The sequence below is a fragment of the Prunus mume genome, linkage group LG8 (assembly GCF_029339155.1).
Source record: "Prunus mume cultivar Tortuosa linkage group LG8, ASM2933915v1, whole genome shotgun sequence".
Taxonomy (NCBI): domain Eukaryota; kingdom Viridiplantae; phylum Streptophyta; class Magnoliopsida; order Rosales; family Rosaceae; genus Prunus; species Prunus mume.
In genome coordinates this window covers 23,700,550-23,771,753 of record NC_142705.1, presented here as the reverse complement: position 1 = coordinate 23,771,753, position 71,204 = coordinate 23,700,550, and the positions used below count along the sequence as shown (strand labels likewise).

At 36.3% G+C, this 71,204-nt stretch overlaps 4 protein-coding genes, 1 long non-coding RNA gene and 1 pseudogene across 6 annotated transcripts; 5 read left to right on the top strand and 1 right to left on the bottom strand.

Annotated features, from left to right (window-relative positions):
- The first annotated feature begins 23,962 nt into the window (after positions 1-23,962).
- Positions 23,963-25,043, top strand: LOC103339004 (septin and tuftelin-interacting protein 1 homolog 1 pseudogene; annotated as a pseudogene).
- A 3,646-nt stretch (positions 25,044-28,689) lies between these two features.
- LOC103338988 (glucan endo-1,3-beta-glucosidase 8-like) lies at positions 28,690-32,086 on the top strand. The gene is made up of 2 exons (XM_008242266.2): positions 28,690-29,962; positions 30,835-32,086. The coding sequence occupies exons 1-2, from the start codon at positions 29,616-29,618 to the stop codon at positions 31,943-31,945; spliced, it is 1,458 nt and encodes a 485-aa protein (XP_008240488.2). The 5' UTR covers positions 28,690-29,615; the 3' UTR covers positions 31,946-32,086.
- A 3,372-nt stretch (positions 32,087-35,458) lies between these two features.
- Positions 35,459-58,125, top strand: SWEETIE (HEAT repeat-containing protein). Its single transcript, XM_008242265.3, has 48 exons — positions 35,459-35,800; positions 36,098-36,305; positions 36,817-36,923; positions 37,317-37,553; positions 37,676-37,765; positions 37,862-37,949; positions 38,041-38,102; positions 39,634-39,738; positions 40,251-40,340; positions 40,467-40,547; positions 40,801-40,869; positions 42,632-42,757; positions 43,786-43,889; positions 44,236-44,368; positions 44,539-44,645; positions 45,232-45,342; positions 45,525-45,692; positions 45,866-45,952; positions 46,155-46,248; positions 46,414-46,482; positions 46,562-46,684; positions 46,764-46,832; positions 46,927-47,031; positions 47,255-47,343; positions 48,569-48,725; positions 49,419-49,568; positions 49,771-49,820; positions 49,948-50,047; positions 50,143-50,199; positions 50,285-50,352; positions 50,508-50,601; positions 50,927-51,126; positions 51,610-51,754; positions 51,853-51,921; positions 52,655-52,711; positions 52,864-52,950; positions 53,051-53,179; positions 53,277-53,480; positions 53,589-54,050; positions 54,675-54,740; positions 55,056-55,153; positions 55,259-55,349; positions 55,543-55,681; positions 55,931-56,241; positions 56,321-56,455; positions 56,570-56,734; positions 56,821-56,946; positions 57,182-58,125. The coding sequence occupies exons 1-48, from the start codon at positions 35,636-35,638 to the stop codon at positions 57,869-57,871; spliced, it is 6,537 nt and encodes a 2,178-aa protein (XP_008240487.2). The 5' UTR covers positions 35,459-35,635; the 3' UTR covers positions 57,872-58,125.
- A 458-nt stretch (positions 58,126-58,583) lies between these two features.
- Positions 58,584-63,553, bottom strand: LOC103339002 (HNH endonuclease). Its single transcript, XM_016795983.2, has 7 exons — positions 63,026-63,553; positions 62,235-62,289; positions 61,943-62,017; positions 61,727-61,818; positions 60,409-60,490; positions 59,162-59,245; positions 58,584-59,051 (listed from the first exon to the last, which is right to left on the bottom strand). The coding sequence occupies exons 1-7, from the start codon at positions 63,349-63,351 to the stop codon at positions 58,926-58,928; spliced, it is 840 nt and encodes a 279-aa protein (XP_016651469.2). The 5' UTR covers positions 63,352-63,553; the 3' UTR covers positions 58,584-58,925.
- A 150-nt stretch (positions 63,554-63,703) lies between these two features.
- On the top strand, positions 63,704-67,102 carry LOC148915102 (uncharacterized). The gene is made up of 4 exons (XR_016122498.1): positions 63,704-63,919; positions 64,480-64,558; positions 64,701-64,760; positions 66,516-67,102. It is a non-coding gene; the product is annotated as an uncharacterized LOC148915102 (long non-coding RNA).
- Positions 67,103-67,136: 34 nt separating this feature from the next.
- LOC103338986 (uncharacterized) lies at positions 67,137-70,980 on the top strand. Of its 2 annotated transcripts, XR_016122497.1 has the most exons (6): positions 67,137-67,269; positions 67,342-67,503; positions 67,682-67,918; positions 68,073-69,596; positions 69,846-70,046; positions 70,735-70,980. XR_016122497.1 is itself a non-coding variant. In XM_089042234.1 (4 exons), the coding sequence occupies exons 3-4, from the start codon at positions 67,749-67,751 to the stop codon at positions 68,955-68,957; spliced, it is 957 nt and encodes a 318-aa protein (XP_088898360.1). In that variant the 5' UTR covers positions 67,143-67,269; positions 67,342-67,503; positions 67,682-67,748; the 3' UTR covers positions 68,958-69,311. The 2 variants fall into 2 exon arrangements, 1 of the variants encoding a protein (XP_088898360.1); XM_089042234.1 differs by lacking the exons at positions 69,846-70,046; positions 70,735-70,980 and having other exon boundaries at positions 67,143-67,269; positions 67,682-67,820; positions 68,073-69,311.
- Positions 70,981-71,204: the final 224 nt, after the last annotated feature.

The following is a 71,204-nucleotide window of genomic DNA, read 5'->3' as shown; positions in this document are numbered from 1 at the left end:
AAGCACCTATCGCACTAAGATATGGTACTTCTGGACCAAGTATCATTTCATCATCCTCTTTAGGACGGAATGGATCTTTATTTGTGTCTAATGGAAGAACTACCATTGGAGTGCCCAACGAGTGGGCATTATCCATATAAAATCGCTTTAAAATTTTTTCAGTGTAAGCTGATTGATGGACAAGAATACCATTAGGATGATGCTCGATTTGCAAGCCCAAACAATATTTAGTTTTTCCAAGGTCTTTCATCTCAAATTCACACTTTAAATATTCAGCAGGTTTAATGATCTCATCAGGAGTTCCAATTAAGTTCATGTCGTCGACATACACTGCTACGATTGCAAATCCAGAATTTGATTTCTTTATAAAAACACAAGGACATATGAGATCATTGATGTAGCCTTCCTTAATCAAATATTCACTAAGATGGTTGTACGACATTCGTCCGGATTGTTTCAACCATATAGTGAACATCTCAACTTAATGGAGTACATGTTCCGTGATTTAGTGTTTGATTCTGCCAACTAGAGTCCTTCTGGGACTTTCATATAAATATTGGCATCTAACTCCCCATACAAGTATGCAGTAACAACGTCCATAAGGCGCATGTCAAGTTTTTCTGAAACTGCAAGACTTATTAAGTAACGGAATGTAATTGCATTAATAACAGGAGAATATGTTTCTTCATAATCAATCCCAGGCCTTTGAGAAAATCCTTGCGCAACGAGTCATTCCTTATACCTTGCAATCTCATTTTTCTCATTACGCTTTCTTGTGAACACCCATTTATATCCCACAGGTTTTATACCTTGTGGTGTTTGAACCACATGTCTAAATACACAACGTTTTTCCAAGGAATTTAACTCAACTTGGATTGCATCTTTCCACTTTGGCCAATCAAGCCTCTCTTTGCATTCATCAACAGATCGTGGTTCAATATCTTCATGACCTTTTATAATTTCAGCAGCTACTGCGAAAGAAAAAATATCATCGATAACCATTTCACCACGGTCCCACAATTCATCATTGCATACGAAATTTACAGAAATTTCTGTATTAGGTATCTTTTTCTCTTTAGTGGCTTGTGTCTTTTCAATGACACTTTCACTCTCTGGATGAATTGTAGGTTCAAGGTCAATCTCTTTCCCAATAATATCTTCATGAGCGTTTTCATTGGGGTTGGAATATGCTTTCGATTTTCGCTTTCTATGAGCTGAGTCCTTCGAACCAACGGGTCTACCTCGCTTTGGGCATGCAGTAGATGATTCATTTGCTGCAACATTGGTTAATCCGATTGGGATATCAATCCTTGCTGGTGTATTTGCTGTAGGTATATGTGATTTTGTCACTTTTCATGTGCCAGTGAATGCATCTGGCATTTGATTAGCAATTTGCTGAAGGTGGACAATCTTTCGTATTTCATTTTCACTTTAAGTTGTACAAGGGTCAAGATGAGACATAATGGATATGTTCCAACCTAATTCACGTCATTCTTCAGGAACGGTCTTTTCTCCCCCTAACGGTGGGACGAATGTCTCATCATAGTGACAATCCGCAAAGCGTGCTGTAAAAGTATCTCCTGTCATAGGTTCGAGATAGCGAATGATAGTTGGTGAATCAAAACCAATATATATTCCCAATCGACGTTGAAGACCCATTTTAGTGCGTTGTAGGGGTGCAATTGGCACATAAACTGCAGAACCGAAAACCCTTAAATGTGATATATTGGGTTGTCTCCCAAAGGCAAGTTGTAAAGGGGAGAATTGGTGTTGGGCAATGGGCCTCAAGCAGACTAAAGTTGCTCCATGTAAAATTGCATATCCCCAAGCAGAAGTTGGCAACTTTGTCTTCAATAGCAAAGTGCGAGCAATAAACTGGAGACGCTTGATAAAAGCTTATGCTAATCCATTTTGAGTATGAACGTGGGGAACTGGGTGCTCAACATCAATCCCAAGTGACATGCAATAGGCATCAAAATTTTGGGAGGTAAACTCACCAGCGTTATCAAGTTGAATTGACTTTATTGGATAATCAGGGAGTTGTGCTCGTAATTTAATTATCTGAGTAAGGAGCCTAGCAAAAGCAACATTACGAGTTGACAATAGACAAACAAGTGACCATCTTGTAGATGCATCGATTAAAATCATAAAATAACGAAATGGTCCACAAGATGGGTGAAATGGCCTACAAATATCCCCTTGAATTCTCTATAAGAAAGATGGACATTCAAAGGCAAGTTTTGACGGAGATGGTCTGATGATCAATTTTCCTTGGGAGCAAGCTTTGCAAGACTGGTCAATGGACAAAGTACTATGGTGAGGCTTTAAAGGATGTCCATTTGAATTTGAAATAATCCTATACATCATTGTGGATCCAGGATGCCCAAGATGATCATGCCAAAGCATGAAAGTCTTTGGGTCAATGAACTTCTGGTTCATGATAGCATGAACTTCAACTGCTTTGATGGTTGTATAATACAACCCAGAAAAGAAAACATGAAGTGTTTCCAACATACGCCTATGGCTATTAATATTGGTGGTAATGCAAAGATACTCCACATTTTGATCCTTTCTAGTTTCAATATGGTATCCGTTCATTCGAATGTCTCGATCTCAAAGAGTACAAAGCATTATCAATGGTGAATTGAGTCCCATTGGGTAACCAAATTTGAGCTCTTCCAGAGCCGTCAATTAGTATGCTAGTTACCTTTGCTTTTGATAAATGTAAATTATCAAAATATTTTTATCTCGAAAAATTGTGTGCGTAGTTGTACTATCCGCAAGACAAATATCTTGTCATTTCTCCCAAAACGAGAACATCTATGATTGTTTTCCATGCCCAGAGCTTTCGTGCTGATAACATGTTGTGAAATTAGAGAATTTGTAAGGAGAAATAAGAGGAAGAAAGAGACAGTATAATTTGCTCAAATCAACTTGTATTCCATTCATATTTGGATCCACTATTTATAGGAGTACATAGGCCTAGATCATTTACCAACCACAATTGGTAGGAATGATGGGTATTATGATAGGTTAATAGTGGCTATTATTGTAGGCATCCATAATCTATAAACCCATAACGTTTGGATTTATAACAGTATATATACTATAATATACATATATATACATGTATATTATTATTATTATAACATACCCATATATATATATATATATATATTATAATATACATATATACACCTATATACACACACACACACATATATATATATGTTTATATTATTTTTAATATATAATATTATTATAATATACGTATATACATGTATATACACATATATGTTATATATATATATATTATATGTATGTATATATACATATATGTATTATAAAATACATATATACATATATATAGATATTTTTGAAAAAATAAAAAAATCTAGTCCTAGTCCAAGCATGCACCAAACACAGGATAAGTGTTATCCAACTTAGACCAAGCCAAGACAGTCCTTAAGCATAGTCCATGCCAAGACAGTCCTTAAGCATAGTCCATACCAAAACAGTTATGTGTAACAAACGAGCGCTAAAGTTAATAATTTATATTCCAACATAGAGAAGAAACACAAAAAAAGGTTCATATATTCCAACATTAAGGTGCCCAACTCAAACATAAAAAGAGAACGAGAGAAAAATGTTGAGATGTAGGAGTTTTTATTTCAAATATTAAATACTAACCTACAAGATTTAAGGGAGAGAAATATAAGATAAATTAAGAAGTTTTATGCTTAATTTGTAGAAAAAAGGAACATAATGTTGTAAATACATGAGTTGCTAGATGACCACCATACCTCTTAGCATTCCCCCTTTCTAATTCTATAAAACTTATGCACTAAATATCATATTTATGAGTTTATAATTTATAAGTGGTTAATGTCTTCATATCATTGTAAGCCTATAAATAAGAGGTGTTACCAGTATGAGAGATGCAAGTTGATTGACACAAGTTCTATTGTCTTTCTCTACTTTCCAATTCTCTCTACAATTTTCCCTTAGTTATATAACACGTTATCAGCACGAGCCTCTAACCACTTGAGGTTTTGTTTTTCTGTCTTAGAAATAGAATAGTTTCATCTTACATATCGCAAGTATAGAACTCTTGTTACATAGGCTTTAACAAATGGAAATAAGTGCATCAATAAAAGGAAGCTGAACAACATGATTCCAAACAGATAAGTTATTTTATTTTTATTTTCATTTACATATCTAGTGCATATGAAATTTGATATCTATCTTGTATATCTACTTACAAGATTTCAACTATATTTTGTTATTTGTCATAAATTCAAGATTTTAGTTAAGAGTAAAGATCAATATCAACATGATATTTCATGTTGTTGATGCTCAAAATGGTTAGGCCAAGATTAAGTTCAACTTAGTGATGAGGTGTGATGGATGATGAATGAAGGTGAGGACCTTAAGCATGTGTATAAAGACTTGGGCAAGCAATAAATGTAAAGAAGACAAGATATACGTGGTTCACCCTTAATGAATGGGCTACGTCCACGGAGAAGTATGTTCTCATTATAATAGTGTATGATTACATTTGTACATGGGGTTGGACCCGAATATAAAGATAACAAGTGAGATGCCCAGGTCAGGGATCTAGAAGAGAGTCCCCGGCCCTAGGGTCTAGCTCTAAGACCCGGATCCTCTTCTAAGTGGAGAGAGGAAGTCCCCTTTTCACATGGATACTATTCCCTATTTATAGGGAGGTGAAAGTGGGAGGTTTGTGTAGATTTCCGATGTGGGACTTTGCACAAGTCACTGTGGTGGTGACACGTGTCATGGTGTTGATGCTCTTGGTGCTAGTTGCTTTGATGCTGGATATGCTCGGTTGATTATGGTGTAAACACATGTCACCAATCTTTATGAGGTAAAGTGAGATACTCAATAATTTCAATTCTTATATAACTAATGGAGGACAAGAAGTTCCTCAATTCTTATTTAATCATGTAAGGACCAGAAGATCCTTAGATTTCAATCCTTATAATATAAATATTTGTGGACTTGAAGTTCCCAAATTCTTAAAAAGCAAATGAAGATCTGAAGTTCTTTGATTTATTTTCAATTGGAACCAGAAGTTTCAAAAATTTATTTTATTGCATTATTTTAATTTTTGTTCTATTTTATTTTTACTTAGTTCTTTTCTTTAGTTTCATTTTTATGTTATGCAAAGACCCAAAGTCCCCAAATTATATAATTAAATAAAGACCTGAAGTATCTTAATTCTCAATTCATATAATATCTATACAACAACTTGGAGTTTTGCAATTCTTAGAAAGCAAAACAAGACTTGGAGTTCTTTGATTTTTCTCTAACTTGGAACCAGAAGTTTCAACAATTTATTTTATTCCAGTATTTGAATTATTATTTTATTTTTATTGTTATATTCAGTTATTTGTTTTCATTTCAATAATTTATATTTAAGGACTTGAAATTCCTCATATGACCTGAAGTTCAAATATCTTAGAACCCGAAGTTCTTATTATATCTAATCCAAACTATAAGTTTCGGCCACATGTACATTAAAATAGGTAAATTCTAGAACTTGAAGTTCTAATTGTGTCAACCTCCAAATCGATATTTCAACAAGTGCATATGTATTATGATTTTGGGCTGAAAAATATACATCATGTTAAGAACCTGAAATTCCAACATTATTTTGTCTTCTATATCGTTTTATTTTATTACCTTGAACAATATCATATTACTACAATTTTGGACCTGCAGTTCAAAACCAGGTATTCTTTTTAATTTGATATAGGCACCTAAACCTGAAGTTTCATATATACGTTAATATATATCCAAAGTTCATAATTGTCTATTGAGATTAATATTAATATGAACCTGTAGTGCATATCATGTTAAGAACCTACAGTTTTGGCATATATAAAATGTTAATTGAACCTGAAGTTCATAATCAAACGTTTTTTCTTTTATCTTTATCATGTTTTCCACAATGAAATCAAAATATTGGACTTTCAAGTTCATTGGTTTTTAGTTTTTATTATTCTTATATCTTATTAGAAAATGTAGTTCTATATCACACAATCTAATTGGCACCAGAAGTTCTTCAATTATCATATCTATGTTATTGCTATCAAATTGAGCTTGAAAAACCTTTGATTCATCATTACATATTTTTCTTAAAATCAATACTTTTATGCGATCTTTTTGAATTTCAAGATCAAATTCAGTCTATAGCCAGAAATTTTATTTATATGACTCGCTAGAATCCGAAGTTCTATACTTTAAAACTTGAAGTTCGAAACTTTTTAAATTTTCAGTTTATAATAGAAATTTACAAATATCTTCATATTGGAACATGTAATTCTATAAATTAAATTTATCTTAGAACCGTTTGATATATTCAACTTATCTTATAACCTTCTATTTTATGTTTTATATTTTATCATATTTTTAGAATTCGGTGTGATTATTATTGTAATTTTTTTTAATTAGTACTACTTTATTGTCTTTGTGAATTATTTATTAATATCTTATTTGGACTAGAAGTTTCATGTTAAGAAATTAGTTGAAATTAGAAGTTTCATTATACATATTTGAATTACAAAATTTAATTTGAGATTATAAAAATATGAACTATTTGCAATGACATACTGAATTCAAAACCTGAAGTTTTAATAAACTTGGGAAAAAAATTGTAAATTAAAAGTCTTTATTAAGCAACCACGAATTTCATATGATTGGATCTATTATTTCTTGAAGAAATATAAACATACATAATTCCCTAAAGCGTATGTAAGCTTGATATCATTTTTGGAAACAAATGTCACTTACACATTATCCCGGAAGTAAAATGTTTTTGAAGTTAAATAGTATAAAGGGAGGGTCTTGTATGACAAAGCCTCTAAGAATTATGATATTTATTGTTAGTGAAACAACACACACAAACATTTGAGTTGAAAATTATTTTTTAGTTTAATTACCACTCATTTTGGTAAATATCATATTAGGTTCTCCAAACCTGACCAAAAGCTATTACCATGTCAAATTATATTCTTACAATGTTTGATATTTCTTAGTTCCAAAAGAAACTTACATAGCTTTATACATACACACAATGAAGTTAATGTTGAAATTATGAATAAACATGACTAATACTTATGGTCTCGTGCCATAAACATATTAATCATAATTTGCTTCATATGAACTCATTTGCTGATAAGAATCAGAAGTTCTTTGATCTATAATAATTTATGACATGAATTTTTTTTTTTATTGAATAGTTTTGAAGACCATGGTATTTATGTTACACTATATATGGAGCGAATCTGAAGATTTTGTTTACGTTATCATCTTTATATTATTTATTTTTGGTCCTTGAAGGACAACATTACCACTCCAATGAAATAGCATTATTTTGATGAGACCAATTTCCCATCGTTAGGGCAGAAAAGATTGTTCCTGAAGAACAACGTGAATTGCTATGAAATGCATTCATTATTGTTTCATCGAAATTTTGTACCACCTAATGTAAAAGTAAGGTATAAAAGAAATTTCAATCTAGAAGATTGCAAGTCAAATGCTAGAAGCATTTAAAAACACAGCTGAAGTGACAAATCACATCAAAATGTTGATGTCCTAATTAGGCAATCTAAAGTGGTGGCAAATGATTTATCTAGTTGTGTGCCTAAGTAGTCCACAATTGGTTCTGTTGAAATTGAGACTATATTAAAACATCCATGCAGCACAAATAATATAATACTATATGAAATATCCACATTTCCTATATATTTAATCTTAGAAGAGATACAATCTTATAAGAAGATATAAGTCCATTTGAAAACAATGAAAGCTCTTGAAGAAGCACGGGTACCTAGTGACGATGAAAATGTCTTTATCTTATGCATGCATAAGGTGAAATGTTTTTATAAATTGATGATCATCAATGATATTATTTATATATAGTACACACTAAAGTTATCAAGGGCTATGATGATATTGATCCGTGTTTTATTATGATTGTCGACAATGTAAAGAAAGATTTGCCAAACTGGAAGAGGTAGTCCAGTAAAATTAAATGTTTTTGGAAAAACATGGAAGAAACAGACCTAGAGTTTGAACACCAAAAGATATGAAATTGTAAAGGTTACAAATCGGTGTGTTGTGATGAAGTGAAATAAAATCATTTGATATGGCAAAATGTATCCATGTAAAGACATGGAATATTTATGATATTCTCCTAGTATATTATGTAGATGTAGCCATGTTTCTTCTTACGAAGCATGTTCACTGCATATTTATGAAGGCTTACAAGTTGCATTTATATGAAAATATAAAAAGATTATGAAATTAAGCATATTACCAGAAGCGATCTTTTGAAGAATACATGGGAATAAATTCTGAGAGATGTAAAATGTCATACATTATATAAATCATTGAAAGAAAATCTCTAAGAAGTTAAGTAGCCTGAAGCTCAATGTCTATACTTAATTTTCATGAAATGAAAATGATCTAATTGCCTCAAGTGAGTGTATTGATTAAGTTATGAATTCGAATTCAAGTTCAATATCGTTGCAACTTTTTTAAATTTTTAAAGAAGTTGTCAAAATCTTTAGGTCTCTTGAAGAGCCTATAACATGCTAGCATAGTATGCAAAAATTTATATGAATAGCTTATTACATTATTCAATTTTATATTCTTTTCCTCGTAACGGTAATGCATGAGTTTGTTTATATTATTATTTTGATGATATTATAGAATATGATGTTATTTTAAGAATTGTTAATGTGAAAGAATTTTTGAAATAGTCTAGATATTTTTGGTATTACTTTAACCTCAACAGGGATTCAAAGGCATGACATACATACATCCTCCAATGATGATATTGAAGAAATTTTTATACAAAGTATTACCAAAGCTCTTTCTGCATGAGGAAAATCAGATATTAATATCATTTGTGTTGTATCAGGGGGAGGATTCAACAATTTTCTACATATAGGACATATGCGCTGTACTCTTTTCTCTTCAACTAAGTTTCTGTCCCACCGAGATTTTCCTATCAAGGTTTTAACAAGGCTGCATAAGGGCGTCCAATATCATATCAATGATTCGGAAGAATGTTGCACTCTTTTTCCCTTTGCTTAGGTTTTGTCCTATTGGGTTTTCCGAGCAAGGTTTTTAATGAGGCAACTATGTTAATGGTATGGTGGATATCCAAGGGGGAGTGTTGTAAATGCATGAGTTGGTGGATGACCACCACACCTCTTAGCATTCACCACTCTTTCTAATTTTCTATATAACCTATGCACTAAATATTATAGTTATGAGCTTGTAATTTATGAGTTGTTAATGTCTTCATATCATTGTAAGCCTATAAATAATTGGTCTTACCAGGATGAGAGATACAAGTTGATTGACGCGAATTCTATTGTCTTTCTCTACTTTCCAATTCTCTCTACAATTTTTCATTAGTTATATAACACATAATATATTATCTATTTTACAATAAAAATTGTCACACCCCAAATTCAAAGACAATATTATACTGAAATATTGCACGTGAATCAGTGATGCGAGTTGAGGCAATAAATTTTTCGATTTTAAAATTAAATAAACATCATATTTAATTTATTAATGCAAATTTTAATTCATAAATATAAGCTTGTTTACACATATGCTTAACATCATATGAGTAAAAAAAAAAATTGAATTGCTTTTAGAAAATGTGGAAACAAAATATTTAATTAACCTTTAAATAAATATCTTCCCATCCCCATGAATGTACTTGTTACCTGAAACAACAAATTTGTATAATATCATGAGTTAAAGTGACCCAGTAACATAATGATTAAAACCAAGGCAATTATCATAATATCATATGTTTGGGTTTGAATATGGGTTCAAGTTATTGGTTGCCTCTGTAATTATTGTAATCGAGCCTTTTGAATTTTATCAATGATATTTCTATCGTTTGACAAAAAAAAAATGTTTGGCGTCAAATTTTCACAATAAAAATAAATGATGAATTGTCGTGCAAAAAAAAAAAAAAAGTGCATGCTAGAAAAAGAAACAAAATAAAATAAAATTGGAGCATTAAAGTTGATTTGCAATCAAGGAAAATGGATTGCAAAGAAAGAAATAATCTCAAGGGTTTTCTATAAATGTTAGTTTTTATAAATTATTTCAAATATAGTCAAAAGTTACTCACTTAAATATACTCAAATGCCTTTAAAATTAAAAATAAAAGGGTTAAATACTTTTTTGGTTACTGGGTTTTACATGAAAATTCAATTTGGTCACTGAATAAAAAATTTACATGAAAATTCAATTTGGTTATTGGGTTTTACATGAAAATGCATTTTGTTATCTTTAATTAAGTGTGGTTTTTATTTTTATTTTTGCAGGTTGCATCTTCAGTCTTCTTTCTCTAACTCAACAAGTTAGGGTATATTGTGATAAGTGCCTTATTTCTTTTTTTTTTTATTCCTTTTATATTTGGTTTTTGTAGGAAAAATTGATTAAAAAGAACCTTATCACTACAAAAATTGAAATAGACGACGAGAATCCACCATCGTCTAGAAGGTTTTTAAATTAACCATCGTGAAATCGACTGCCATCTTTTGATACATAAAACAACAACGACAAAAACCCGCCATCATTAAGACATACAACGTCATACCAAAATAAAAACCGACATATAATTACTATACAAACAGCGAAAAAGGAAAACTTTGACAATCTTAGACGGTGGTTTTAGGAAAATATGAGCGTCTAAAGCGTGTTACATGTCAAGGACTACATACATGCCGACGTAAAAAAAGTTACCCATATCTTTATTTGAAAAAATATCGTCGTGCAAAATGTCGAAACCGTCGTGGTTAATATATACTACGTTTACTAAATAAAAAAACTGACAATTTTAGACAGCTGAATAATTTAACATGGCATAAAAATAAAAAACCTGACGTCTAACATATTCCACATCGTCACCCAGAAAAACACTGCATTGTTAAAGGTATTCCACGACTGTTTCTTACGAGAACCAACGTTTAAATGATGAAAAAAAAAAGGTCACTTGGACAACGTTAGACGACGCTTGTTTTAAAACACTGACGTCTGAATAATTTAATATGGCACAATTTTATTACACCTCGACATAACAAACCCTAATCACGACCCAAGTGTTTACCCACAGTCATTAAAAATGATTTTGACGGTGTGAATAGGAAATAGAACGCCGTTGATCAGAGTTTGAATGGCAGTTAATGTAAATTGAAGGTAGTAATTAATTTTTTTATTACGTCCCTAGAATACAATTTGTCGACGTTGTTATTTCACTCACCACGTTGGTTTTTGTATAGGACTGGACATGATTTCCCTTTTAAAAGTCGCTTTTATAACCTTCATTGACGTGTGCATTCTCTGAGACATAAAATGTTTTAACCTAACCGACGTGCAGTAGAGCTATCACGACAGTTAATGGAACTGAGTTGCCTTTATTGCCCTTTTTAGACGATGGTAATTATTTATCGGTGGAAGTAGTGTTTTCCTAAAATTTGTCGGTTGGAGCACTATTTTGTCGTGTTATTCTTGAATCTACCATGTGCATTATTTTCATGACAGTCGTTATTAATATTTATTAGCCGCATGTAATTTAATTTTAATTAACTGACGTGTTTTCTTTTTCAAATGGCAGTTTTTATTTCTTTATGGTCTTTTGCGTAATCATTCCACGTCGTTTGTAAAAATATGATGTTAGTTATGTTTTAGACGTCTGTTTTTGCAATTTGTTAATTGGACTGTCGTATTTTACACCTTTAATCTAGTATTTTAATTTTGGATTTGTCGTGCCCAAAGCCTGCATAATGAAAATGTGATGAGAATAATGTCAAACATTGAAGTTTATTGCAAAATTAATGTCATACATTACAACAATTAATTAATCCATATATCTTCACACCCATCTCTAATATTTTCACTCCCAAACTCACCCACTAGGACATCAAATGTGTCAACATTTGGTATCCCTCTAGTAAATGGCCCACACTCAATTCTAATATCACCTAGCAGATTATCACCAATAGCATCATTATATTCTCTATTAGGTATTGATAACACTACCGACCAACCATGATGCAATGGGTCGTCAGCAACAAATACTTGTTTGACTTGAGAAGCTATAATAAATTGGTCATTCTTATGTCCAATTTTACTCATATCGACAAGGGTAAATCCAAGTTCGTTGACTACAAGGTATGAAGTGTTATCTATCCAATCACACCTAAAGACTAGGATTCTAAACTTTTGGTAGTCAAGGTCCCAAATTTCTTGAATGACACCATAAAAATCCATATTCGAGACAATAGGGTTTTTATCCTTGGCACTAGCAACTTGCATAGTATGTGCAAATAAATAAACTCCACTATTTTGGAGAGTTCGCACATTATCTTGTGTCTTGGTGTTAAATTTAACACAATTAATAAGATAGCTCCTATATGATGGCACTGCCATGCATGGACCAGTTGTTAGCCACCTCAAATTTTCTGATACGCCATTATTGTCTTCCCCATTAAGTTCATTTTGAACCTGCAAATTAATCATATATCTTAATCCAATCAAACATAGAAAGAAGAAAATTAAAAGTTCAATATGTTATTCAATAACATATACCTTAAAGCATAGTCATTGAATGAAAGTGCTATTGAGCTTATCTTGCAGCCACTTTGTTATCTTTCTAAATTTTGGATAAGTGGTCTTGATGTGGATCATATATTCCCTACATTGATACGAAAAAATAAAGCATTACGGTCCCTTGTATATAAGATAAACATAAGGAATAGTTTAAAATGGCTACTTTCAGAATAAAACTCATACTGGGTATAAGGTAGGACTTCCTCCATATTCTCCAAGACATATAGATGTGTATGGTTCAACAGGTCCCAATCAACTAAGCTCACTATGCAACCTGATAATGGCTTTGAAACTGTCATCTTCTGGCTTGATGGCACTCCAACTGTATTAACATCAGATAAATGCTAGGTACAAAACTCTACAACTTCTTCAGCTCCATACCGCTCAGCAATGTAACCTTCAGGACGAGTACGGTTCTGAACATACCCCTTTAGTACTTTCATATATCTTTCAAACAGATACATCCATCTAAAATAAACTAGCCTACATAGACGAATTTCTCTAACAAGATGTACTACTAAATGAATCATGATATCAAAGAATGAATGGGGAAAATATTTCTCAAGCAAACACAAAGTAAGTACTACATCTTCTTCCAAGTTATCTAGCTTGGAAACATCTATTGTCTTTGCACATATAGCATTGAAGAAGAAGCAAATCAAGTTATTGCATACCTTGCATGTTTCTCCATAACAGAATGAATTGTCACAGGGAGCAATTGTTGCATCAAGGTATGGCAATCATGAGATTTAAGGCCAAAAAGTCTTGAATCTTTTAAAGATACAAGATTTTTTATATTTGAAGAATAACCTTCAGGGATCTTCATACCATAGAAAAGAATTGCAAACCGCTCTCTTCTATGCTCTTGACAAATTCCAAGGCCCTGGAGGCAAGTAAGTATGTCTTTCTCCATACTCAGGTTGCAAATCAGTTTTGACCCCTATGTTCAATAAATCTAACCGAGCAGCAATCTCATCTTTATTTTTTTCCAGGGATCTCCAGCAATGTATCAATGATACAATCGCAAACATTCTTCTCATTGTACACATCATCTAGGACATGCCTCACAGGAAGGTATTTCCAATACTCGAGATCAAATAATTTTGATTTCTTCTTCCAAAAAATTATGTCACCATCATTCTCACCAACCCTTTCCCCATTTTTCGAGCCCCATTTGTAATTAATACTTTCAACCATCTGCAGCACTTCTTCTCTGGTTAATGGCTTGGGAGGCGTGCCATATTCAAGTTTCCCACTAAAAGCTGTGCGCTGCCTTCAATATGGATGATATGTTGGCAACCATTTTCTAGTCCAATTTAACAAATTTTGTGGCCATTTTTCAACATGTGACTAGGTGTATCACCGCCGCATATTGGACAAGCTTTATATCCTTTAACGACACAACCAGATAAGTTCCCATAGGTAGGAAAATCATCAATTGTCCACAGTAATACATGTCTGAGTGTAAAGTATTCTTCTATGTGTGCATCATACACTCTTCTAATCTCATCCCACATAGATTTTAAATCATCAATCAAAGGCTCTAAGTAGACGTCTATATCATATCCGTGTTGTTTAGGACTGGAAATCAATAAGGTCAATATCATGAACTTCCATTTCATGCATAGCCATGGTGGGAGATTATATGTAACTAAGATAACTGGCCAACAACTATATCCACTACTTAAAGAACTATAGGGATTGAATCCATCAGATAAGTGAGCCAATCTCAAGTTTCTCGGCTCTTTACCAAACTAGAGCCTTTTATCATCAAGAAGTTTTCAAGACGGGGACTCCGCTGGATGAGACATATGATTGAAACATCTTAGCTATCTTAAGTGATTGAAACATCCTTTTAAACCTAGAAATTTGCGGAAAATATCACACCACCTTTGCTGGCACACCTTCTTTCGAGATTGAATCTTTGCCTTTCTTCCACCTTGAAGTACCACAAGTAGAATAATTAGTTGAATCTTCATAATCCTTCCTATACAAGATGCAGTCATCGGGACTTGTGTGGATTTTCTCATAACTCATCCCCCAAGCAGACAAAGTCTTTTTTGCCTTGTACATAAAAGAATGTATTGTATTTCCTCGTGGAAGCAAATTTCCTTGAAATATCAATAATTCTGTAAAACATACATCACTCGTCCCATGTTTTGCTTTCAAATTATATAACTTCACTAAAGCTGACAACTTCGTGTACTTACTGCAACCAGGGTACAAGGGAGTCACCGCTCATCCTCTCACATCCACTAGTTGTCGCCATCATAGCCGTTCCTCTTGTCGTCGGCACCTTTTTCTCGTTCCTCTTGTCGTCAGCACCTTTGTCTGGTGGTAAGTTCAATCTAGTCTCATCTCATCTCAATTGGGGATTTTTGAAATTACGGTTCTGTCTGTGTGGAATGAAATTGGGGCATTGGGGTTTCAGTTATTCATGATTTCTCTCTTTGAATGTCTCTTTCTATGGATTTCTCTCTCTGGATTTCTCATCTCATCTCATGCATGTTGTAGCTTTTCCTTTGATCATTTGCTAGCTGGGTAAGCTGGCTAAATATATTATTTTTAACTATTTTGAAAGAATACAACATTGAAGTGGTGAGTATATGATTGCAGACTCAAATTTCGGATTCATACTTACTTGGAAAACTAGACTTAGCATTTGCCTGGGAATAGCAAGGGGTTCGGAGTAAGTTACCCCAAAAATTTGATCATTCTTCTCCCTTTAATTTCTCAATTATCCTTATCAGCTTATCTATGTCTACACTGCATCTCTATCTATGCATTTTTAAAATTTTCATTTATTTGCTTGGTATGATCCATGGCTATGAATTAAAAAATATATTGGGTGGTTTGTCAAATTACAATCGTTCACTTCTTTGTATATTTCATTGCTTTTGATTATCCTATGAGATTTTACGTACATAACCTTGCATATTTTTTTTTTCTAATTCCACCAAATATTAGAAAACTTCATCTCTAATGTGAAAACTATATTGTTTTTCACCGACATAGCAGTGGTTACGAAGAAGAAGAAGAAAATGGACCCTTCCAACTCAATCGCAAATGAGCTGAAGAAGGTGAAAATATATATGGCAGAGTATCCATACTTTCCTATCACTTTCGATAGAGATCTGTGGAATATCCGAAAAATTGTGATTGAGGACAAGCCTAACTCCTTCATCTTTAATATGAAAACTATATTGTTTTTCCTCAACATAGCAGTGGTTACGAAGAAGAAGAAGAACAAAATGGACCTTTTAACAATTTTGGAGGGTTAATGATGTCGGACCGATAGGTGTTAAAGTGCCTGCTTCGTTTCCCAATGTTGAAGGGTCACTGGTAGCTTTCCTTTCTTTTGAAATTCTAACCACCCTGGGTATCGTTGGTTGGAGTGTAATGGTTGGGCTTGGGATAAGCTTTTACCCGAAGAGAATGGTATAAGGGGCTAGGAGGTGCCGAAGCTCGTGGCAGTCGCCAAGGTGGTCTGTGGAGCCTACTGAGCTGCGCTTGGAGTTACTGATTCGACCATTTTCCATTTTCCAAAACGATTTAGCTTATCTCCATCAACATGTTCTTTAACCATTTTTCACTCAATTCCGAGAAACCATCGAACTTATGATCCATATCATCACAAAACAAAAATCACTCCAAAAGAGAAGGGTATAAGAGGCCGGGAGGTGCCGAAGCCTGTGACGGGTCGCCAAAGGTGGTCTGTGACTGGCCCACAGAGCTACGTTTGAAGTTACGGTATTCGACCATTTCCCATTTTCCAAAACGATTTGGCTTATCTCCAGCAACATGTTCTTTACCCATTTTTCACTCAATTCTGAGAAACCATCGAACTTCTGATCCATATCAACACAAAACAAAAATCACTCCAAAAGAATGAAGTTCAGATTTGGCTAGAGAAATATAATGCTTTTAACAAAGCATTACATGAAATGATAAGACACAGTCAGATTCTTATCCTCCACTTGAACGATGAGAGACATCTTTGATATCTCTACTTCATATTCTTCTCTCAGAAGAAGAGAGAGAGTCCCCCAGTTTCTCTAAACTCCGAAAGTAGCAAGTCGTCCGACTCAATCGCAAATGAGTTAAAGAAGGTGAAAATAGATATGGCAGAGTATTCATATTTTCCTATCACTTTTGATAGAGATCAGTGGAATACCCAAAAATTTGTGATTGAGGACAAGCCTAACTCCTTCATCTCTAATGTGAAAACTATATTATTTTTTACCGAAATAGCAGTGGTTACAAAGAAGAAGAAAATGTACCCTTAAACACTTTTAGAGGTTTAGTGTCGCCAAATCGATAAGTGTTGAAGTCCTGCTTCATTTCCCAATGTTGAAGGGTGGCTGGTAGTCTTCCTTTATTTTAAAATTCTAACCACCCTGGGTATTGTTGGTTGGAGTGTAATGGTTGGGCCTTGGATAAGCTTTTACCCGAAGAAAAGAGCATAAGGGGTTGAAAGGTAACGAAGCTTGTGACGGGTCACCGAAGGTGGTTTGTGACTAGCTCACAGAGCTACGTTTGGAGTTGAAGTATTCGACCAGTTCCCATTTTCCAAAACGATTTGGCTTATCTCAAGCAACTTGTTCTTTACCCACTTTCTACTCAATTACGAGAAACCATCGAATCTCTGATCCATATCAACACACAATACAAATCACTCCGAAAGAATGAAGTTCAAATTTGGCTAGAGAAATATAATGCTTTTAACAAAGCATTACATGAAATTATAAGACACAGTTAAATTCCTATCCTCGACTCAATATCTCTACTTCCTATTCTTCCCATAGAAAAAGCGAGAGAGTCCCCCAGTTTCTCTAAAGAAGAATGCAGGCTCCGAAATCAACAAGTTGTCCGACTCAATCGCAAATGAGTTGAAGAAAGTGAAAACATATATGGCAGAGTATCCAGATTTTCCTATCATTTTTGATAAAGATCTATGAAATATCTGAAAAGTTGTGATTGAGGACAATCATAACTCCTTCAAATCTAATGTGAAAACTATATTGAGTGTCGCCACAACACAAATCACTCCAAAAGAATGAAGTTTAGATTCGGCGTTAGAAATATATTTCTTTTAACAAAGCATTACACGAAATTATAAGACAGTCGAATTTCTATCCTACATTTGAACGATGCGAGGCATCTTTGATATCTCTACTTCCTATTCTTCCCAGAGAAGAACAGAGAGAGTCTTTCTAGTTTCTCTAAAGAAGAATGAAGGCTCTGAAAGCAGGGAGCTGTCATACTCAATCGTAAATGAGTTGAAGAAGCTGAAAGCATATATAGCAGAGTATCCATATTTTCCTATCACTTTTGATAGAGATCTGTGGAATATCCGAAAAGTTGTGATTGAGGACAAACCTAACTCTTTCATATCTAATGTGAAAACTATATTGTTTTTCACCGACATAGTAGTGGTTATGAAGAAGAAGAAGAAAATAGACAGAGTTTAAAAAATAGATTTAGTCTTTTCTTTTGTGTCTGTGAGTCTCTATTATTATGTAAGAGTTTCTCTATTATTATAATATCAAATTTCTCTTTATCTAGGGTTTATGTATGGTCTTTTATTTTATGTACGTCTGTGAGTCTCTGTGTGTTTCTGCTACATGCATGTGTCTGTAGCTTATGGTATTGTATTGATAAACATTATCGTCATCCATAACTTTCTCTTGTTGTTTTGTATTGCGTGCTGATATGGATAATAGGTTCGATGGTTTCTCGGAATTTAGTGGAAAGTGGGTAAGGAACACGTTGCTGGAGATAAGTCAAATTGCTTTGAAAAGAAGGCACAAGCCTTCATCACTAAAACCCTTGCATCTTAAGGGCAAACTGGAATGAATGGATGTGGGTCAGAAGGTCTTCCTTACCTATGTTGAAGGGTCGCTGGTAGCTATCCTTTCTTTTGAAATTCTAACCACCCTGGGTATCGTTGGTGGGAGTGTAATAGTTGGGCATGTGATAAGCTTTTACCCGAAGAGAGGTCCCAAGGATTGTCATAGGTTGCCGAAGGTGATCTGTGACTGGCCCACAGAGCTACGTTTGGAGTTGAAGTACTCAACCAGTTCCCATTTTCCAAAACAATCTAACTTATCTCCAGCAACATGTTCTTTACCCACTTTCCACTCAATTCCAAGAAACCATTAAACCTCTGATCCATATCAGCACACAACACAAATCACTCCGAAAGTATGAAGTTCAGATTTGGATAGAGAAATATAATACTTTTAACAAAGCATTACATGAAATTGTAAGATACATTCAGATTCCTATCCTCCCCTCAATATCTCGACTTCTTATTCTTCCCGGCGAAGAAGAGAGACATTCCCCCAGTTTCTCTAAAGGTGAATGAAGGCTCCGAAAGCAACGAGCCATCCGACTCAATCAAAAATGAGTTAAAGAAGATGAAAACATATATGACATAGTATCCAGATTTTCATCATTTTCGATAAAGATCTATGGAATATCTGAAAAGTTGTGATTGAGGACAAGCCTAACTCCTTCATCCCTAATGTGAAAACTGTATTATTTTTCACCAACATAGCAGTGGTTACGAAGAAGAATAAGAAAATGTACCCTTTAACATTTTTGGAGGGTTAATGTGGCCGAACCAATAGGTGTTTAAATTCTTGCTTCGTTTCCCAATTTTGAAGAGTCACTAGAAGCCATCACTTCTTTTGAAATTCTGACCACCTTAGATATAGTTGATTGGAATGTAATGGTTGGGCCTGTGATAAGCTTTTACCAGAAGAGAAGGGTATAAGGGGTGGGTAGGTGTCAAGCCTGTGACAGTCGCCGAAGGTGGTTTGTGACTAGCCCACAGAGCTGCGTTTGGAGTTGAAGTATTTGACCAATTCTCATTTTCCAAAACGATCTGGCTTATCCCCAACAACTTGTTTTTTATCCACTTTCCACTTAATTTCGAGAAACTATCGAACATCTAATCCCTATCAACACGCAACACAAATCACTCCAAAAGAATGAAGTTCAGATTTGGCGTTAGAAATATGTTGCTTTTAACAAAGCATTACACGAAATTATAAGACAGTCAAATTTTTATCCTCCATTTGAACGATGCGAGACATCTTCGATATCTCTACTTCCTATTCTTTCCGAAGAAGAAGAGATAGAGTCCTCCAGTTTCTCTAAAGAATAATGAAGGCTCCGAAAGCAGGGAGACTCAATCGTAAATAAGTTGAAGAAACTGAAAGCATATATAGCAGAGTATCCAGATTTTCCTATCACTTTTGATAGGGATATGTGGAATATCCGAAAAGTTGTGATTGAGGACATGCCTAACACATTTATATCTAATGTGAAAACTATATTGTTTTTCACCGACACAGCAGTGGTTATAAAATAAAAGAAGAAAATGGACAAAGAGTTTAAAAAACAGATTTAGTCTTTTCTTTTGTGTCTGTGAGTCTCTATTATTATGTAAGAGTTTCTCTACTATTATAATATCAAATTTCTCTTTATCTAGGGTTTATGTATAGTCTTTTCTTTTATGTCTGTTTGTGAGTCTCTGTGTGTTTTGGCTACATGCATGTGTCTGCAATTTATGGTATTGTATTGATAAACATTATCGTCATTCATAACTTTCTCATGTGGTTTTGTATTGCGTGCTGATATGGATAATAGGTTCGATGGTTTCTCGAAATTGAATGGAAAGTGGGTAAGGAACACGTTGCTGGAGATAAGTCAAATTGTTTTAAAAAAAAGAAGGCACATGCCTTCATCACTAAAACCCTTGCATCCTAATGGCAAACTGGAAGGAATGGATGTGGGTCAGGAGGTTTTCCTTACCTATGTAGAAGGCGATGCGAAGTGGATGAACATCTTTTTCCTGCCGATTGTTGAGAATACTCTTGGTGAAAGGACTAGGGTATGGTTTGGTCCAAATGGGATAATGGTTGCGCTACTGCTCATCCTCGAGATGGCGAACCTTCTCAAATAAAAGTCACATGGCCAGATTGGTATGAGGAAGGGTGTCGGGTGCCGAGGATTTGTGGTGTTGGGGGAGTAGTGGTGGATAAGTTTCATATTCTCCAAAGCGTCGGAATGGTAAGGCTCCCAGTCCTTAGGGTGATAAGGTTCCCAATCTTCAGAATCACCAACCTCCTGGGTAAGGTGACGGGTGGGCTTTGGCAGAGGGCCAAGGTGATCGACTCATGGGTTGTCGAGATCTACAGGAATCGAGGTGGGTTTCTACTGGAGCTCCGAGTTTTGATCTCTGTAGTCCTTGTAAATCTTGGTTGGGGTATGAGATCGGTCCCTAGGTGGGGAAATTTGGAGTGATCTTGACTTGGTTGCTTTAGGATGAACATGGCTTTTGCCTTTGTCAGGCTTAGGCTGTGTTAGAGTGCTATGAAGGAAGATGACCAATTGGCTCAGCAAGGTGCGCTTGATACCTTGGGTGATGTCATGCTGAGGGGGTTGGTGGTGAGTATTCTCCTAATTACGCTTCAAGGTTCGGCACTCATGCTCCAACACGACATATTTGTATGGATGTAGTCGTAGACCTCCATTATTTTAGCAACGCCAGCATGTAGTCGCTCCACTTCGGTTTAGAGATGCATGTCGTCGAAGGTTTCCTTCTGGAGGACTCCACATGAGGGTGTGCCACTGAGTGTCAAAGCTAGCATCGCTCGGCATTTCAAAGTGTGATGGGCAAGAGGCGACGAGGTCGAATAAGCGAAAGAGCTAACAAAATTAGTAAATGCTTGAGATTCAGTGAGTCTTTTCTCACAAATGGCGCCAAACTGTTGACGCCTAAAATCTTAGATGGAAAGAGTATGGAGTCTTCAGCAAGACAAAAGGGATTGTGGACCTTCAACAAGGAAGGGCCTTCGATCACAAATATATATTACAGACGAAAGAGGGAAGAAGGGATCATCAAGCTTCGAGTATTGGTGTGGTACCTGCCGAAGGCTCTCCGATGCTTAAGTTAGCAAATATGGGATATACGGTAATTTTGACAGAGTAACAATAAATATGAAAATTAATTACCCTTTTTTACTTGGGCACTATTCCTTTTTCATGGAGAAGTGACAGTGGGAGTTTGTATAAAGTTTCGATGTGGGACTTTGTGCAAGTTCTCGTGGTGGCGACACCTGTCTAAGGCTTAGGTTATGTAACTAAGAGCTTTGGCAATCCCCTTTGGCAGATAATTGTTACATCGGAGAAAGATGTCTTTGATAGCTGAGGTCACTTTGGTACCTAGGATTCTCGGTGCCCTACCTTGCTATGAGTCCGTTTCGCGCTTAGTCCTCCAGTACCAAATGTGCTTGGTTGATTATGGTATAAACAGCTGAGCTCGATATCTAGAAGATTGATAGGGATCTGAGGAATGAGAGGGACACAACAATAAGCTTGAACTAAGAGAAAGAGAGGCTGGCAACGGAGGTGGCCAGATGATAAGGTCATAATTTCACACATTTGCATGCCTTCTTTGCTTAGTAATTTTGTTTAGCTTCTCTCTATTTTGAGTCTCTTACCTATGTTTGTATGTTTTGTAGGTTAAGACAGCAAGAGATCACATTTGATGCAATCCATGATTGTTAAGGGCTGATTGGGATAAGAGGAATATGGGCTTAAAGACAAACCCAATTTGGGCCACACTCCTTGTCAGTCCAGTTTCGTAGGTCATTTTGGATGCCCTATTTCAGCAACTTACACAGGTCGGATGAGGAGACATCCTTGATAGAAGTTGTTCCAATGGGTGTCTATTATAACATATCCAAATTTTAGCCCAATTGGATAAATCTGGACCCCTCAGCACGTCAAAGACTGAACCATGGTCACAGAAATGTCATGATTGGCTGCCATCACATCTACATCCCTAGAGCCATGTGCTCAGCATGGGCAGCCATACATGGGAGTCAAATCAGCTCAGGAACTCAGAAAGATGAACAAAAGTCAAGCTTTCCATAAAGAAACCATACCAAAGCATGTATTTGGAAGCTGGAGCAGTTGGCAAGTATGGAGCAGCAAGGGAGCAGTTGGGAGCAGCTAAGAGAGGTGTGCTTCACCAGCCAAAGGGGAGGACGAAATTTCTCTCTATAAATAGAGAGCTGCTCACTCATTCAAGGGAGATAGGCAGACACACACATTCACTTCATCCATTACTCTCAAACACACATTCAGATTCACCACAAAGTGAGAAGAGAGCTGGAGCTGTCCTGGGAATTCCTTGCTGCCATCATCTAGTTCTTCTCCTCTCTTTATCCTATCTATGTATTTCTTATTTTCTGTACTCATAGTTATGTCTAACTAATCCATTTACTTAGGGCTTAGGATGAAGCCCTAGTCATGAATATTCAATGTTATGATGATTTTATAGTTAATTGATTTCCTTGCTTTCATTACCAAGTTGTTAATCTCTAGTTTATTATGTGCTTGATGTATGTTTTCTTGGAGTAGCTAACTAAGATTTTATGCATCTAGCACAGGTTGGGAAGGGGTTTAGATTCACCAATTCTACTCTCCTTTCACAAGCAACACATGAATGGCCTAAGAATCATTCAAGGGGTTAATAACCATAGGTTGACTAGGACAGATACCATGTTCTAGGACTTGTGTGATTATCATATTCTCAAGGAGCTTAATGACTCTTGTATGCTTTATTCTAAGTAGATACCATGCTTAGGTTGCGTATTAGAGATCACGTGTTGTGTAGATACCATGCATAATCACATGCCTTAGGAGAATCATGCATCCTGCACCTAGATACCATAGGCTTGTATGCGATAATCTATTGTTGATGAAGCTTGAGTCAATTTCTATGCATTCATAACTTGGATAGGAAGACTAGTGGTAGATTCCAAGGCTCTAACACATCTCAATCTTTGTTTCACAACTTTTGATTGTGCTGTTTACTTTTGAGCACTTTCATTTCACGTTCTTCTTTTCATTTCAACAACAAAACCCCCCATTTCGAGTGCGTGTGTGGTGCTAGGATTCTGTCCTAGACCTTGAGTAATTAGCAAGAGGCATTGTTGAATTTGACCTTGCCTTTAGCTAGTTAGTCAGTTTCTTTGTTCTATGTTTTTCTAGCATTCTAAGTAATTTAGCTTGGAACCAAGTTACCATTCTCTGTGGGATCGACCTCGTATTTACATAAGCTATACTATAAACGGTTCGTGCACTTGCGAGAATTAAAGTTGCTGTTTTTAATAACTCATTTTAGTTGTTAGGAATTGAATCAACACCAGATAAAAGCAACACTTGGATAGCTTTAAGGATATTATGAGTGTGTTAGACTGATAACCAACCAATGTTGTCACTTTATACCTAGTTAGTTTCCGAGGTTGTGGTATCTGCAGTAAGGATTGATGGCGTCAACCTTGGTAGGGCAAGGACCTCGAACCCATGCTTCTCTTTTTGGAGTCCTGGGAGAAATTGCTACCCTCTTTTGTCCTTCATGCCATCTGGATACATCAGTCTTTCCCAAATTGAAGGATACAGTTGTCTTGTGGAAACCTCGCCTGGACATTATTCCCATCTATGTGTGGGTGCTTCCATGGCTACCACTCTTGGGATACAAGTTGGAGGAATTGTATCACACAATACGTTTCAAGTTCAATAATGTTCTCAATGCATGGCCCCCCAGTTATGCCTCTGCCTATACCATACTTTCATAGTGGAAGAAGGTGTTTGATTCGGCCAATTAGGGAAAGCTTATGCATAGCTTTATAGGAGTCAAGTTGCATCTTGTCCTACAAGACTTCCAAGTGAACCCTGCAGATCAGAGACTTGATCACTTTAATTGGGTGACGAGTTAGCTTTTGCTATTCCAATTCTTCTAATGGTAGATATGATGGAGAAGTTTTTCTTCACCAAGTGGTTACAAGTTTTGTATCACTGGTTATGTTCGAACCTGAACTTTGAAGAGGTTTTGAATTGGTATAAAGGTTGAAAAGAACTCTTTCCTCCGGTATCAGCTTAATTGTGGTCTTGACATGATGAATGGACCTATTAAGGGTATGAAGGTGGTCCAACCTGGTTTGAAAGAGAATATTAGCTAACTTAGGATGCTTGAGTAAGGCAATTTGAGGCACAACAGAAAGCAGCAGCAGCACAAGCAAACTTGGGTAGCATTGCTCACATTGATAGGATTGATAATGAGATGATCTTGAAGATGGTATTGAAGCCCATGCGCAGCAGCATGGTCTGCTATTTAGGACTAAACTTGGGCGGATGCATAATGGTCACCAGATATATGGCTTTGGTAATGTAAGCATAATAGTCGACTCTCTAATCAAAAGGTATATGCCCAAACAGAGGAAATCTGGTCTCTTGTATCCCTTGAAGGGTTACTTGACATGCAAAATAGTTCTCTTACAAGAAGACGCTAAGATTTAGAAAGGCCTTTGAAGAGTTGAAGGGATGTAAGGTGACTTTGTGCTGAGAATGAAGCTAGTGGATTAAGTTTTATGTGCAATAGGCGTTGTTCATGGATCGAGAACTTCAAAAATTAGCTTGTTGCTAGCCGGAATATCTATTTTACGGATTGATACTGCAAACTCTTAAGTTTTTCATTCATTAGCTTAGTTTTGCATTTGAGTTTTCTCCAGTAACCAGGTTGTATAAATAATTCTTGTTGTTATACACATTTTCAGATTTTGTTGGATATCTTAAGCATTACCCCTCCCCCATTCTGGTCTTACTGTTGTTTAATTTACACCCTCATTGAGCTGAGAAGGGAAAACACCATATCGTCCATTATGTTCCGGTAGCCTATATGTTGCTACTACACTTGACCCGGAACTTCCAAGGTACCTCCTATTAAAACAATATCAAGTAGAATGATACAAGTGGTTGTGATTTTCTTTCACTTGCTTCTTGTAAATCTTGAAGGGAATGAATATTCAAAATCCACTACTAAAAATATATCAAGGAACAGCTTATTGTCTGGACTTAGTATGGTTGAATTGGAATCCGAAGTATCAGTTTCTTTGGGGATTTGCTCTGCTTGTTTTATTTCAGGAACAACATCCAATTTCTTTCATTAAAGCTAGTGAGGCGGAAATTCAGCTAGTGAAGAGTTATGTTCCGCATGAATTAAGTTATATGAGATTGCTTTACCGGTCTTCCAGTTTCTGTTGACGAAAAGGTTTGCCAGTGTGGGATTTCTCACTCTAGACGTATGCAGAGAACTAATGCAGATGGTTATCCACTTATTTTCCTCTTCTTATCAACTCTGAAAAGATGTAAGATGTGCATAGGGAATCCCATGAAAGTAGCTACATCTTCTCATATGCAAATTTATGTAGGAAGTGATCATCTTCAATATGGTCTAAAATGATAGCTTTTACTTTATTTTAATTGATCTAGAGAAAAAGAAAACATAATTGCCACAATCCAATTAGAGCCACAACCCAGCCTACCCTTTTCCAAGCTTGTAGCTTGTAATAGCTCCCTATTCTACTGTATTATTAGTTATAACTAAATTACTTTATTTTAATTATAAAATTTGAGGTTGAGATTAGTTCATGCTCTTCATATCTTATTTTTGTGTCGCCTCGCTTCCTAGTCTTCATCCTCATAATTTTTTTTTTCCTCTGGCTTCTTCCTCCTTTTTCCTTAGAATTTTATGACAAAAGGGAAATGGTGTTTGGGTGTGGATTTACAATTGTTTGGTGAATTAATTGGAGTTTTTGGGTGCAGGTTCACAATCATTTGGGTTGGTAGTTTGTAAAAAATTTATGTTTGAATATTCGTTTCGCTTTAGCATTCCACTGTCATTGATCCAACTTGACCCTTGTTTCTTAAAATCAGGACTAGTGGCGGACCTATTAAGACACAAGAAGGTGCTGCACCTCTCCTCGCCGGAAAATCCATAAGAGGTGCTTGCATATTGCACATCTGCCAGCTTTGGAGTTGCAACGTAGATGCTCAACTTTGTTTATGGGGCTGCTATGCGCTTCTTTTTGTTTTTATATATATATAAACTTGGCCAAAATGACGTCGTTTTGGACCAGGCTTTATAAATAAATAAATAAATAAATAAATAAAAAAGGGACCTGCTGCCATTTCGTGGGCTTTTAATAAGGCCTTCATAATTCCTTATTTAAATAGGATTGAGAGTTCTTTTTATTTAATTAGGCTTTAATAGGGATGCAAATATAATAAGACGTTTTCATGATCTCGTCGGCAACAATTGTAGGTTAATTGTAATGTTATTTTTTTCAATTAATTATGAATAATATTAGTATTATTTAAATTATAAGGATATTTAATTGTCTATCCTTTTTTTCTTTTTCTTTTGTTAGCTTTTAGCCTTTAAAAATTGCACATTCGCTCAAAAATTCCTAAGTCCGCCAGTGATCAAGACCATCATATTTATCGAGAAGCCAACATAATCACTAGTAGTCTCGCTCATTTAGGACATGAGTATCTAGAACCTTGTATTTGGTTTGACAATTTCCCCTTTCATGTTTACCAAAAAATACTGTTTAAGATGTATGGTAAGATATAGATGCCGAAGATTTTCGTTATAATTTTTTTTTTAATTAAACAAAAAGAAGAAGTGTTTAAGGAGAAAAACTTTCATATCTCTTGCCTTCTCTCTCCATCTCTCTCCTCTGTTACTCATGTGATGTTATGATGCAAATAAGGAAGGGACAGTGCAACAAGAGTAAGTTATTTTTGGAAAAAGGAATAGCGATGGGGTGGAGGAGCTCGTGTCATGGCTAGCACTGGCAGCCCTTTATCTTCTCCTCATAATGATATTATTGACATAGTTGTTTGTTTTTTGGTGTGAGACACTAGAGATAAGCGAGGCTAAAATTGCGCCTTATCTAGTTATTCTATGTAGTTAGTTGTGCCATCATTTCGGTCAATTAAATTTATATACCAAAAAGAGAAAACAACAATCACTTTCCCTGTGGCCACTGCCAGTGAAAAAAGTGTCGTCACTTTATTATCAATGCCAAAATAAAATTAAAGAATTTACAAAACATATTAATGATGTTTTTCTTTCTCCAAGATAAAAATCTAAAAGACAAAAAGGAAACAATGCATTAATTAAGGAGTGCTGCGTTTGGTTCTCAAACCAAAAAAAAAAAACCAACAAAAAAACATTTCCAACTTTGGAAAAAAAATAAAAATAAAAACTGAGGAAAAAACCAAAAAGCAGTGTTTCCCAATCTCAAAATTGGATCGCATCTCATTCATTGTCGCAGTGACCGACCATGTAAAGTGAAAAAGGCCATGTCTTCACCTTCACGATCGACCCCGAGTGAAATGACGACAATGCCCTAGATGGTTAACGTTGGGGATTGCCCTTTTGGCCTTTGGGTTGGGCATTGATTTGTAGTGGGAAAGGGAATGGAATTAAAGCGTGGGATGTCGGGTCGAGTCAGAGGGAAGTGGGCCACGTCATCACCGACTTATAATTTAATATAATTTCTATTCTTTCTCAAGAGTTTTTGGAAACCTACCGACCTGTGCAGCTGTGCTGTGAGTAGAGTGAGCTTGTTTTTCTCTCTTTTTTCTTCATAATTATTAGATTATACTTACGTGTCAATCAAATATCAAAACACAACAGAACCAGTAAATATTTCGAATTGAGAAACTAAAGTTAAAAAAAAAAAAAAACACAGCTGTGTTTGGTGTTTGGTGCTTGTGTTTCAAAAGGTAACTTTCCAGATCAGAATGGAATCATAATTCAGAAAGAAAGAAAGCAACCCAAAGACACTTGGCATCTCACTATTTATTATTCCATTCCATTTTTTTTAACTTGTTATTATAAATTTAATAATGAATTGAAAGCTTAAATAACAAATTTATTAGAGTCTAGATCCTGTAATGTATGAGTTTAGTATTACTATCGCTCTATTGAGAGTATTTACTTCACAAGTAAGGTTCTGGATTCGAGTCTTATCATTTATGTAATGTGTGTGAGTTTAATATTACTATTGTCACTCTCAATAGCAAAGATCTTAAAAAAATTAATAATAATAAATTGAAAGCTTAAATAACAAATTTATTCAGCTGTGTTTGGTGCCCAGATATTATTGTAGATACAGAGAGAGAGAGAGAGAGAGAGAGAGCTCTTTTCAAAAATCAAACTGCGTGTCAAAATCAAATTGTAGCCGTTAGGCTTAAATCTCCTCCTCAAATTCTCTCTCTCTTTTCTGGAGAATTGAGAACTAAGACAGACAGCACTGCACCCACAAATTGGGTTTTGGGTTACTTTTGTCCTTGTTTGTCGTTAAGCATTTGGATTTTTTTGTTCCCATCTGCGAAACTTTCATTATCGTTTACAAAATCTCCCATTTTTACTCTGCTGGGTTTTCATATAGCTCTGTTTTTCTCTGCTCCAATAAAAGCACAACACATTGCTGCTGTAGCTGTTGCTGTTGCTGCTGCTAATCGTTTTGGTGGAATATAAGGTCGATCTCAGCTTTGTCGACTGGTAATAGTCGGTGGCTCGGTGGTGGGTGCCCTTTGGCGGTCACGATTAAACGTGTGGTAGCTTTATACTCTTCACAAAAGTTATTTATTATTTGTATCTCATTTCTCTTCAGCTTTCATTTGTTTGGGGTACTTTTAATTTTTCATATTAAATATTGAATTGGATTAGATTAGATTGGATTGGATTTGGGTTCTCTTTCTCTCCCTTTCTCCATCTCCACTTTCGTGGTCGTGGAGATAAATAAAGGAAATAAGATCACTGGAATTTCGCCGACTCTCCCAACCCACCTGCAACCTTTTTCCCTCTTTTTTCTCTTCAGTTACCAAAAAAGAAGCTACCTTCTTATTTTTTCTTTTTTATAAAAACTTTCTCTTTCTATTAACATCATAGTAAGTAAACCCTTTTGCTCCCTTCCTTTGTTTTTTTTTTTAATTTTATAAAACCCAGTATTTTCCCGGGAACTTGATTCATTTTCCTAGGAAAAGAAAGAAAGGCAGGCAGCGGAAACATGGAAGGGGTATGGTTTCCCAAGTGGGTCTTTCTTTTGGTTGTGTTGGGTTGCTTGTGTCTCTCTGGTCGTGTTGTTGAAGGTCTTGGTGTGAATTGGGGAACCATGGCAACCCATGAGTTGCCGCCTGAGACAGTTGTTCAGATGTTGAAGGACAACGGGATTCAGAAGGTGAAGCTTTTCGATGCAGATGAGTCTACTATGAGTGCCTTGGCTGGCAGTGGTCTTGAGGTCATGGTTGCTATACCTAATGACCAGCTTGCTGTCATGGCCACCTATAAACGGGCCAAAGAATGGGTCCGCAGGAATGTTACCCGCTACAATTTCAATGGAGGAGTTAACATCAAGTATGTCGAGCTTACATTTCTCAAATTTGTAAACTTTTTAAAATCATGATGATTTTGATTGTTGTTACTGCTCTTTGATATGATTTCTGATAGCATTTTATTTGTTTTTGTTTTAATTACTTCGTTGAGTGCCTATTCATGACGTGGTATAACTGCCCTACAGATTTTTTCTTTTCTATTCTAGATGTTTTATAACAGCACGACAATGAATTCATAGTAAGTTTAAGCAGTTAAAGCTACTTTGAAATTGCGTATTGGTTCAATTTTGATTCCTGAAACTGCTGATACAGAGGAGTTATGTGCATTGAATCTTCTGTCTTTTAATTTTCTTCTCATAAGTTTTTTCTTCTTCTGTTCTTTTTTCTCTAGGAATCCTATTGGATATGTAGTCAGTTTATTCTATTCATCTCTCTGTTTCAGTCCAGTTTTAAATTTTCCTTTGTCTGCTATATAAAGTTGCTGAGAAACAGAGCAGTAAGATCAACACTTGCATAAGAAAAGAAATTAATTGAGAAAATAAAGATATCCAAACTTTTTGACATACTATTTGTTGCATTTTTTTTTATGTACACCTCACATTTGCCTAACTATGTAAAGAAGAGATCTGTTTGTAGTACTGGACCACCAATTTGATTTTTAATATTTCTGTATTTTTAGAAGAGCTGAAAGAGAAATGGCATCAACCTAAATTAGTTTATGTTAGAGTTAAAAGGGGTTCCTTTTCTTTTTTTCTTTCTGTGTAATGCAAAACCTGACAATCTTTGGAGTCAATTGACTCCACCAACTGCTGGAATGGAACAAGAACTTTGCCTATTCGCAAATGTGTCAAAAGAAATCTTTTTTGTCTTACTATTTCTGCTACTTTTGCATAGGTATGTAGCAGTTGGTAATGAGCCTTTCCTCACATCCTACAATGGTTCATTCCTGAATGTCACGTTCCCAGCACTTCAGAACATTCAAAATGCCCTTAATGAAGCTGGAGTTGGAGATTCGATAAAGGCTACTGTGCCCTTAAATGCAGATGTTTATAACTCACCAGAGAGCAACCCTGTTCCATCTGCAGGAAGGTTCCGGAGTGATATCAGTCCACTGATGATCGCTATTGTCCAGTTCTTGGCCAAAAATAAGGCTCCTTTTACTATAAACATCTACCCTTTCCTGAGTCTATATGGCAATGATGACTTCCCATTTAACTATGCCTTCTTTGATGGGGATACCAATCCCATTGTTGACGCCACCACTGGGATTCAATACACCAATGTCTTCGATGCTAATTTTGATACCTTGGTCTCCTCCTTGAAAGCAGTGGGATTTGGGGATATGACCATTGTGGTAGGAGAGGTGGGATGGCCGACAGACGGGGACAAGAATGCCAATACAGGTAATGCTTACAGATTTTATAATGGGCTTCTACCAAAACTTGGAACCAACAGAGGCACGCCACTGCGACCTGGATATATCGAAGTTTACTTGTTTGGACTGATTGATGAGGATGCAAAGAGCATTGCTCCAGGAAGTTTTGAGCGTCATTGGGGAATTTTCAGATACGATGGACAGCCCAAATTCCTTGTCGATCTTTCTGGCCAGGGTCAAAACAAGTTACTAGTGCCTGCGAAGAATGTGCAGTATCTTTCTAAAAAGTGGTGTATGTTTAACCCAAACGCCAAAGATGTGACCAAACTGGCAGATAATATAAATTATGCTTGCACCTATGCAGATTGCACAGCACTGGAATATGGTTCTTCTTGCAACAATTTGGACGCCAACGGCAATGCTTCGTATGCATTTAATATGTACTACCAGGTTCAGAACCAGGATGATCTGTCCTGTAACTTCGAAGGTTTGGCTACGATGACAACACAGAACATTTCACAAGGGAATTGCAATTTCATCATTCAGATTGCAACTTCATCTACATTTTCTCTAAGACCCTCGTTGGTAGGCCTACTACTAATGTCACTGTCAGCTTTGATGTTGCTATAGATTTTTGTAGATAGCTCAGATGTACTCTTGTAATCCATTTTTTTCTTTTGGCTTCATGGATTCTGTGGCCTTCTGGGATTATTTTAGTTTTACTGATTAATTTAATAAAATTTCACAGGATTTTCTATTATCATATAAAAAGCTTTAACTTCTGTGTGCACGTGCCTTATATATTTTCATATCAGAATGCTATCGAATCACATCTTTGAAGAAGTATACGTGGCCTCTGTTTGTGAACTCAACTTAGTGATCCGCGAGATTGCAGGTAGATGCTTTCCTGGCCATTGCAAGGCCCTTGCAGAAACAGGTTACTGAGCAAGGCACTTTCTTAGGTTGTAACTCTAGGCTTCCGACCAAAACAAAAACTTGCAACTCTTGGCTTCACCAAATTTTTATCAATTTTAGCTTTTACCAAGTTATTAAGCCGAAATAACAAACTTTCTTATTTCTTTTGCCTTCATTGTACTCCAGTTTAAGTGTGGAGTAAGGGCCTCAACCTAAGCAAAGTACCCTAAACAAAGTCCAAACTAAAATACCCCAACCTAAGCAAAGTTAAAATATTCCTTTCCAAATATAACGAAGTAAAGTATGATTCAAATTACATCTCAACCACAAACTCTATGATCTCTGAGGAATGTCATCACATACTCATACCTATGTACACCATCAGCTTTAATGTCTTGAACACACGCAGTTTTGCTAGATCAGCAAATAAAGTGAGGAGATTTGATCTGAAATAGAAAGCCCCATCTTTTTTAGCTCATCTCCTGCAATGACCATCATCTTCTTTGTGCTCCTTTAGGCTGTGAACTAACATTTGCACTTTGGCATTATAGTACTACATCATACTCTTAAATGCATTAGCAATTGGGTTTTCACATGTAAGTCCATAAAGTATGGCGAGTTTTTAGGTCTAATGGTCCCTAAAGTTTGACTCGATTCGCATTTTGGTTCCTCAATTTCCAAAATCGTTTCCATAGTCCTTCAACTTCACTTTTTTTTTTCTTTTTTTTTTAAGGACAAATGGTCTTGCTGTCAATTTTTTTTCTTCTCTTTTATGTTAAATGCAGGGGCACAATGGTATTTTGCATTATTTTTAATTTCCACAATCTGAAATTCCTTTCACCCAAAAAATAAAATTAAAAATTAAAAAACCTTCTTCCTATCCTTGTCATCACAGGGAGTGTGGGTATGGTTTGGGTGGGGGGAGCGCCATCAGTTGTTGACGGAGTGGTAGGTTAATTGGCTCGGTGTCGAGTGGAGGTTGTTCATGGCTTTGTTAGATTGGAGGTTGTTCATGGCTTTGTTAGATTGGAGGAAGGGAGATATATCATTCTTTGATGGGTAATGGGCTTGGCTTGGGGAGGGAGGGAGTTATATGGATGGGGAGAGTTAAGTTGCAGTAGTGGGGGAGTGGGTGCGCCATCAACAATACACCATGTGTCATGCACATGCTCAAATTTAACAAAAAAAAGTTAACAAAACTGACGGCAGGACCATTGTCCTAACGACACTAAAGTTGATGGATCACGTGAATGATTTTGGAAATTTAGGGACCGAAATGCGAATCGGGTCAAAGTTAAGGGACCATTGAACCTAAAAACCTAAAGTATGGCCCAAAATATTTAAAAGCCCTACAATACTCAAACCTTAGGAAAAAGCTAATTTGAACTTTTCAAATGGACCAAATATACCATATAAGCCTTGAAAATTCTAAAAATTACAATACTACCATCAAAGTCTTTTTTTTCTTTCTAAAAATCATAATGCAAGGATAATAATCGCGAACTAGTCTCTTGTATTTTTAAATAAGCGTCAATTACACAGGGGGTCCTTGATGGTTAGTAAGTGTAAGGTATAAAGGGCTTAAATTGACTCTTTTGTTAAAACGTCACAAAACACTAGTATATAGTTGACGTTTATTAACAAGTGTCAAGGATTAGTAGAATAAATGATGGTTTTTCAATAAGTGTCAACTATGAAGTGTCAACTAAGGCCTATTTTCTTGTAGTGACGTTTGTTATTCCAAGTCTTCTTTTATTTATTTATTTATTTTTTTATAAATAATTTTAAATCTTCTATGTAAGAAGCATTTTTACTCTATTATCTAATCTATTTATCATAAAAATTTCGCCTAATGGAAAATTTTCAATTCTTCACATAACCCAATCCTTGAACTAGCCATTATAATATGAAAAACACAACCACTATAAATTATCTAATTCAAAAGAACAAAGAAAAGAACTCAAGAAGGAGTCCAAAGAAAGAAATATTCCAGAACCAAAAAAATAGGCAGAAAACCTAAAAATAAAAATAGAGAAAAATCTCAAAACATCTGCAGAAAAAATTCATACCATAAAGTAGAGAGAAGAGAAAAATTGAGTACAATATTCAATCAAGTAGAGAGAATAGGAAGATTCAGAGATAATGAGAGTGATGATCTATTGAGAAGCACTGGAAACTCAGTTCAGTTCGCTTGGGAAACACAAGATGAAAACACGTGAACGCTCTAATTAGTGAGCATACTATTTGTCCCCCCTTCCACACCGGCTTTACTAAGAACACTTAAGGAGGTGTTTTTGATGGGTCCAACATTAGTAGTCCCCATTTAAAACTAGAAGTAGGTGAACCAAACATGGGCCTAATTTTAATCAAAGCCAATCCATACCTGGGAGGTGTACCAAACGAGTCGTGAGGGGGCTAACCCTCCAGTGCTGGAGATGGCCTTAAACCATACAAATGAGACATGATTAACTTAAGACTATTTCCAACCATAAAAGGGCTAAACCTAAATTTCTACTGTCCAAAATACAACCATTCATGTATTGACACTTTATCAACAAAAAGAGAGTGATAAAAAAATTAACAATGTGAGAGAGGAAAAAAATTGATTTTGGTGGGGTGTTTTTTTTCCCCCCCTTTTTCACACTCAAATCATTTTGGGAAAAATTAGGGCCCTTAAGTGTTTTGCCCATTGACCGTCAAATTTGATTGGAAGAGAAATAAAAGGTTGTCTAAATGTTGCCATTGGATTGCAACGGCTACTACACCTGGGTGTGACAAGTGGAAGAAAGCCAATGTCCAGTGGCCTATTTTGTTAGAAAGACTTTCATGAAACGGGGATAACACTATTTTGATATTCCTGACTAATAACGCTATGATACACTTGATAACACTACAACATGACATGACATTATTGATTAGGGATAGTAGAACAGTGCTATCCCCATTGCACCTAAATTTTTCTCCTATTTTGCAGGTGTCATCAAGGCTGGTCCCGTTTCTAGAGCTCATGGCCTCCTCTTTTCGCTCACAGTGGGCTTCACCATTTATTGTCTGGACTTCAATCTTGGGCCAAATATTGCCCCATTTTCCAGTCAACTTAAAATTCAAACCCCTCCCAAGACATGGGTTGTGGAGATGGTTTTGGACTACATTTTAGGATTTTGTTGGGTTTGGCCCATGCTTGGAGATTCTCATTTCTCTCCCTCACTTCCTCTCTGCTTTCACTGTCACTCCACCACCACCTGCATCGCCCAAGTCATCCCAGAGCGCCCACAACGCCGTAGTATAAGAGACGCATCATCTTTTCATTCAATCCAATTCCTAAAATTCCGATGTTTCTTATTATGTGCTCTGCGGCTTGAGAGCTTGCTTCCTCCATCATTCATTCGACTGCCACGTCCACCAATGGCGAAGAAGTACGCGATGGCTAACGCGCCCCTCTCTGAATTCGGCGTATTGGTAGCGCAATTGGAGTCCATAGTCGCCTCAGCATCCCAGCAGCCTCCGGAGGCACTCTTGTGCTTCGATCTCCTCTCCGATCTCATCTCCGCCATTGACGAAGAGCCCAAGGTCCCTCTCGCTCGATTTTCCTTCCACTTTTGTCCTACTCTTTTTTTTTCACTCGGACTTTTACGCCTTACTGACATTCGTACGAATTAGGATTTGATTTGGTATATGTGTAGAGCGTTTAATTTGATTGATTAGATCCAGCATTTCTCGTAAATAGTTCGAAATGGAGCGGCCGAGTGATGCATATCGACACTTGGATTGAAAATCTATTGCATTATAGTATTAGTTGTGAATAATGGACAGATTTATGTGCGTATGGAGACCTATGACAGTTGGCGTGGAACTGATGAATTGCAGGAATCCATTTTGTTGTGGCAAAGGAGATGCGAGGACGCACTGTATTCCTTGCTTATTCTTGGTGCCCGGCGACCTGTCCGCCACTTGACTTCAGTCGCTATGGCAAGGGTTATAGCTAAGGGAGACAGTATTTCAATATACTCCAGAGCAAGCAGTCTCCAAGGCTTTCTTTCTGATGGGAGGAGGAATGAGCCACAAAAAGTTGCTGGTTAGTCGAAATGACTGGAACTATTAGTGTGTTCTACTTTTATGTGCTTTTTTTTTTTGGGTAAACTGATAATGTACCTCTTTGGTACATTGGATATATGGTCTAACTCATAACAAATGTTTCGATATTTTTTACAGATATGCTCTCTGTCAAGTATTGTGTCTATCATATAGTTGTCGACTTGTTAATTCATGGAATACTAGAAGATTTGTTCTTGGTAGTAGAAAGGAGTTTCTTTGGAGGGCTGTAATGTACTGCATGTTATAGACAATTTAGTTTGGAGAGAAACAACAGAGTTGGCCACATGTTGTGCTTTTCTATGATATTATAACTTGCAGGAACAACTTTTTTGTTGCTTTATATGAGCTAAGGGAATTTTTATTAAAGAAAGATTTTGTGATATATGCTTGCCATCCTTTAATAGGCGTTTGAATGATTGAGTGTACTTAGCATTCTCCTTTTTCTGTTTTCTTCCTTCTTTTTAATTCTCTTTTTGAATACAATTCTACAGGCGCTGCACAATGCTTAGGTGAATTATATCGACATTTTGGGAGGCGAATCACTTCTGGTTTACTAGAAACAACCATTATTGCCACGAAACTTATCAAGTTTCATGAGGTATTTTAATCGTATCTGCAATAGTATCTGTAATATTTTGACTTTTCTTCCTTTGAATGGATATTTACTCTTTCGGCGATAAGTGAAACTTTCATCAAGAAATAAGTGGGAAGAATGAAGTGTCTGTCAAATTTCGCACTGATTGAACAATGTGTCCACACTGAATTTTTTATATTCGAACTAGTAAAGGACCTAGATTCTCCCCTAAAAAGTTGGAAATAATGGTCAAAATGCTTTTAAATAATGGTTATTAAAATGTATTTGACCAAGTATCTTGTAGGCTTATGATATGGTTGAATATTGAAAAACTTTCCTATTTTGTTTCCTTTTTGGGTTAAAATATTCCTTTTGTTTGTTCTGTTGTACTTATAAGTTGAATGCCATGTAACTCAGGAATTTGTGAGGCAAGAAGCTTTATATATGCTTCAAAATGCTTTGGAAGGCTCTGGTGGTAACGCAGCTGCTTCAGCATATACAGAGGCATATCGTATCATCATGCGGTTTGCAGTTGGTGATAAATCATTTCTTGTTAGAATAGCTGCTGCAAGATGTCTGAAGGCATTTGCCATTATTGGAGGACCGGGTTTAGGGGTGGCAGAACTGGACAGTTCAGCCTCTTATTGCGTAAAGGTAGATGATTTTATTTGCCAAGTGTTCTTTGTTGTTATTACTTTTGAGAGTTTCAGATTTCAATCTTTTAGATGCCAACTTTGTAGTTCTGTATTTACCCATTTGGCCGCTGCTTATAGTAGGCCCTTGAGGATCCTGTTTCATCTGTCCGTGATGCATTTGCTGAGGCGTTGGGTTCGTTGCTTGCTCTTGGAATGAATCCTCATGCACAGGTCTGTATATGTTTACATAGTATTTTCTTTTCATATTTTAGAGTTTTCATCCACCTAGGTCAAATATCTGACAGTGATGTATTATATTGCTCCTAGGTTCAACTGAGGGGAAAAAGACCTTTTCCTCCAGCAAAGAAACTAGAAGGTGGTTTGCACAGGCATTTAGCTTTGCCTTTCACAAAAGGTATTTTTGTCTTTTTCATGCTAGTTGATTTGAAAGACTGTTTATGATTCCTGGGATTAGTAATACTTTTCACAATTTTTGCAATGTGCAGTTGGAGCTCGGTCAAAGGACGTCCGAGTTGGCATAACCTTGTCTTGGGTATTCTTTTTACAGGTAGATGCTGATAATGATTTCCTCTGGATCTTTTCTCTCCTTTCCCCACATCCCCTTTTGTTGTTCTGGTTTGAATCCCGAGTAATTGAATTCCGTGTTCCTCGTGAATAGTGAGAATTTTTTTGACAAGAAAAGTGATTATTTATTAAAAACTTATTGTGTTATTTTTTTCATTGCATTTAACGTCCGTTATGTCTGGTATTTTTTTCAAGGCCAAAAGTCACTTTTGGTCCTTGTAGTTTGGCACTTCAACCACTTTTGACCCTGTAGTTTCAATTCCGTCAATTTTGCCATTTTAGTTTCGTATTTGTAGCAATTCAAGGACATGTTAGTATTCTTGTCAATTTCTTTAGCGATGTAAGGGGCAATTTCTTCAACCCAAAACCCTTGAACTTAAAAGCTTGTTTGAAATTTTCCCCATTTCATATTAAGGCTCGAAATTCAACCACTAATCCCAATTTTTGAAGAACCCTAAACCCAAATGACCAATTTCAAGCCCTAATATGAAATTAGGGGAGTTTCAGACAAGCTTTTATGCTCAAGGATTTTGGGTTGACCTAATTGCCTCTTGCATTGTCAAAGTAATTGACAGGAATACTAACTTGTCTTTGAATTGCTACAAATATGAAACTACGGGGTCAAAATTGATGGAATTGAAACTACAGGGTCAAAAGTGGTTGAAGTGCCAAACTACAAGGACCAAAAGTGACTTTTAGCCTTTTTTCAAATTGGAACTGAAGCAATAATTATCGGTTGTGAAGGGTTCATGTCCATAGGAAAATAGAATAAGTGGATAAACTGTATGCTGAACAGGTCCTTTGTTTCTTAAGCTTTCAAAATTACTTTAGAATGATTGGTGTGCTTTATTTTGAGACTGTCTTGTTGGAGGCAGTGCTTGCTTGTGAATCATGTCATATTTGTTTCCTCTTGTGCATACATGATCTGTATTGCTAATATTAGGCTTAGGTTTGGATTATGGTGTGCAAAATAATCAAGCACCAAGAAAGCTGCCCAAACCGACCTTGCCCCCTCTGTTTGGTGCGTTGGACACCTAGTACTTTATGGTGTAAACTGAATAACATAGATTGCCAAGCATTCCTGTGGAGGCACTTAGTTGATAAGATGCATTTTTTCACATTTTAATTTTAATGGCAGAAAAACAAACATGTGTAAACAAAACCCATAATGGTAGAAAGTGAAACACTTCCCCCTAAGCTTCTTTTAGGGGAAAGCTGCTTGCTCATAAAAGGGCTCATGTTAACACACGTGCTGCTAAAATTCAAAATGACACTTTTTAGGCCTACATCCCAGCTGAGCACCAGAGAGGCTGAACCAAGAAATATCAGAAAATAGTGGATCATAATGGTTAACATTTGGCTGGGATTTTCTCAATCTCACCTAATTGGTTCGTTTATAATTCCATAAACCAATCTGCCCTATGACAGCCATAGTTTGGACTGGGGTATGTAGTTATTTTACATTTCTGCCTGGGTAAGTAGTGCTTATTTATTCTTTGGATTGTATACTGCAGGCGATTCGTCTGAAGTACATGCATCCGGATAGTGAGCTTCAAAACTATGCAATTCAGGTTATGGACATGCTTCGTTCCGATAGTTCTGTTGATGCCTACGCACTGGTATTCTTCTAAAAATTCATGGCCTTAAACTCTTTAACATAACGTAGATTCTCTTCTAAGCTCTACCTTAGTAAAAAAGAATTTATCAAAACAAGTTTCTCAAAACAGTCGTAGTTTAGAGGCTATGTTCTTTGTGTGAGTTCAAACTACAAGTTTCTTTATGCCTCTGCATGAATAATGTAATATATTTGCTTTATCATATTTGACAAATAAATACCGGTGCATTTCTAGAGAACTTGAAGGATGAAAATGCTAATGTATGAAGGAAGTGATGTTATTTTGTTCTCTTTAGTTGCAGAATAATGATGGAGTTGTCAGTATATGAAGCATTACAAGTTTGCTGCATCATGGATTTGAAAATTAAACTCTTATGTTCATGAACTATCTATCTAAATCTGATGGATCCATGATATCATTTACTGTAATGACTTCATTGGTTGCTTATCTTCATGAATCTCCTTGTTGTTAAATATAAAGCTACTGACCCTTATCCCTCATTTGTTTTACTCAAGGCTTGTGTTCTCTATATCCTTCGTGTTGGTGTTACCGATCAAATGACAGAGCCAACGCAAAGGAGTTTTTTGGGTTTTCTTGGAAATCAGGTCTTCTAAAATGATTCCATTTTGTTTTTTGTTCTCATGGAGGTGTTCTTTCACTTATATCTTCTGATGGCTGCCTATTGTACTATGCTATCTGTTGTAAAGTTAAAATTTTCATGAACCTTGCAGCTTATGTCTCTAGATGCCAGTCCTTCCATGAAAATTGCTGCTCTACGTACTGCATCATATACCCTGAAAACACTGGGAGAGGTAAGTGTCTTTATAATGATGTATACTATGAATGCCAAATTTTAATGTTTTCCGGGTAAAGATTATGGTATTCACATATTTATCACCTGAGGAATTATTCTGTTAAAATATTAATATGCTATGCTGATCTTATCAGTAATATCTTGTACGTCTTTCTTGCTGATTGACAACATAGAAGGAAAGAACACTGTGTTGTTTAGTTGTTCCTGTTGTAGTTAATTAGTTACATTGTGCTTGCTCTATCTATTTGCAGGTTCCAGTTGAATTTAAAGAAGTTCTTGACAACACTGTTGTTGCAGCAGTATCTCATTCTTCTCAACTTGTAAGCTCTTGATTTCTTATTTGAAATCAAACATCTTTGGTACATCCAAAGGTTCTTATTATTCCCTTAATGGTCAGGGAGTTGTTTAAAATATGTTACATTTTATCACAATTGTCTAAGACTTTTATTGTTCCTTAGTAGTGTTTCAGTTTCTGACAACTCTTGATTATTATGCTTATGCATAGACTGTAACTGGTGTCATCTCGAGTATTACTTTAGTTAGGCATGTTGATAGAATCAGATTTACAGTAGAGGTAGTTGGGGCAAGAAAGCACAACTTTTTGTGCATAGATAAGGGCAGTGTTGCTCTTTTAGTCTTTTACGTGCCTTGAGCTGTGTATAACCTATGCATTTCCTGGTCACATTTGTTTTTGCTTAGGCTATGTATTCTGATCAACCTTTAAACAAGCCCTTGTAGTTTTGATATGTTTCTAGCTTTCTTGTTGTAGATTGCTGTCACATTAGTCTTCTGTACTGTTGCATGAGGATTGCTTATCCTCGTGTTATCAATATAATAGTTTCTGTTCAAACAAAGCCCATCAAGTTCCGGATATGCTCTAAGTCTGATTTTATTACTATACTTCTCAAACTGATATTTTTGGCTTGAGGTTCTGTTGCATTTCAATTCTTGGTTTGATTGCGTGTGGTTGTGGTATGATTTTTGTTTTTGGTCCTATTGTTTAGTGATTCAGACTATCGTGAAACTAGCTTTTCCACACCTGTTGGACGTGTGTGGATATTGCTCATCGAAAGTAAGTGGGATAGTTTAAATAGGAAAGTCATTATTTTAAGTTTGTTAGAGGTTGTATATGTATATAGAGAAGGAAATTGTGGACACCATGATAATCCCCATTAAAAAATAAAGTGGGATGCTGTATTCCAGGACTGTGGATTTCATACTCAAATAAACATCATAAGCGTAAGAAAGTTGGTTTGTTTAGCTATGAGCCTAGCAAAACAAAAATTTGGAAGTCAAGTTTAATTCAAATTAATCATCTTTGTTGAATCGGGTTTACGTATATTATAGGTGAAAAAGCGGTAGGAACTGGAATAAACTGTGTACTAGCAATAAATGTGCAAAACAAAAATTTGGAAGTCAAGTTTAATTCAAATGAATCATCTTCGTTGAACCGGGTTTACGTATATTATAGGTGAAAAGTGGTAGGAACTAAAATAAACAGTGTAAGAGCAATAAATGCATTATGTTATCCCCAGACTCTGAAAAGGAAGGGGTTGTGCAGCAGAAGAGTTATCCACGTCTTTCTGCATGATGACCCTATATATATATGTAAATGCATTAACATCAGAGTACAGATAATTGGGACTGGAAATTCTCCGCATCAGTTGCTATCTGTTTATAAAGATGAGAGTATGTGAGTCCATATAATGACATACTGTAATGGTTCTGCTATCATCCATAGGATTTTTGTTCCAACTTGTTTCTCTCCAATTGACACCCCAAGGAAATTTGCATTTCTTCTTCTTGTTTTTTTACTTTTTTTTAGTATAATCTTTTCTTCTTGTTACTTGTTTTGGTTGAAGTGGTCATGTGAGTTGAGGCTCTTGCTCTCAATTGTTGTTTATTTTTTATCTTTTATTTATTTTGCAAATTGGTTTAACTGCAGCATTGATGTGAATGGCTTATTATGCATGATAACTAAACTATCTCGTCATGCCCAATGTAACAGTGTTTAAAATTATATGCTCTTTTCATTAATATGATTTCTCCTAGTTGAATTTTGAATTGATAATCTTTGGTCAGGTACGAATTGAGGCTGCTTTGACATTGCGTGTACTAGCTGAGGTTGATCCCACCTGTGTTGGTGGTTTAATTTCTTATGGTGTGACCATGCTGAATGCTTTGAGAGAAAATGTGTCGTATGAGAAGGTGATGCCGTGAAGTAAACTGTTATGTCTTTCCAACTTCATTTTATTGTTTTCTGGTCAATTTATCCATTTTCTGATAATATATGTGATATATATTCAAGAGTGTGTTTCTTCACTTTGTTGTTTCATGATTAGTAATATCACTATAAACACAGGGACTTAATTTTACCGCAAAGTTTTTAAAACTTTGACATAATGGTGTACTCCTCAAGCAGATTACTCTCAATCATCTGTTTAATATACATTTTTTTTATGAAAAGAAAGGGAAATACTGTTCCCAGTCCCAGAATTTCATCCTGCGCTCCTTCTGTGAGTGCTTGAAAACAATAAAATATGGAGTTTGTAGTGCATAACAAACTTGGAGTGTGAACAGCAGCTGCGAAAAGAAAACAATAACCATAGAAACCCAGTGAATGAGAAGTCCACCCATTGTTCACTCAAACATTATATGAAACATATCCCTTGGACACAGCTACTATCTCAAACAAATACACAAAAAGAATCTAAGGAACTGGCTCGCAGTCCAGATTCAACCAGAAGAATGGCAGTCTTTAATTTCATTAGAAACTGATGTCCATAACGATGCACAAAATCTAACCCTATCCTATAAGAAGTATTTTACAGGTCCACTTTTGCTTCTGAAAATCATGTTATTTCTTTTCATCTAAGCCACCCAAAAGATTGTGTTGTGTTACCATCTTAAGATAAGGGTCTGTTGAGTAAGCTGAGCTGGTTGTTTCTCTTTTGGTTGATGCTTCTACGTATAGTCTCCCTAGTAAATTACTGCTTGTTACCGTGTTTTCTTGGTCCTTGATGAATTGTGCAACTTTTTGCAACTTTTTTTTTGAAGTACCAATGTCTTCAGAGCACAGTTTAAAGTGAGAAAGTCACTATTATGAATGTTGTGTCAGTAGAATAATGATAAACTTTTCAGTGTTATTTTTATGAGTTGATTGTAAGCATTATTTGGAATGTTCTCTATTAATTATGATAACAGTTAAGTAGCTTGCTCTTATTTATGTTTTTCAGGGGAGCACTTTGCAATTAGAGCTTGATTCTTTGCATGGACAAGCTACTGTATTAGCAGCTCTGGTGTCCATTTCCCCAAAATTACCTCTTGGTTTCCCCGCTAGGTAATGGTGTCATCTTATTTGTCAATACAGTGCTTATATCCATGAAAGGAGAGATCTATTTGGGACACACCAGTCATTGGTTGGGTGGTCAATATCTGTAATGTTTACATTTTACATTGCATCAATTGTTGGAGCAGTTTCATTTTTTGTTGTTTTCACGTTCTTTTTTTTTATTATCTTTATGTCATATATACTGCCTGGCCTATTATATTGGCCTTTCAATTCCACTGTTTTGTATTTGGTGATAGATTTATGTTGTTATGGTCATTGTTACATTCCACGCGTCCATTTCCTGTCACCATGAACTGTGGTTTCTTAAAAGCTAGTCTTTGAATGTCTCTCCCAGATTGCCCAGGTCAATTCTTGAAGTTTCAAAGAAAATGATAAATGAATCTAGTCGGAACCCTCTGGCGGCTACAATTGAAAAAGAAGCTGGGTGGCTACTTTTGTCATCCCTGTTAGCTTCTATGCCAAAGGAGGTAGAGGATCGTCTCTGTATCTTTTAATTTTTTTCACTATGCAATGTTCAGTCAAATCACCAATTCCATCCCTACCCTACTTTTACCTTTCAAGTCAGAGCCAAGGAGCCTGTATTCTTGAAATAAAAAGGAACTATTTGTAGTTAAGGGGCTCTTCTTCATGCATGCAGGAGCTTGAAGACCAGGTTTTTGATATTCTTTCCTTGTGGGCTTCTCTCTTTACTGGAAATCCAGACGATGAAACTACCCAAACTGGAGATTTGATATGTAGGATTCGGTAAGCTATGCACTAATTTCTGTATACTGGGTTATGTCCTAATTATCTAATGAATGTTCAAATATTCTATATTCCTCAAATAGGACATAGGTAAGCTATGCACTAATTTCTGTACACTTCCTGCATCTGTCTCCAAACTCTTGAGCTTATCAAAGTATTTAATGCCATTGCAGTACGAGTGAACTGTCTTGCTGCCCATTCTTGGGCCAGGCTTACGGTTCAACATTTTGTTGTTTTTACTTTGTTTGTACAGTGAAAGTGTTGCAAATATAAGGCACATACTCTCTTATTAATTTTTTATATTTTTCTCGAAATATGAAATATCTTAAATAACCTATATCTGACTGTTTGTTTAAAGTTCAAGTGTTTGGTATAAGTTTTAAATTTTCTAAAAAACCACCAATGTAAGATATCACCCAAAACACCACATGTGCTATTGATCCAGAAAACATGTAGAACTTGCTCTTTGTCATTGGTTTGTTTGCGTCCTAATTGGGCTGTTGATTCTAATGGTAGAATTGATTTAAATGACTTATGCTTTTGTGAATAATTATATATCTCTGACTTCCACTTTCTCCTGTTGTAGCATGTGGTCTGCTGCAATTGATGCACTTACCGCATTTCTAAAATGCTTTCTTTCTCCTAATGATGTGAATAATGGGATTTTGGTTCAGCCTGTCCTTGTATATCTTAGTAGGTAAGTTCATTTTGCAAGTTCAGTTTATCTCGATTTTGTTCTCTAGTGTATTCAATTCAATGCTGGTTCTGGACGCCACATGTCTTGCTGTTACAACGTTGCATATGCTTCAGTTGAAGTCAGAAGCTGTGTTACTTTTACATTATGTTCAAAACAATTTTCTGAGATGTGATGCAATGCAGGGCTTTATCATATATATCACTGATAGCGGCCAAGGAACTGCCAAATGTGAAGCCTGCTTTGGATATATTTATTGTCAGGACATTAATAGCTTACCAGTCTCTTCCTGATCCAATGGCATATAAGAATGACCACCCCCTGGTTCTTCAAATTTGCACAAGTCCATTCATGTAAAGTTAGCTGCCTATTTTACTGTCACATAACCTTGCATTTGATTTCTATTTTTCTCCTGTCTTGAAAAAGAGGACAAATAAATGTCAACTCCTATTTAAATTGTTATGTTTGAATTGAATTTTGTTGTTTTTGTATCTGACTTGTTTGTTCCTTGTTGCTAACATAAAAGAGAGGCTTCTGGATGCGAAGAAAGCACATGCTTGAGGTTTCTGTTAGACAAAAGAGATGCATGGTTGGGTCCCTGGATTCCTGGAAGGTAAATATACCTTTCCACGGGCTTCTTCTAAAAGTATTACTGAACATTGTAATTTCATTTGGTCAGAGCTTCATGGCTAATGTCTATACAGTTTGGCTAATATTTGATTGTTTTAAGCCAGCTTCCAGTCATATTCTTCTTGGTTTCATTTTTTTTTTTCAATTCATGTGATATTTGTTTCTTGGTAATTGTGTTTACTCAGGGATTGGTTTGAAGATGAACTTCGTGCTTTTCAAGGTGGAAGAGATGGCCTTATGCCCTGTGTCTGGGAGAACGATGTTTCTAGCTTTCCTCAGGTTTGTTTCGTTCTAGTTGATGGTTTGTTTACTGTTGTAAGTCAGATTTATTTATTTGTGCTTCTGTGAATATAATAAAGCTATTTAAGTCTGATCCTGTACTTAGGTTACTAGAGACGTGTTTCTGTCAATATAGATATTTACTTTTTAAACTTGACCATGAAGCCGGAACCCGTAAACAAGACATTGGTGAACCAGATGCTCCTCTGCTTTGGCATCATGTTTGCTTCTCAGGTAGGGAAATGTGTCATATTTGGCCTTTTCTTACAAGTGACTGACTGGTTATTAACATCAGTCAGAATTCATATCCCAGGATGGTGGTGGGATGCTATCACTTCTTGGAACGATTGAGCAGTGTCTGAAAGCTGGAAAAAAGCAACCATGGCATGTAGCTAGCATAACCAATATATGCGTGGGGTTACTTTCGGGATTTAAGGTGCTGGTTCTTCTTTTCTATCTGCTATATCGTACTTCGCAGGGTCTGACCTTAATTCATGTTTGAATGCTTTCGTCAGGCTTTGCTTTCCTTACGTCCCCAGCCATTATCACTTGAAATACTGAATTCAGCACAGGCCATATTTCAGGTGCCTATTTTTCGTAAGATACTGAGATATGTTAGGGATCAGGAAATGTCGTACTCACAACATCTGTACTGATATTTGTATCCTGATTTCACAGAGTATTCTGGCAGAGGGAGACATCTGTCCATCACAACGTAGGGCTTCATCAGAATGTCTTGGTCTTTTAGCTCGTCTTGGAAATGATATCTTTACAGCAAGAATGGTTAGTTCATTTCAGTGTGAAACATCACCTATGTTCTTTAAATGCTGTCATGTTGCTGACCATGCATCTTTTCATTTTCTAAGTGTGTTCTCAGTTTTCTTTCATATTTTTCTCTCCCTCTCTCTCTTCATCCTCCCCTCCCCCACAACACCCCCCCGGGCTGGGCTGCCTTTGCCCCCTTCACTCCTTCCCTCTCTGATTCATTGTTTTGGGTCACAAACAGACTAGATCTATGCTTGGTGACCTAACTGGGGCAACAGATTCAAACTATGCTGGATCAATTGCTTTTGCTCTTGGCTGCATTCATCGCAGGTGACATATTGAACTTCTCAATTTAATTTTTCGCATTATTTTGTTGGCGTGGACAGCTGTGTTTTTGTTAGTTGTATATGATTCTTAATAGTTATTTACGTCTCTTTGTAACTTTCATCTTTTTATTATTATTTATTGAAAGTATGTTTCTTATAAAAATCATAATTATTTACATCTTTGAATATTGTGCTTGAAAGTGATAGCCAAGTTTGTTTCACATTGAAATTGATAATATATGGTGGCATTAAGAGGACAGAAGCAGGTGCTCTGAGTTGGTCCATAAGCAGCATCTAACTCTAATTAATGAAATGTCTTAATCATTTGTGACTCTTCGAGAATTACTGTGTCCACTGCATTTTCCCTTTAGGTGTCAATTGCATATAATTACCATTACAATTGCCCTATCCGCATGAAATTGGAGAAGATATATCAATTTCGAGATGACTCAAGGATGAGTATGTGAACTCATAAGACTAAATGTTTAAATTGAGAACCCAATGTTTATTTACTATACAATTGCTTAATTTATGAGTCAATTATAACTTTTGTCCTTTTTATGTTACTGCAAGGTTGAAAAAGTATGTGATCCATCATAATAATTATGTCTGCGCATGAAAAAGGTTGAATGCAATTTATTCAGAATTTCTGAATAGTTACAGAAATATTCTTTGATTGGTTCTCGAATTAACATATAGACAAGCATGTTCTATTGCTTTCTTTTGCTATCTTTTTCTTGGAAGCAGATACATGCCTAAAAGTTGGTGTTGTAGTGTGACACTTGGGTTGTACCTCCCTTCTTGAGCTGTTAAATTTAAAATTTTCCTGAAAATGTGAGTTACAACTCATTAATCATTGTATTTCCAGTAGATATCTAGGTCATATTTGGGGGAGACAATTGTGATGATCACTTGATGAATAATGAAAGTAGGTTTATATATTGTTAAAGTATTTACATCACATCCAGATTTTAGGATGAGATTGCAGCTTCTTTTTGAACAATTTTTTCGCCTTTCACTGCGTTCACTAGTGTAGTCCTCCAATAATTTTTTCTTTAAAGATGAAGAATTTAAGACAGTGGTAAATTGATATCCTTCTCAATATTTTTTGTTTTGAAATTTTAATATTTTAAAATTAGTGATTCTTTTAACAGGGAGCTATTTATCTCAAGTCTGTATTTTAAAATTAGTGATTCTTTTCTCACTGTCCTTGCGTATTTTGCCTGCAGTGCTGGAGGCATGGCATTGTCAACTTTAGTGCCTTCAACTGTGAGCTCAATTTCTTTGCTTTCTAAAAGTTCAATAGCTGGTTTACAGATCTGGTCTTTGCATGGGCTTCTGTTAACTATTGAAGCTGCTGGCTTGTCCTATGTATCTCATGTCCAGGTAAACCATATTCTTGATGATTGTAGCATGTTAAGTAATGCTTTATACATTGGCGTAATCTGTATATAATCTTGGCAAAATAAGGAAAGGTAAATTTGCCACCGTTATAATATCTTCTTATGTTAGTATCTTTCCAGCGCTCATGAGATGGGAGTTTTTACTTATGACATCTTTGACTTAGAATGTATCTTTTCTTTCTTTTTATTTTGCTACTTCTTTGATGCATGAGTATTTTGTTGTTCAAGACCTCCAATGATTTTATAGAAATATTTGGCATGCTCTTTGATCTTGGGATCTCTGAGGCAATGTGATACTTCGTAATAAAAGTCAGACTCTATAACTGATTGACTGTGTGTAAACTATCAAAGGTAGTGGTGTTGATTAATGTTGTTTGTTGATGTGGTGTTGATTAATTAATAATTTTCTGCAGTGCAATATGGTACGACAATTTTCTTGTCTTACTATGAGTTAGATCTTTCTTGTGTTGTGTGCAGAAAAGTGATTTTACTTATTTTAAATATATAACTGCTAGGGTATTCTTTATTTAGAGCTAACTGAAAACTTCTAACTATGTTGGTTAGGCTTTGTTGTTAGAGCAGATTGTCATCTTAATTTTGTAGCTCTTATCAGATGAACTGTTAGTCTGTAGTTGACTGAACAATTTTCTCTTGTCACATTTCTGCTTCTTTGTAGGCTGTACTTGGCCTTGCTTTGGACATTCTTTTGTCTGAGGAGAATGGATGGGTTGCACTTCAGCAAGGTGTTGGTCGCCTTATAAATGCTATTGTTGCTGTTCTTGGTCCTGAACTTGCCCCTGGCAGTATTTTCTTTTCACGTTGCAAGGTATTATTTCTTGAAGCTTTCCATTGCCACTGGGCTTGTGTTTTAATGCTAATATGTTGTATCATTCTTGGAATTGACTTCCAGGACATACTGATTAAGTTTTTAGGTTTTTTTTTAAAGCTCAGCAGAATAACTATCTTCTCTTTTCATTTATATAATAGATAATTCATGGAATGACGAGTTTGTTGATTTTTCTTTCTAGTCTGTTGTTTCAGAGATAAGCTCTGGGCAAGAAACAGCAACTATCCTCGAGTATGTAGTCCAATTTCTTCAACCCTTGTCTGTTTTTCATGTAATATGTTTTGTTCTGCAGTCATTGGTTTTGGTTCTGTGTTAGAGAATAGAAGTTGGCTCCATTCAAAACCTATGATTCTTGCAGGAGTGTACGCTTTACCCAACAACTTGTTCTTTTTGCTCCACAAGCTGTTTCTGTGCACACCCATGTGCAAACTCTTCTACCTACTTTGTCCTCAAGACAGGTTTTGTTTCTTTGACCGGTGAAGTTCTTATGCTTGTATATTCTGCTTCTTTCCATAGTACTAAGCTTTACCTTTTCTTTTTCTTTTTCAAGCAGCCAGCTTTAAGGCATCTAGCTGTTTCCACACTACGACATCTGATTGAAAAAGATCCGGTATGCCCTCATGTTACTTTCCATCGTCAGATTGAAAAGTCTGATCACAATAAGTCGGATCGTTCTCTGATACTCTATTATACAGGTTTCCATTGTTGTTGAGCAAATAGAAGAGAAATTATTTCATATGCTGGATGAAGAAACTGATTCTGAGTATGTTAAGAAAATTCTTCTGCACACTTGTTACTTCACTTTTAGTTTGGTTTCTTGTAGTGTATTCTATTTTCTATCTTTTGTTTGACATTCATCCTAAAATTTATCTGTATCCCCCTATATGGTTATGCTTTAGATTGTTTCTTTCCTTGTAGGATAGGGGATCTGGTGCGCACCACAATAATGCGATTACTCTATGCATCATGCCCTTCCTGTCCATCTCATTGGATATCAATATGTCGTAATGCGGTAAGCTCCTTTTTTTGGGGTTATTTTTTCCCGGAATGTCATAGAAAGTAGAGTTTTCAACAATATTGGATGTAAACTATATCTGAATATTCTTTGCATTGACCTTGGTTCTTGTTTAAAGATTTATAGTACTTGTAAATCAGTTTAATCCACAGGTTTCTTGATTAAAGAGCATGTTCTTTTTCTTGATGGAAGAAGACTTTGTAATATGTATAGCTATAAACTGTACTGTCCTGGTAAATAGAATTACATCTGTTATGACGACTCAATGCTGTTTCTTTGACAATGTAAGTCCTGATGCAGTGAATCTTGAAATCTTTCTCAGATTCTTGCCACATCAATGAGGAGAAATGCTAATAGTAGTAACAGTTTAGAAAATGATCCTTCAAAGGGTACAGATGGTGACCCAAGTTTAAATTTTGGAGAAGACGATGAGAACATGGTTTCTAGCACTACAGGCGTGCCCCGTGGTTTTCTTAATAGAGATAAACACCTCAGATACCGAACCAGAGTTTTTGCTGCTGAGTATGTGATGATCTTTTCCATGCATTAAATCTATTGCACACATGCATGCCCACAAACGTGCCCTGCACACGTGTTGAAGAATGCAACCTGAGTGTATGTGTCATACGAGATTCCACTAGGCAGAAATGAAATATTTTATGAAAGAAAAATGAAACAAGAAAGTCCAGCAGAGGAGAAGTACTTAAGAGTAATATTGCTATGGATGTCAAGAAAATAATAATTAAAGAAACCTGTGAATGATTTTAAAAGTTTCAATTTAAAATCAGATGAAAGAAATTGCTTTCAGCATAAAATAGTAGTGTGCATACCATACAAACTAGAAGAATGATGTAAATGTGCATAGCCTGTGCCTTTAGATACCCTCTTGGGTTTGACCCTTACCAAGGCACAAGCCCCTCTTTCCTTTCAAAGAACTAGTTATGAACTTTTTCTTAGCTTATTGTATTCTTTATTTGGTTAACTTAGTAGTTTGTTGCAATGTAGGTGTTTGAGTTACCTACCTAGAGCTGTTGGAAAGAATCCAGTTCATTTTGATCTTTGTGCTGCTAGGAGCCAACCTACTAATGGACAGGCTTCTGGTGATTGGCTCGTCCTCCACATACAAGAACTTATAGCACTTGCTTACCAGGTGCTGGATGTGAAGTTTGTTTCGTGTTTTATTACATGACATATCAAAGCCCAAAATGCATGTTAGAGTTGACATTCTTTTCATGTTACTTTTCATAGATAAGCACGATCCAGTTCGAAAACATGCAGCCAATTGGTGTAGGACTTCTGAGTACCATTACAGATAAGGTGAATTTGTATCAGATGTGCCTATATATATATATGTATATAGATCGCTGCAGCACCATTTGTTTGTGAAGATTTAGTGTGTCTGTAAATGATTTTTATTTTATTTTAAAATTTGCTCATTATGCTTCTTAATTACTAATTGAGAGAAAACCTCAGTTTTTGCTCCAAATATGTTCTTCGCAGGGGATATGTTTAACTGCGTGATCTGATGTTATTATGGGTCGAAATAACTAGCTGTATGGGTGTAAAATTGTGCAAGTGGTACATGTACACTGTAGGAATAGAGAAATCTGTAAATACAGTTGTGAGTTATGGTTGAGCTCTTAAAAGTTCAAGCCTTGCCCCAACTTTGCTTGGCTTTGTCTTGTTCCTGAATTTTAAAGAAAATATTTATTTAATCTAATTGAAAATCATGTTTCAATATGTAGTTCTTAATACCTCTTCTACACATCATATTTTCTAACAGTCTGTAGTTTTTTTACTTCTATTTTTATCAAAATCTTTGAAATGGAAGTATAGTTTCTCTTAAGCATTACCACTCCTTTCCTGTCTTTCTGTCTTTTAATTTACACCCCAACCACCCCAAAAAACCCAAAATTAGCTGAGAAGGGAAAACACTGTATTGTCCATTCTGTTGGGCCAAGTCTTTTATTTAAAATTTTCCTATTGTTTGTGCTGAATCATGTAGTGCCTTTTATTCATAACTATTTCTGTCTTGTGATGCTGGGAACAGTTTGAAAAGACACCTGACCCGGAGCTACCAGGACACCTCCTACTGGAACAGTATCAGGTATGGTGACACAAGTGGTTGTGATTTTCTTTCATGTGCTCCCAATAGATTTCAGGACCTACATTTGAAATCTCAAAAAGATGCGTCTTATGATGGGTTTTTACTTTTGAATTATGTGAATCTTTCTATAATTAAGGCTATATGAAATTCAGGCCCAGCTAGTATCTGCTGTCCGCACTGCCTTAGATTCGTCCTCTGGCCCTATTCTATTGGAAGCAGGCTTCCAGCTCGCTACAAAGGTTCTCAGTGAACACAAATAAGATTTAACTTTTCCTAGTTGTCTTCCTATTAATTTTTTAGCGTAGAAGACAATGTAAAAATGGATTGTGAAAAATACAGATACTGACTAGCGGAATAATCAAGGGCGATCGGATTGCTGTTAAACGCATATATTCATTGATTTCACGACCATTGAATGACTTCAAGGACCTGTATTATCCTTCCTTTGCAGAATGGGTCTCGTGCAAGGTATATAAATTCAATTGTTATTGATAGCTTTTTTTCTTGATTGAATGAATCCATTTTACCTTTTAGAGGAAAAACTAATTGATTAATTGTAATGTAGATCAAGATAAGACTTCTTGCTGCCCATGCCTCTCTCAAATGTTATACATATGCGTTCTTGAGGAGAGACCATAGTATGGTTCCAGATGAATATCTAGCATTGTTACCGTTATTTTCAAAGAGTTCAAGCGTGCTTGGGAAGTACTGGATTAGAGTTTTGAAGGACTACAGTTATGTATTCTTGTGTTTGCATCTCAAGACAAAGGTCAGCTGAATGTTAAGTAAACTACTAGCTTTTCTTGTTTGCATTTGTCCTTTGTTTTTACTTGCATGAAATTTTTTAATGTATTTATCTTATATTTCCTTCTTTCAGTGGAATCCATTTCTTGATGGAATTCAGTCACCTCTGGTATCATTAAAGTTGCAGCCTTGCTTGGAAGAATCCTGGCCAGTAATATTGCAGGCAATTGCATTGGATGCAGTACCAGTAAATCTTGAAGAGAATGAATATTCAAAATCCACTACTGAAAATACATCAAGGGACAGCTTATTGTCTGAACATAGTATGGTTGAATTGGAATCCGAAGAATATCAGTTTCTTTGGGGATTTGCTCTGCTTGTTTTATTTCAGGGACAATATTCAACCCTCGGTGAACTGAAAAATCCAATTTCTTTCATTAAAGCTAGTAATGGCGGAAATTCAGCTACTGAAGAGTTATGTTCCCCAGGAATTAAGTTATATGAGATTGCTTTACCGGTCTTCCAGTTTCTGTCAACGAAAAGGTTTGCCAGTGCGGGATTTCTCACCATGGACATATGCAGAGAACTGCTGCAGGTGGCTATCCATTTCTTTTCCTCTTCTTATAAACTCCCAAAAGATATAGGGTGTGCATAGGGCATCACATGAAAATAGCCACATGTTCTCATATGCAATTTTATGTAGGAAGTGATCATCTTCAATATGGTCTGAAATGACAGCTTTATTATTTTCTCTCTTTTCAAAATTTTGAGGCCCCTCCCTTTTTATGTTTATATTCTTTAAACATTCTCTAAAGATGTAGTATTACATTCTCTCTCAGTGTGGTGTGATATGGTAGATTGTTTTAAGTGTAAATCGATTTCTATTAATTACTCATGCTATTGAGTTATCCATAGTCATATTCTTCATAAAATGAAATAAAATTTTTTAAGAAGAGAAAGTAAATACCAACTCTGTAATGTCGTCTCAGAAATTGCAAATTCTCTGTTTAAGAAATGGAAAAGAATTGGGATATGATGGTGGTGAATGACATGCCACTCATTAGTGGTACCTGTATGTCTCTCCTGTTTATGTCTCTTTTGATTTGTGAAGTCACAGCTTTGGTTTTTCTGATATTACCCTAACCATGCTACAGGCCACCTGTTAACTTGCCTTTGATATTCTTTGTCAATTTTTTTTTTTCATATTTGACTGATGCAGGTTTTCTCATATTCTATGTGCATGGATAATTCGTGGGATAGTCTTTCAGTGTCTGTTATATCACAGGTAAATATATTAAAAAACTCTTCTTAGATAATTTAAGCCTTTTGTTATTTTAGTATTTTAATGAGTATCTACATTGCTTTTTATTTACTTTTGGCTTCGTAGGAATTATATTGTGTAATATAGTTGGCTGAATATTTTGATGTGTTCAGAAAACAGTGCACCAGAGATGTGGTTGTAATTTCAAAAAGGGATCCACATATTAACCAAAAAAAAAAAAAGAAAAGGGATCCGCGTATATAGACCTTTTATAATTCTCTGTGTGTAATGTGTCGGTCACAGATTCTGAATTGTAGTTTTGTTTTTTTCTTTAAATAGATTGTGAAGAACTGCCCTGAATCTTTTTATGAAGTGGACAACTTTGCCTATTTGGCAATGGAACTTTGTTTGGCTTACCTTTATAAAGTGTTTCAAAGGTACTGGAATATACCAAACATTTGAACTTATTTTTTTGTCTTTTAATTTAACTTTCTGATATCACTCCCAATTAGCTGAAGGTTCATACTTTTTGTGTTCTGTAGTAATACATCATCTCTGGACAAACCGTGGGAGGATTTGATTTCCGCATTATTTATCACCGCAAAAACACTTGTTAACTGTTTTCTACCAAAGGTGGGTGAGGTGTATCCACTGTTATATTTTCTGTGGCTTACAGATTAAAGATTACTGTCTTTGAGTTTCATTATGTGTTTATTTATATTGCATAAGCATGCTTTCTAATGTTATAATTGCCTTGTTATTTTTTCATAATGACTGTTCATTGCTAATTTTCATGTTTTCACTAATTGCGTGTTTTGAGATGCAGACACAACTAGTATCAGCGGCATTAGCGTTTCTTTTAATTGGTTACAAGGGAATCAGAGAAGCCTCTACTGAGTTTTGTTTCTCCAAGGTGGACGAGTTTTTCAAGTGCACAGGTCTATTATTGAAAAGATTTATTGATGGTGAGTATTCTGACAATAAAACTGATCTGACGAGTCTTTATTTATCTAATGTAAGTAAAAAAAGAAGATTGCTCCATTTCCTTTGTTGTCAAATTATTTTCCCACATAATTTTTCACATAAACATCCATTTGAGGCTCTTTTCCTGCCTTCCCTCTATATTCACGTTAAAGATTATGCCAAATTGTTAGTAAAACATTGGCTTCTTGATTAATAAAGTATATTCTGGCTAATCAAAATTCAAATTGCAGATAAATCTGGTGTTGGTGAAGATGGTATTCTTCATATGCGTAAAATACTGCGAACTTGTTTGAATGTGATCACTGACTTGACCAAGGATTGCATTAAGTGCATTCATCTGCAGGAGAATAAGAGCTCTGACTTGCACATATTACAGCAAACAAAGCTTGCTTTCTCTCTTGAACAAATTATATCATTTGCGAAGCTGGGTTATGAAATGGATTATCTTGAAGAGAATACAGATGGTGATTTGGTCTATTATACTATGTTTAAATATTGCACCAAATGTGTCCAAACTGTACTCTCTGATTCAAATAGACAGGTACATCCATATGCATGCTGTATACCGTTATGGTCACTTTTTCCAAGCATGAGACAACTGAAAACAATTTTGTGCACAGGTTCAGACAATTGGGTTACAAGTGCTAAAAGGTTTGGTACAAAAATCCACAAATGTGGAGGACAGCACTTTTTCAATGCTTTTTGTTGGGGAACTTGCTGCCGATTTTTTTGTGATAATCCAGAATACATTAAAGGTGTTTCCGAATATCCTCTCAGATATCTTTTGCATTTACAAATTATAACCTTGTTTCCTTTTCTGTCTTTGATTTTGTAATTCTGAAGGAGCTCTACTTCTCTTTTCTTGACAGAAACCTGTAACTGAAAAATCAGCAACTGTTGCTGGTGAATGCTTAAGACTCCTAGTAGTGCTGCAAACACTTTCAAAATCTAGTGAATGTCAGAGAGGTTTTATGAATTTACTCCTGGAAGCCGTAGTCGTGGTTTTCAAGGCTTCAGAAGAAGGTTCTTCGCAGGTGATATGATAAGCAGCCTCCGAAATTTACATTGCATCTCATCACTTCTTTGACTGATGATTTTTTAAATTATGCATCATTGACAGGAAATCAATACATTAAGAAGCACTGCGGTAAGGCTTGTTTCTCATCTTGCTCAAGTTCCTTCCTCAGCAGTTCACTTCAAGGATGTGTTGCTGTCTATGCCTGTAGCACACCGGCAACAACTTCAGGTGTCTTTTCCTTTTTGTTTCTTTGTGTACAATTACATACATGTTCATTACAAAAAATCTGAAGTTATATTATTTGTAAAGATTAAAATGAACATATGATGAATGTTGGGTGCTCTTGCTGTTGAAGATTGAAGACTGGTATTTTTTGATGTTGACCTCGATATAATGTTACATTATTGGATAGGTCTTTTTCAAAAATTATATTTTTCAATGCGATCCCTTTTTCTCTTTCCAGGGGTTCATCCGTGCATCTGTGACACAAGAGCATAATGCAACACAGATGAAGCCCACAACTCCATCATTAGAGATTAAATTACCAGTTGCAACGGAGGCAAGTAAAGAGAAACCTCCTCCACCATCAGCCACCACAACACATTCAGTTTCTGATGATCAAAGAATTGAAGAGGAAGAAGAGGATGAAGATGATTGGGAAGCTTTCCAGTCTTTTCCTGCCACTACAAATGCAGCTGAAAGTGAATCAGAAGTAGAAGGCAAAATGGAAGAACCCGACCTGGGTGAGACAGTTTCTGTTTTGGAAGTGAATACAGGGAGTGATTATAATGATGGAGATTCTATTTCGGAACCTCTCCACAATGTAAAGGTGGTCAACGAGACAGGCCATCAAGAGGCTGGTGAAGGGGAGGTGATATCTGATGGTATGAAATTCCCACAGGGTGGTGTTATCGAGCCATGTGGTGATCAGCATCGGGAGAGAGATGAGGAAGTGGTGTGCAGGCAAGAGGGTACTGTAGCAGCTGGGACGGACCAGATGACTGAACTTATGCCATCTGAACTAAATCCTATTGAACATGCTGAACTATCAGTAGGAGTCAATATAGTGGACCATCAGGTGCAGGGAAAAGAGAAGCCTGATGATAAACCAGTGCAGGGAAAAGAGGAATTAAATGACAAAAGAGAAGATTAAAAAAAGGCAGCCATCGGAAGTTATAGCCTTGAGCAGCATGAAGAGAGCAGTAAGGTTGAAGATTCGTTGGAAACCAATGACATGGTGCTAAGCTAAAATTGTAGAAGTAAGTGTCATAATAACAATACAGAGTTCTTGTGCACGTGTTTTGATGTCGCTCAGAGCATGAAGAAATGTACATTTGTTTGGTTCTTTTCCTTGTATTTTGATGCATTTGTGATCTAAAGGAGAATTAGTCAGTTTTAGCCTCGATAGCACCGCTAGTTTGGAAATCACTCAGAAAACGTTATTTTTAGCTGATTTTTTTTTTTTTTTGGTTGAAGATTTATTACCTTCCAAGAACAATCATTACCCCTGGATTTTAGTTGCATAACAAGACAAACCAAAAAGAAAGAAATGAGAAATAATCCCCTTTAAACTCCATTCCATGGTTATAAACACTTCAAATCAATGTTTTGAAGAAAAAAAATCCATGGACCCAATTGTTAGTCTTGTTTCTCACTAACATTAACTTCTGTAGCTTCATTAATTTTACTAATTTTTCTAACAAAGGGTGTTTATTGGTATTTTGAAAGTTTCACCAGACTTCCATTTTCCTTAACTGGTTATGGTCCACTCCACTCTTTCGACCCAAAAGAAAGGAAAAAAGAGAAATCCTCCACTCCACTCAAACAGGCTCAAACCGGAATTAGGAGTTGAATGGGCACTGAAGTTGAGGGGGCATATTCTGCCTTAGGGCTGAGCAACTTTGAATTTATGAATATATTTTTGAGATCATGCATCTCTTGTACAACTTTGAATTCACTTATCATCATCATGATGTTGCAAATATACGTTTTTGACCTTTCAAATTTATACAATAAAGGCTTAAACCAAGGTAGAGTTATACTAGATCAGATATTGAGTTACTATACATGAATATTTTACAATTCTCAAGGCAAATAAAGCAAATCAGCAATGAGGTGGTGCTTTTAGGAGACTTGAGCACCAAGGGTGAGCACATATCTAACATGGACGGAGCACATAAATGTACAACTGCAACAATCCATGAACGTCATGGCTCTGAAGAAGGCTTTGATAAGTATTGGAGCCACTCTTCAGGAGTTCCCTTTCTCATTTTCAGCATTTTAATTGCGGCACTGGTCAGCGGTATGGCAAGTATGTCATAGTCTTTCGGAGCCTGCGAGATCAGTTGGATGCAGTCTTGTAATCAAGTTTGTAGCCAGACTCACTTGTGTCATTTACGTTTAAGAAAAGATGTTATACCAAACAAGCTAAACATCAAAATACCTTGGGGACTTTAGTAAGCTTCATATTTGCTTCCTCTAATGTCTTCTGACCTTTCTTCGAGTTGCATCTTGCACATGCAGTTACCTGTTATGCATCAACAGGAGAACCACATCAGTAAAGATCATTAAGCTAGTGTTCAGAAGTGGTTGGTTAGGACCAAAACTACCAGAAACCACTTCACTTAAGGGCCTGTTTGGTAACCTTTTACATTTTGGTTTTTACTTGGCTGGCCAGCCAGCGGTAGTTGGGATTCTCCCGTTCCCTGGTCAAAGATTTGGTTGGATGCGGGATCTACTCCACGAGGAGTGGTACAGATGTAGATGATATCATCACGGCCTCTCTTTTTGTACCGCTAGGAATGCTTAACGTGCGCCAACTCATGTTACCTGCGGTGTCGGATCCGCACCCCATTCGGGAGGATTGAACACAATTTCCGTGACATTGACGCCTCTATCTCTAAAGAGAGACCAGCCAGCTTCATTTTTTGGGTTAAAGATTGAGAGAAGATATACCGGAGAATGGCCAAAATACACATTATCCAACACTCATTTTCTACGACATCATTTGCTCTATCACAATACGGCTGAATGGTGAAAGAAGGATTCAGGAAGTAGGCCTCAGGTTGTTGGAATTCAGTCTTAAAAAGAGGAGTACGAAAAAAGAGAGCAGTATGTAAAAAAATCCAGTCTCATAATTAATTTAGTAGCATGTAAGCAGCGAGTTGGGACTTATTTTACATTTTCTTTGCAATAAGTTCAAGGTTAGACTTTCTCCTTCCAAAGCAGGGTTTCCAGAGGAATAGGGTGGAGAATGAAAAAAAAAAAAAAAGGGAAAAAACAGCAACAAAATGCTTCTGCAATTCAGTGATCATGTGCATCCATTATACAAGGTAGATGGAAAGGAGCATCCTCTCTCTTAGGGAGGTTTTGGATAAGCCCAACAGTAAATAATCTGTTGAAGGTCATGTACCCTGGCTCATTCCTGTTAATATGCTCTCATTACTGAAAGTTGAACTGTACTTTATATGATGCAGTTCAAACTTAAAAAATGTAGAAGCTGAAATCCACTGCAAAACACGGTTTCTAATTTTAATTAAACTACTCGAGATCTAATGCCAACATGTCTCTCTCTTTCTCTCTCTCTCTCACTCACCCGCACACATGAAGTGTGAGAGAATTAAGCACCACTCCAGCGTCTAGTCAATGATGCAAGAAGAATTTAAATCTTTAATGAACTGGTTGTCTTACCAGATTTTCCCACTTCCATTCTCCACCACGTACAATTGGCAAAACATGGTCAATAGTCAAGTTTTCACTCGAAGAACAGTACCTGTTGAGAAGACATGCAAAGTTAGTATTCAATATCTAAATGACCCTTCATAAAAAATCTAAATAACCCTTGGTTGAAATAAAAGTCTATTTAGTATTTCATGGCTAATAAATTTCCGTTGTTGATGATGGCCATGAGAACAGATCACTCAATTCTAAGCTACGTACTTCCTGTTTTACAATAGTCAGGATCGAGAAAGGTTATCCAGATGTCCCAAGGCAAATCAGCAGTGTAGACAGAGAAGCCTAATGATGTGTATCATGAATTTCAATCTGTTAGATACCGATTATTACTTGTGAAGGATGTATGCTGAACATCATTAATCAGTTTACCTGTCTACATCTGTTCTAGAACTCTAAAACCAGTACCTGCAGCTGGTGATCTGTTGATAACGAATACTGTTGGTTGACAGCCTCAACCCTGAAACTCTTGGGTTACCCAGCATTGAACTTGATGCATCTAGCCTTATAAAACAAGGATCTATTCCTCACCTTTACACCTCTGTTTTTCTATGGAGCCTTCTTCACTGAATTTTTTTGGGCAATTCCCTCTCTTTGCATTATCACAACTAAGGCATTTCACTTATCTAGCAGACTGATTTCTCCTTCTCCTTCCACTGCTTATACAATTTGAATACCTTTAGTTTCCTCATTAAGTAAACCTATCAATTTTTGAACTAATCATCAAGAAGCTGATAAACTAAACTAAACCGCCACAGGAAACAACACATAAAAGGCCCAGCCACATTAGTAAGAGCATAATCCAAAACACCTTCATTGTGATGATATGTTGCAAGAACTTTTTTTGTTTGCTACCCACAGTATTTCTATAAGTCTAACTTCCAAGATTTCACATCATGCAACAAATTTCTCTTGTTATAATATCATCGAGATCTGAACGCAATGTAGACCACACAGCACTATATCTCACAATGCTTTTCCTTCTAAAGGTTCACTAGAGGCCTGTTGGGCCTATGGGGGTACATAGAGATAATCTCTTTCATCCCATAACATCTCCCATCCCTGGTGAGGTGAGATTCAGTCCAAGGTCTTCGGTATGACTACACGAGACTGTAAGAGCTAGCCTAGCTGCAATGTTCACTTGCTAGCCCCTGAGACGCATATGCTTAATCCAACTCTCATCTTAGAAGACGCAACTATGAAATCAAATTAAGCACAAGAGATATGTGTACTTGATTCAGCAGCTTTAACTTGACTAAAAGGGTAATCTACTTACTGACAAGTGAAACTGTCCCGACATAGTATATTTTTACGACTAAGATTGTTCTTAATTCTTCTTCTCTTTACAATCTGCAGTAAATGTGGAACCTGGAACCAGAAGCAAATGTACTCAGTTCAAGTGAACTAGAACAAACAAGGGAAAAGTACCAAGAAGAAAGAAGCCAACGAGAATGCAAGTAAAAACATTGGTAAAAGTCATGCAACTCTATACCCTTAGGACAGCAGGTATGTAGAAGGATCCATTTGGGGAATTTACAGTCTGATCATAGTATTCAAGTACATCTGCCTGGTACAACAGAAGATTTGAACCCAATTAAAACATGTATCTAAAGCAGGCATCATAAACCAATAGGAATCTAATCCTGAATATGGCAGGTCCATTTGGTTTTGAAGGAGTGTTACTGTTTTATCCTATTTAACTGCAGAAAAACTTATCCTCTTTTTAAGTATCATCTGTTTTGGAAAAATATCTAACATGAATAAGTGAGCCACAGCAGTCCAACCTTCTCCATGTATTCCAAGCAAATAGCACGCTTCCAGCAGACGACATTAACTGGCCTGGTACCGTTGAACAACAATTAGAACTATGAGAAAACATATTTTCAAGCACTTGTAAAATGGTAGAGCGGAAAGAGGGAAGAAAACTCAAGAGCTTAGGATCAACAGTTTCGGCTTATGAATTGCCAACACATAAATACAAAAAACTAAAACTAAGAAATTGTGTCATCATCATCAGAAAAGAGTACGCCCTCGACACAGCCAACAAAACGATGCACAATATACAATGCAGATATACTTGCTACAGGACCAACTGATGGTTATTGTGCATTAAGCATATCATGTAGATGAGCTTAAAGGGAAATATTAAAAAAATGAAAAAAGAAGCGAGCTAGAGTGTATTTCGTGCATAATTTGCGGAATTTATGAAATTCCTATTCAACATCCAAACGAGTCAACATGACAACGGATTATAAAGTTGTGCGTCTATTTCTAGTTGAGGATTTTCAGTCCTCTGACTTGAACCCTCTGGAGAATTATAGTAGTTAAATAGTAATTTAGTTCAAAACCTCGACTTAAACATTCCTATGAGCTTCCAGCATTTTTTGGTGTATTGTAAAACATAGATCGCCAAACTTTATGGGCAGTCCAGAAAAAAAACTGTTTAAATTGTCTGCCATGGTTTGTCGACCAAGAAATTGTCTACATTAGTTCAAGCTACTAATTACAAATTTACAGAACTTGAAAGAATGAAACAAGAATGAAGCACGCATCCCATAAAGAGAAGTGAGGTGACCTGTAGGAGATATCCAAAACGAGGCCTCTGAAACAAGCCAACTCATCATCCCTCTCAAACTCAGAAGCATCGTCATGACCAGGACCAGCCTCATCGCCGCCAACAAACAAACGGGCCTCGGCATTCAGACGCTTTGCCTTGTTCATAGAAGAAGAAGAGTAAAGCCTAGTAGAATCCAGGTGTGGCCTGCCGAGCCTGCGGTTGTAGGTGTGGGGTTGGATTGATGTGAACATGTTGTTGTTAAATGGGTCTCCTTTTTGTTCCAATGCCACTCCCTCGCCATTAAAGAGCAACTTAACTCGCCCTTGTGCTGCAAACTGCGCCATCACTGAAGCTTATTGCTATTTCCTTCCACAGAGACAGTAATGGGTCTCTCTCTCTCTCTCTCTCTCTGCAAATGTTTATTGGTTTCTTCTTCCTGAGATGAGACACTCAAATAATTATAGACAAATAAATAAGTCTCATCTTCTGAAACTGGAAGCGAAAAGCAGAGGAAACGAAATGTAGGAATTTTCCATTTTCCATTCCCATGGGGGAGGAAGGAAATAAATACACTCCACGGAATAAACCGTTGCCACATGTTTTTGTGTGTTATTTCTTTTGTTTCGTTCCACTCCCTCTCGGAATATCTTCTGGCATATTTATAGTCAAATTCACAAATTTTTCACTCCATTATTTGCTATTGGTAAAATCAACTTTCTTGGTAAAATAAGACCTCCATATACTTCCCTATCGCCCTGTTGTAGCCTTTCTCTCACTCTCTCTCTCTCTCTCTCTGGTTTCCTTGCTTCCTGCTCTTCTCATCTCTGCTTTCTCTAGTCTATCTGAAATTTCAGAACGGAGGAGGAGTCTCTCTCACGAACTCTGGGTCGCTCTCTGTCCTACCTGTGCAAGGTAACAAATCTCTTTCTCCTATTCCTCTTCTCTCTCTCGCCCTCTAGCCCTTCACTTGCTGTGTTTGGGCTTAGTGTTAAGTTGCCCAGTTGGGTCTCTCAAATATGGCATACGCCTTTTGATTTCCATTTTTTTTGTTTTGTTATTATTATGGTAAATCGGTGTATTAATCTTTGTTTTCAGTTTTCATGAATTTGGATTATCTCAAATTTGAAATATTTTTCAGCTGTAATGAAAGTTTAATTTATGTTAGTATTAGAGCTTTCTTTTCATGTGCTTTAGCGACTGATGAAAGTTGAATTTATATTTGTTTTTGGGTAAAAAGTTTAGAGCTTCATTTTTCTTTAGCCGAGAGCAGTCATGTGGGTGGTTATATCCTATATTAACATCACTTAAACTAAAAGCCCATACAAAATGAGCATCCTCAATTTTTTTGGCAGCTTCAGTATCATATTTCCTATAGTTGATAAGATGCTTGATAAACTCGGTCTGCATTGTATTATCCTTAGTCATATGTTGAGCCTTATAAATTGAGGAATTTTGTGTTGCTTTTGTTACAGTTGCATCTTACGTTGGACCAAAGTTGTTGCTCACAAGCAGTCTTGCATGCCTACTTCTGTAAAGTTCTCTCTTTGCAAGGCCAGTTTGTTCATATGACATTCAATTTATCGAATTCTGTTCCATTTTGTTTCTTATTCTGCAAAAAATTGCTGATCACACTAATGTCTGGGTATCACTTCTAAATTTAGCCATAGTGCTGATTTTTAGTGGCTTGGTGCAGACAGAAACATGGATATGATGGAAGTTCTTTTCAGAAGCATTACATCAACCAGAATTGTGGGTATGGGTTCTGTTGTTTCTTTTCTTTTATTTCGCTTGTGTCTGTGTTGCAAACGTAATATTTATGCATGTTTCTATAATGAATAATGAGTTTGAATATGAAACTTAGGAATTGGTTTTGTGACAATTTATTACGCAGTACCTTGATGAGAACAAATAGTTGATTCTGGCAATATTGGATAATCAAAACCTTGAAAAACTTGCTTAGTGTGCCCAATAAGTCCTCTCTCTCTCACACACACATGCTTTTATTTTATGTTTGTATTGTTTCTAATCTTGATTATGAGTCATCTTATGTGGACACTGAAATCTGCCTTTATTAGTATTTTTATCTTGGATATAAAGAGCAGTGATTTTTTTAATTTTTTTTTGTATTTTAGTCTTTTTCTGACTTCTCTGTCAAATTCTTTGATAAGCCTAAAAACAACACAATGAAGTAAGATTATGTCAAACTCTTGCAAAAAAAAAGATAGAATATGAATTAGTATGCATAGATCAGCATAACAAGCAGATGATGTTCGCTACTGGTCAACTATACCAAACACGACAACAGACAAGCTATGTGTATCACTTACGCAACAACATAAATAGATATAATAACAATACCTAGCAGAAGATGGAAGAAATCAAGACAAATACAATCTTAGCAAAACTCATGTAGCCATCTGAATGCAAATAATAATTCCTTAAAAAAAAAACTTTAAGAAGATAGAAACCTTCATTTCTTAAGAGAATAGTAAATAAACAAAGAAACAAATTGCAACAATAAACTGTGACTTTTTTTTATATAAAGGAAATAAAGGAACATGGTGGCACACCTTGAGGCCACTATGGAAGAGGTGAAGGCAGAGAGAAGGGCTCTGGCTCAGAGTAATCATAAAATCTTAGTCAATTGCTCCAACACCAAGACTCACACCCAAACATCTTAGCTATACAATACAAGCTATGCCAACTCCAGTTCTGTGGCGAATTTGGTGCTTCCACAGCTAAGAACTCCTTTCTAAAATTTCAGAGAGAGCAGAGAGAACATACTAACAAAGAAGAGAAGATATTAGCAATTTCAAAATGAGAAAGAAAAAAAAAAGTGAAAAAAGGGTGATATGCGACCAATAGGAAGTATTTATAGGTCCTGTTTTACCAAGAATATCGAAAGGATTCTATTTTACCCAATTTCCCAAATATTATTAAGGCACCTAGGCTACTGGGCGTGTTAGTTTGGTCGCCCCACTCAAATTTGAGTTTTCTTTCCAATTTCTCTAATGTTGGGCTGCCACATGGCATACCAGCTCTCTCCCTCTCCTTCTCCCTCTCTGTCCCCGACTTTACATGGAAAACGACCTCCTCCACCTCCTCTATCTTTTCCCCCAAACACCCGATGCTAACAAACACCATAGCCGCCGGAATCTTCTTTGAAAAATCCGGCCAAAACGAATGATATGTTTTTGTTTCTATTATGCAGTTTATGATTGTTTCATACTGAATTCTAAGCTTGAGGGATTTGCTTCTAAGATGCAGTTTATTATCCATTTTATATAGATGGAAGAAGGATAATTTTTCAATGTCAAATTGCTTATTACTATTTGATAGGATTTTTTATTGTAGATATTTGAGTTTACAAACAAAGTGTGGATTAAATTTCGTTAAGGATTGTTGTTTATTTTTGCAAATTGCATTCATCTCATTTTTTTAAAGATAACTGAATGAATGCTTGGATTGGAGGGACGGAACCTTTTTCTTGTATAATTTTGTTGTGTAGGAATTTGAAGAATCGGTTCGAATGTAAAGCTCATGATTGCGGAGAAGAACAAGTTTCACGGAAATGCGTTGTCTCCATCATACAAGAAGACCGCCATTACTGCAATCAAGGAGAAGTTCAGTTCAGAGCAGTTGGAAAGGTTTAAGTGTAGTTGTTTTGGTCATCTACTACTCATTGAGGACCTAAAGTGGACTCCACAAATTGTCCATGGGCTGTTGCCAAGAAAGGTTGATCTGAAGACAGTTAAAACCGTGAAAGGTATTGCATTCTTGGTTGGTAATAAGTTGATACAATTCACGAAGCAACAGTTTTGCCTCATCACGGGGCTAAGGTTTGGAAACCTCCCATTGATTCAGAATCCACTAATGAAAACTGCGCTTTGAAGAATAAATACTTCCGGGAGAATAAAACTGTGAGCCTTTAGGAACTCGAAAAAGCATTCAAGGCTTGCACTGATAAGGAGGATTTAGTGAAGCTTGGTTTTGTGTATTTTGTTGTATTTGTATTGTTGGGTACCGCTAAAAATGTCAACATGGACATGAGGTATTTGAAGTTGGTGGAAGATCTTGATGCGTTTGAGAAGTATCCTTGTGGCGCTGTGTCATATGCAAAGACACATGAGTCACTTTCGAGGGCACGTTATGCAGATTACCATCGAGTTAAAGTACCCCAAGAAACTCAAAAGAAAGCAGAGACAACGACGAGTGGTATGATTAGTGAGTATCATATTAAAGGGTTTGGATTTGCTTTTTAGGTAAGCAAATATCCATCAATGTTTAACTTAAATTCTGATTGTTGACATTGAGGTGCATAATTTATGGTTCAGTGTTAAAAACAGATATGGGCTTTTGAAGTGTTCCCAGCTTTGACTCAACTGCATTATGTTGTGCATGAAGAAAATGCCCTCCACACACACATCTTACATTGGAGGAGCAATAAGTTGGCACGTTATAACAAGCTAATGTCTCATGTATACGAAAACATTGAGGTTAGTACTGGTTATGTTATGCATATGATTATGGTAATATGTGGATTTGATCGGTGCCAGTCCTTGAACCTAAGACCTGCTAACTCTTAGTTGTATCACAAAGCTAGGGAATCGGCATGTTATGCATATGATTAATTTATAATTATATTAAAAAGTGTACTTTGTGTTTCAATTGCAGGTTGATGTGAAGTTCATCCATCCCAATCAAATTGAGAAACAAAAAGCTTATTGGATTTGGGGTGACGATGAAGAGGATGAAGAAAATGTTGAAGTGTATGACGACACAAAGTCCCTTGGTCATGGTGGTGACGATCATGGTGAGGGTGTTGAGGATAGGCAAGAAAATACAACCATTGGAATAGAAGAAGAGACTCTGGAAGTTTAGGAAACATCTAGCCTTCCATTGTCTTCGAATGTATATGACCATAACCTTTTTGCAATATATAGGCAATAATAAACTTAATTGTGGTGATATATTGTCAATCTATAGGCAATACAATAGCAATAAAGTCACAATAGTCGTGTTATATTACAGAAATATATAACAGTTGCATTATATCTTTTTGCAGGGCAATGGTAAACTCTCTTTGAGTTACTGTTTTGATTTGAAAAAGGAGTTACCAAGTACAAAGGATGAGTTGCAAAGAGTAGTTGCTTCAAATCGGGCGCTTAAGAAGAGAGTGCGTGACTTGGAAGGGAGGATAAAGAGTGAGTCTTTGAAAAATAAGAAGGCTATTGTGGGTTTCAACAAGATCGTTGCTTTGATGGAACATCATTTTATGTCGGTGATGGAGGAGTTGAAAAAAGCTTATGGTGTGTTGAATCGACCTGCTGAAGGTCATGAACTACATACTCTTCAAAACAAGGAAGAAATGAATGACGTGGCCCCCTCACATGAGCATATTACTCAGACTACAGAGATTGAAGGAGGCGATGCATCAAGGCAGGAGCCTAGAACCATTGTTGTGAAGGCGGGTGTTGACATAACCGAACCAATGCTTTCGACTATGAAGGGTACTAGTCCCAGCACAGAGATTAAAGGACCCAATGTTGCATCAAACCCTGCTAAGAATGCTTCCCCTGGTTATACCCCAGATGATGGAGCTAATGCCTCCGCAAGCATGAAAGTCCAAGGGGCTGAAATGGAAACAAAAAATCATGAGAAAGAAGTTGAGCAAGAAGCAGAGATTCTGCCTACGCTTGAAGATTTCTGGGGGTGCAAAGTCCTTTGCAAAAAACTTTTAAAGTTGCTAAAGGGTTGGCAAAAGGAACCCGGAATGGCGTTGGTTACAATTCCGATGAGGCCTCCAATCGGAAGCGATGCTACTGTGGCTGGTGATAAAGCGAATGCGGAAGGTAGTGTCACAGTTGAAAAACTAGACGAGGAAGGTGTTAGGATTTTGGCTCGTCAAATATGTCCTAGTTGGTTTAAGATTGTTTTAGGAAAATTATAGGTATACCAATTCTTGTCCTAGAGGGATTAGGAAAGAATTTCAGTTTTCCTTATTCAATTTAGGTCTGGATTTCTAGAAGTCTATAGGATTTGGATAAGTGTAATTTCCTAATCCACTTAGGAATAGGAATTCAATCAGCCTTGGGACATGTAAGCCAACTCTATATCTATAAATAAGGTGTGGCAGGACTTATTTTACAGCAGGAAAAACAGCCAGAGACAGCCGAGAGTTTTGAGATTAGTTCTAGGGTTGCAAAAGTTCTGTAATCTCTATTATTAATCAAAGGAGCGATGATTTCTCTACCTAGAGAAATCACAACTGGACGTAGACAAAAGTTCTGCCGAACCAGTATAATTCTTGTGTGTTTCTAAGTTTTCTAATATTTGCTAATTTAGTCTATTGCCGTTGGTTACATTAAAGAACAAGATCTGGTGTGCGGGTAATTTAACAGAAGGTAAAGGGTGTAGGAAGAAGCGGCCAATAACTGTGTTGTTGAGTCCCTTTATCAGTCCTATGGGAAAAAAGAGGAAGCTAACTGTTTTGGAAGGCACTCACTGCTTTTAATCCAACAAAACCCGTTCCCATTGAGGATGTCAAGGCTGTAATAGACTTCTGCACCACTTGGAAAAGCAATATAAGGTTAGGATTTAAAATTTTGGTATATTGTCCCCTTCTTGTTTTCTTTAATTTTTGTCTTTTTGGTTTGCAAATTTTAATTTTGTTTCTAATAATTTGGACGCCCATGCTACACAATAATGTCATTGCATTTGACATGAAATGGTGTGAGAATAAATTGCAACACTTTGATGTCTGTCTGTTTGGAATGTTATGATCATTCCTAAGCATAAGGCCAATTTCTTCCATTTGGATTTCGATCCTTGGCTGCAGATCAACAGCATTCTAAAAAGAAGTGGTTTGGGGGAATGCCTTGGAGTTCTGTATTTGTTTTTACGTGTTGGCACCTTTGGAAATGGCGGAATAGGCGTGTGTTTAGTGGAGCTGATAATCTAGCCTTTAAGGCTTCATCTGTGAATCAGAAGAGGACTGATGTGACTCAACTCCTTTTGGCTTGGGATCTTCCAACTGGTGGTAAGTTTAAATTAAATGTGGAAGGTTCTATAAAGACAATTTCATGTTGTATTGGCGCTGGGGAGTCATCAGGGATTCTAAAGGTAATTAGGTTTCTGGTTTTGCCCTCAATTTAGGGAAATGCCAAATTCTAGAGCAGAAGTCTGGGGGCTTTTCTTTGGTTTGAAGTTGGCTCTTGAAAAAGGTCTCAGTGATCTAGGCATTGAAATGGACTCTTCTCTAGTTGTGAAACTGTGTCCGAAACCTTCTCTCCTTGGTTTGCACCCTATGGCCTCCTTGATTGATAGTTGCTGTGATCTTATGAAGCAACTTGGTAAATGCACCCTCAAGCATATATATGGAGAGAAGAATAGAGTTGCTAACGCAACTGCCAACTGGAGCTATAATTTAGATTTAGGATTGTGCACTTTTGACACAGCCCCTAGTTGGATTAGCTCTTGCTTAGTTGATGATGTTCTAGGTGCCCTTAGAATTAGATCGGTCTGTTTAGACCAGTGTGATTAGTTGGTTTGTTTCTGGGTTGTTACCCCACCCCCCCAACCCCCTCCAAAATAAAAATAAAAATGATAGTAGTTGCTCGCTTCATGTAACCTTTCGTAACATTTCCATGTATACAATAGAATCTTTTAGTCAATACCTCCCCAGGTTGAAGCCTTGGATTTATAAACCAGCATTTTTTATATCGTAGTGCGGAGGTGCGGCTCGAAGCGATGGCAGTTGGGCAAGAGTTTTTCTACAAACTCATAAATGATAGCCTTTGGATGACCTCATCGGCAACAGTTTCAATCTTGCTTTAATTTTAAAATTAAATTCACTCGTCTTCTTTACTATGTGTACATGTATATTAAAATAAGCTGTTATTATCTACCTCAACTGGCAGCACCTTGACATGGGGATGTTTCTGATACGCAAAAGGCAATTTGCTTATCCATTGGCGATTAGGCCATTGGATGATGCTGATTGTTGTCTGCAAGTAAGAACGTGTATATGTAGTTCAATTTAATATATTTTCTGTATTGGTGGAAGTATTGGGTTTTATTATGTTAGGTGCATTTGTGCCTTATTTTGTTATGTGCCTTCAAATTGTTTGCAGACATTTTTAGAACCAGTAAAACTGCCTCTGAAAAAGTGAGGATCGAAGAAACAAGATGTTAGGGT

What these genes read in the sequence shown, in the direction of transcription:
- LOC103338988 (XM_008242266.2), top strand. Translation starts at nt 29,616, where the DNA reads ATGGAAGGGGTATGGTTTCCCAAGTGGGTCTTTCTTTTGGTTGTGTTG. An exon ending in AATGGAGGAGTTAACATCAA is followed by an intron (nt 29,963 to 30,834) that starts GTATGTCGAGCT and finishes ACTTTTGCATAG; the next exon opens with GTATGTAGCAGTTGGTAATG.
- SWEETIE (XM_008242265.3), top strand. Translation starts at nt 35,636, where the DNA reads ATGGCGAAGAAGTACGCGATGGCTAACGCGCCCCTCTCTGAATTCGGC. An exon ending in AAAATGTGTCGTATGAGAAG is followed by an intron (nt 42,758 to 43,785) that starts GTGATGCCGTGA and finishes TATGTTTTTCAG; the next exon opens with GGGAGCACTTTGCAATTAGA. An exon ending in ACCAGAGTTTTTGCTGCTGA is followed by an intron (nt 51,127 to 51,609) that starts GTATGTGATGAT and finishes GTTGCAATGTAG; the next exon opens with GTGTTTGAGTTACCTACCTA.
- LOC103339002 (XM_016795983.2), bottom strand. Translation starts at nt 63,351, where the DNA reads ATGGCGCAGTTTGCAGCACAAGGGCGAGTTAAGTTGCTCTTTAATGGC. An exon ending in GCTTGGAATACATGGAGAAG is followed by an intron (nt 62,018 to 62,234) that starts GTTGGACTGCTG and finishes CTGTTGTACCAG; the next exon opens with GCAGATGTACTTGAATACTA. An exon ending in AGCTTACTAAAGTCCCCAAG is followed by an intron (nt 59,052 to 59,161) that starts GTATTTTGATGT and finishes CTGATCTCGCAG; the next exon opens with GCTCCGAAAGACTATGACAT.
- LOC103338986 (XM_089042234.1), top strand. Translation starts at nt 67,749, where the DNA reads ATGAAGAGGATGAAGAAAATGTTGAAGTGTATGACGACACAAAGTCCC. An exon ending in TCATGGTGGTGACGATCATG is followed by an intron (nt 67,821 to 68,072) that starts GTGAGGGTGTTG and finishes ATCTTTTTGCAG; the next exon opens with GGCAATGGTAAACTCTCTTT.